The sequence below is a fragment of the Cardiocondyla obscurior genome, linkage group LG01 (assembly GCF_019399895.1).
Source record: "Cardiocondyla obscurior isolate alpha-2009 linkage group LG01, Cobs3.1, whole genome shotgun sequence".
Lineage (NCBI taxonomy): Eukaryota > Metazoa > Arthropoda > Insecta > Hymenoptera > Formicidae > Cardiocondyla > Cardiocondyla obscurior.
Window position 1 is genome coordinate 3,978,207 of NC_091864.1, and position 72,089 is coordinate 4,050,295.

Genomic DNA, 72,089 nt, shown 5'->3' on the forward strand with positions numbered 1-72,089 from the left:
TTGCTTTCATAGCTGCCCATACGGTTGTGGCTGCAGCTTTTTCACCAAAACTTGAATCTTCTGCGTTAATACGTTGCAGCGCTTTATTGGCGAGAATATTGTCAGCCACGTGGCGCTCTGCGAGATTGTTGCTACGTAAGTAAGCTATATCGTGATCACGACAAGCCGCATCTAACGGATTAATTCCACGATCTCCTCTGGCAAATCGTTCGTTTAATCGAGTTCCTGGGCCACAAAACTGGTACCCGGGTATGTGCAATTCAAACGGAAGTGCGTTAATCGCTCTGTTTAACAAGCCTCGCCCAATTTTCTCAGACATTCAATACAGTTTTTTATTAATGGCGCAGGACCGTCAACATGTGTTTCATAACTCAATAAATTATAATGTTTTAAACATCGACGGTATTGCTGAACATCTAAATCAGCCTTTAAGTGTTCAGGAAGCTTATTCCACAAATAGTCAATATGTTGCGATAATCGTTGCAATAAGAATATTTTTGGAATATGTTGTAGTTGTTTAGCGGTTAAATCACAAATATTACAATCGTCCGACAGCAACAAAAACATATTGAATACTGAGCGTTTAATTTTTATGCACACAACTATAAATATATCAGCATGGATGATATTGATCTCATTTAGAAGGTAGAATGCGGTTCATACAGCAAGCGCCACCAATCAAGGTGGTGAATTTCGATGACAAGTTATTATCCGAGTGTGTGTTACATAGACATGGAAACATGTTACCGAGTTCTATTCGCGCTATCATTTGTGGTCCATCAAATTGCGGCAAAACTAATGTATTAATAAGTCTGTTGGAAAGTCCGCATGGTATACGATTTGAAAACGTTTATGTATACTCGAAATCGTTGCAACAACCAAAATATCAGTATTTGAAAAAGATATTGGCACCAATAGAAGAAATTAATTATTTCACATTTTCAAATAATATTGATGTTGTTCCACCGAGCGAAGCACTTCCGAATTCTATATTTATTTTTGATGACAGCATGTGATAAGCAGGATGCGGTAAGAGAATACTTTGCAATGGGGCGACACGCGAACGTTGACAGTTTTTATCTTTGTCAAACGTATGCGAAAATACCGAAGCATCTTATACGTGACAATACGAATTTTTTAATTCTATTTAAACAGGATGTTACAAATATGAAAAATATATATAATGATCATGTTAACACTGATATGTCATTCGAAGATTTTGATAAATTGTGTCGAATATGTTGGCAACAAAAGTATGGATTTGTGGTGATTGATAAGGACGGTGCTATTTCAAACGGTCGCTATAGAAAGGGATTTAACGACTTCGTGGTATCATAATGTGATCAGTCGTTGTCGATACACCGATTGATAACTGTCAAGCTCGATATGAATAACAACAGTGAACTTAAAAATCGAGAGATAATTGCGAAGAAAATTGTTCAAACGAGCGATTCGATTCGCAAAAAGTATCATGCTATGAAGACGGGAAAAATGGAAGAAGATATCGCGTTGGAGCGACATTTTAAACCCATCGTTGAGCCTCTTAAACAGATTGTAGAAAACACCGTTGGAAACAACGAAGTTGAATCAGCCATATCAAAGAACGAATCGTATTTTCCGAAAAAAGATGTGTTAACGCCGAAACAAAAACGATTAATTACAGCATCTCCAATATCATTACCTGAAGAAAAAGAAGAAAGTAGATTGATACCAAAACGGAATCGATTAATAAATACATCATTGATATCTTTATTGGGAGAAGAAAAAGATGAAAGTAGATTGACACCAAAACGGAAACGATCAAATGCAACGTCACCGATAACAACATCGACTCCAATTAAATCAGCGTTAAAACGATCACACACCATACCGTCCACATTAAACGAGACGCCTAAGTTCGTGCAACAACGAAATTTTTTATCAAGGGAACGTTCACACTCACATTCCATTGAAGACGTTTTCGATACCGCAGACGAACCGCTGGTAACATCTATTCGACAAAAGTTGCAAACATCAGAAGGTTGGAAGACTCTTCAAACTCATTATGGACCGTTGGGGCAAAAGTATCTAGGCGCTGTTTTGAGCGGAAAAAAATCTATTAACATCGATAGCGTTTATTTCAACGATAATGGAACGATGATTGGCAACAAGCGTGTTGATTTAGATAAAAATGATAATATATTGATAGATGGTAAAAAGTATCCTGGAACAGTGGGACTTTACGAATTGATTTTTATGAGATTTCCCGATGAGAGCAGTTATACTGATACCGATAAAGAAAATTATAAAAGTATACTCATGGCAACGAATGCACATAAACGTGACTACAATTCTCAAAATCAAGTAAAGAGTAACAAGGGTCACAAATATAAGAATATAATCGCTCCTGTGCTGAGTAAAAAAATTGGACAAGGTATACCATACGCTGTAACATTAAACAATAATAAAATCGATTATGTTTATTGGGATGATCCAAACGAGCTCGTAGATTGTCTTCGATTGCTCGAAGCCTCACGTTACGCGGGTCATAACGCTCACGACAATGAGATTTTATCAATTATTGAGGAACTTCGCGAAGTGGGGCTTATTATAAATTGAAGTATGCATACACAATTTAATCATTTGATATCGAAATGCCAATTAACAAGTTTGGAACTTTGCTTAAAGATGGTAGAGGAAGTAATACTAATCAACATTATCGATATAATGCGTTAGTTAGAAATTACGTGCGCGATAACGCTCTTTGTGTAACATCCACCGATTACGACGCACGATCACGCAAAATTAAGCATGTAGCTGAACCTTTGGACGATGATGATGCTGTCAACAAACAATATGTTCAACAAAATTTACAGATTTTAAAGAATGAAATTGTGGAACTTAATAATAATGTTCAACAGAATGTGCAGAATTTAAAAGATCAACTAAATGAACTGAATAAGAAAATAGAAATGCTACAGAGTAGTCTACAGGTTGTGGTAAACACGCTTCGCAATAAATTTATTCACGGTGAACAGAATTAAACAGCTGCCGTTGCCGTTTGCTGTTCTCGTTGCCGTTGCCGTTGCCGTTTCTATTGCCGTTTCTATTGTTAATACCGTTTTTGTTATCGTTTTCGGTGTTGCTATAGTTCATATTTATGAAAAAATTTTTTGATAGTGCAGTAAATTTCATAGCTTTAAAAAATGTCAAAGAAAATAAGCTCAGAAAAACTACAATTGGTAAACGAATTGCATACACCGGCGAGAAGAAATTTTTCTCGAAGGCGTGTCATAGTGCGCGGGTATGATGACTTGTGGCAAGCTGATGTAGTCGAGATGTGCCCATACACACGTGTCAACCAAGGTTACCACTACATATTCACCGTTATCAATGTGCTGAGCAAGCATGCATGGGCTGTACCATTAAAGACAAAAAGCGGTATCGAAGTTGCAACAGCGATTGCAAAGATCTTTCGCAATAATAAAAGATGTCCGAATAATCTTCAAACTGATAAAGGAAAAGAATTTTACAACGCAAACGTACAAAAACTCTTGAAAAAACATAATATTAACCATTATTCTACATACACTGTAATGAAAGCGTCAGTTGTCGAACGGTTTAATCGAACGCTTAAAAACGCTATGTGGAAAATGTTTACACTCAATGGAAATTATAAATGGCTTGATTCACTGCAGCAGCTCGTTTTGGATTATAATATGCGAAAACATCGAACTATTGGTATGCGACTTGTCGATGTTACCCCTGCAAACGCAGGCAAACTCTTGGCAACGGCCTACAGCCGCCTAAAGATTGCTGCTCCAGCACGGTTTAAAACTGGTGATTCAGTACGTGTTAATTCAAAACAATATTTGAAAAAGGCTATACACCAAATTGGACTACGGAAATATTTACAATCGTCAAAGTGCAAAAAACTAATCCTGTGACGTACTTTTTGGAGGATTCTTGTGGAAAACCTATCGCTGGAGAATTCTATGAACAGGAATTGCTTCACGTAAATAATCCTGATGTATATCTTGTTGAAAAAGTGTTACGAAAACAAGGAAATAATGTTTATGTAAAGTGGCTAGAATTTAATAATTCATATAACTCATGGATATGCAAGAATAACGTTTTATAAGAATTTTTTATAATTAAAAAAAAATTTGTTTTATTTACAATATATAATGTATAATGTATAATGTATAATATATAAAAATTTTTTACAACGGTATTTTATAATGCCCCCATGGTAATGTTTCAATACAATCCTGTATAATATATCGTTTATCATCATATGGACTTAAAGCAGTTTTTTCCTCACGTATAGTATACACTTCGTGCAGCTTAGATCTTATACATGTTTGCTGACGCGTCATTTCTATTTTCTCCTTCAAGCATCGTGTGTAATCATCAAACGTTATCTTCTTGGCGACAACATTACTCTTAACACCTTTAATCTTTTTGTATCTTTTTACCATCTACTCGTAATGCATACATTTTTGCTCGAAGTCCAATGAATTCAGTCATGATCGCTCCATTGTTTTCATCTTTCATCAAACCTGGTACTTTTTTATTGACTTGTGGAATACCATACACATTGTCACAAGCGTAATCACTTGTATCAAATCTATTAATATCACGTTTCATAATCTCATAAACGTCTTCGCACTCTATATGATATATAAGACTGTCTGTGTCAGTATACATAATTTTACATTTATTTTGATAAAGAGGTTGCATGTACTCATGATGAAATTCATATAAACATGTTTTAGATATGTCCAGAATGCACATTCCAACATAGATCGGTTTATTAAATTTCACTTCAAGTTTACGCATTTCAATCGCTACCAGATTTTCGGCGAAAATGCTACGACTATGAAAATTCGGTTTCGAGATCAATGCCTCAGCACCAAATCTGCCCTCCCAATGTGTTACGAGCCTTACATCAACATGATTACGCACGTTCTCCATAGTTTTTCAAATACTGCATTATTCATTAATTTATACAAGTTTTTTCAAAATCATTTTTGCAAGCGTTCTAAATTTAGTATTAAGTTCTATATAAACACGTAGCCATGGGGATTGTTTAAATTGTAATATGCGATGTATTTTTGTAAGATGCAGTCCATGATTAATACATTGCTGTAAATTGCGATAATGAATGATGTAACGCTTCTTATCATATAAGGTTGCGAGAAGCTTGTCCTGCCGCTTACCGGGTGGCTTATCGCGCGTTGGACAGAATGGCAGGTCGGCATGCGCATCATGTAAACGTTGTGAATACTCTAAATCAACCTCGAAAATATAACCATTGGGTGAGTCTAGTGGCACACTCATCACATCGAAATTAGAAACATTGTCAACCCATTGAAAATCGGCATATGGTAGCGGTTGACACATCGCCCATCCATACAAATTATTAACATCAAAATACATTAAATATGTTGATGATTTTGATGAATCATATGACTGCATATACTTATTATTGGCACATGCATATCTGCTTGAGCATTGACTTAAACCGCCGCGTATACCACGTTCAATAAACATAACTATATCAATGTCAGTAAGAAGTTCAAATTTTACACCCGTGTGTTTTAACATCGCGTCTCACGTAAAACCTGGTAAAGTGTAATAATATGCGGGATCAAGTTTGTAACTCGCTATACAGCTGTCTCTAAAGTTTTCAAATATGTCAGCTAATAACAAGACATCAGTTTTTAAATACAGATCACTGTATTCTTCGAGCGTTTGAATTGAGAATCGTTGCCAGATATCTATAGCGTGTGCATAATCATTTTCGGATATTGTATCATCAGTCAATGAGCTGTAAAATGATTCACGTGGAGGCAAACATACATCTTCCAATTTTTCAATACTGTCAACATATTCATATGGAAAGACTCTTTTACGTGTTAATAAATCAAAATTTTCATTAGTTAGATTAGAAAATTCATATCGCGACACTCGCAATTTATCTTTACTTAGAAATGATGCTAACTTCTCAAGACTTGTATTTAGAAATTTAAATGAATCAATAAACCTTAATTTTATACAATTATTTCTATTATTGGTGGTGCTTTTAACATTTTTTGTAAATGATATATATTTCTCTTTCGTTATGAGAAGCAGTTCTATAGTTCCTTCATAGGCAGTTGTAATTTCTTTGATAATAAAATATGCATCGTAACCCGATAAATTATGAAAAACTATGGAAATACAATTCGAATCCATATAATTTATATTACAATTTGAATGTGCTGGTCCTCTATATCGACCGGTTAAGTGACAGTGATCGCGGACTCGTATGTCATCTGATACAAATGGTTTTTCACATATGTGACAATGTGTAGCTTTGTTAAAATTTTCCAACTCGTCTCGTGTAAAATCAGCCATGGGTACATTAGCTGATAAAATTGTTTTTACATTATGCGCTAAATTTTTAAGTTCCTCGGCGAACCATGCGACACAGTTATTACCGCGATGAAACCGATACATTGATAGCGACTTGTTGTATGAACAGCATACATAATACTCTATGCTAAAAACCTTATGATGTTGGCGTGTGCATGTAGATGTGGTAGAGTTAGCATTCGTTTTTTCTAGGGTACATTCCAAATCGGCATATACCACAAATGGAACTCGTTCCTTTCTAGTATAGTTGTCAAAACTTAACCATTTTTTTTCATCACATGGTAATATAATTGCGCACTCATTAATTTTTCCACAATCTACGCTGTGTACCATTAATCTTTCACTCGAACTAAAGTAATGTAAGCATCTGGAATAAAGAATATAAATGCATTAAAAATTTTTTATTGTATAAAAGAAAAAAACATTTTTACTTACATTTTATACTTACCGATCACAAAAATATTTCTTACTCTTTGTTTTACTAAGCTGTGAACTTATAAGACGTGATAAATTTTTTATCAATGAAAAATGTCCAACATCATTATCTCGCTGTGTGTACAACAAATGAATGTGTCTCTCTCGTACTTTATCTGTGAGTTGTATTGGTAGAATTTTTTTCTTCTCAATCGTATATATGTTGATGGAAATATTATTAAGATTTTCAAATTTTTTAACATGTTTCATAGTTATTGGAAACTCAATACCTTCAAGATTTAACACTGTTGCATAATGTGGATATGATATTATTCGATCCACATGTTTCTCGGCTGGGTATAGAGCGGCTACCACTGACCATGCGAAACATGCATTGTCAGCAGATTGTATATTTATCACAGCTCTTTTCATTTTAATTTCCTGTGGTAATATCACATGGCACCCAGCATGTAATAGATTGTGTTTATTTACATTTATCATCAAATTATGTATACGCGACAGTGCCCACCCGCTGTCACGTTCTTGAAATTCGTCCAAGGATGTGAGAATAGGCTCGATAATGCGTGACTCGTACCACTCTTGTAGATCACTTGAACGAAAGAATTCACAGTTTTTTGTGCACACACTTTTATTTGCAGTTTTATTGTTAGCTACAAATTCACCATTAAATACAACATTAATTTTTATATTGTTATGTTTATGCATAACATTTTGCACATGTTTTAATACAATGTCTCGCGCATCTTCCAGAAATTTGTGAGGCTCGATATAGTTTGAATTAATTACCACACCAGTTAATATGCGGCTTTCAAAAGCTGTGTCAATTTCACGCCATCAAAGTCCTTTATTTTTTGTATTATGTCCAGCACCCACATGAATGAAACGTTGTTTTGTTAAATCTCTTAAACTTTCGATACGTGCAATACATGCAACTAGTGATTGCTTCGCACCGATTGATAATCTTGCACGTTTATTTCGCCCCTGGTCCTCCAATAATTCGATATATTCTTCACATTGCTGATTCCATGCATTAAATTCTTCTAAAGTCAATCGATCTGCTTGCGCTGTCAACTGTTGCTCTCGTCGATTCATTTTGTTCTCGAGATTTCAATACGTTAAATGATAAAATGTGATGTATGCTCCACAGTTTTATATGTGGTATATGACAAACTGCTACGTTTACATTTTTAAGTAAGTTCAATGAATTCATAGCAATTATGTCAGCATTTCAAGTAAGCACTTTCATAACAATGGAGAACAGATGAAACACTGGAAGCCGCCTGGTAATTTTATATTTTTTTTAATGTTAGCAGTTTTGCACGTGCATATTGTGATAAGTGACATACATGTGGCGTCTACAAATTTGCGCTTCTGATGCAATCTTCATAACATTATTACCTATATAAAATCACTTTTTTTTTTCATTTAAGACTAAACGCTTGTAATCCACACCATTGCCTGAGATAATTGGCACGTGTGGCGTCTACAAATCTTGCAAATCTTGCATTTCCAATGCAATGCAATGCAGTAGCACGTGTGGTGTCCGCAAATCTTGCAATCTTTATATGATATTATTTTTATTACATTTTAATAGCGGCGCCTACAAATTTGCGCTTCTGACGCAATCTTCACAACATTATCGCCTATATAAAATCACTGTTTTTTTTCATTTAAGACTAAACGCTTGTAATTCACACCATTGCCTGAGATAACTGGCACGTGCGGCGTCTGCAAATCTTGCATTTCCAATGCAATGCAGTAGCACGTGTGGTGCCCGCAAATCTTGCATTTCTGATGCAATCTTTATATGATATCATTTTTATTTTAAGACTAATGCTTGTGATTTCCACTATTACCTACAAATGTGATCCATATAAATACCATCGGGTGACAGTTCACTAAATTTATATATATTTTATGTTAAGAGAATATGGCTGATTTAAATGCTGTAAATGACAATGGAGAATTAATGGATTTATCTGATGAGGATGATATTGGATTGCCCAACGATAGTGATTATGTGAGTGATCAAAGTGAAGATCTCGAAGATTGTATTTCTCGAAAAATAGATTCACCACAACTTTTCGCGCTTAATGGACGTACTAAACATTGTATGTTGTCTTTTTATTATTGCACACCTAGTGAAGCTATTGCAGTATGTGCACCATGTATGATTAATTTAGCTGATGTGGGTGGGCCAATGATTGCCATTCGCAAACATGAAATTGATACTCAAAACGCATTATGCGGTAGATCATGTGGTAATTGCGGACTTCCAATGTATATGATAATTCCATGCAACATGTGTCCTGTGTGTGTTGTCTAGGAACAAAACTTACACAATTTGAAGATTTAATCCCCCCACTTAATTGATGCATTTCTTATTAGTGGTGGGGATATACAGGGTGTTCCAAACAATGTGTCACTCCCAAAAACTATGGGTAGAAAATTGAAATCTAAGACGAAAAGTCAAATGCAATTTTTAAAAATTCTCAATAGTTTTCGAGAAAAAAATTAAAATATGTAAAATGTATAGACGTAAGAGTGACAAGGAAGCTGCGCGTGAGTAAACGCGACAGGCGAATGACTAGAAATGGCACCGTCGTTTGTCGCGCTCATTCACGCGCAGCTTCCTTGTCACTCTTACGTCTATACATTTTACATATTTTAATTTTTTTCTCGAAAACTATTGAAAATTTTTAAAAATTGCATTTGACTTTTCGTCTTAGATTTCAACTTTCTACCCATAGTTTTTGGGAGTGACACATTGTTTGGGACACCCTGTATATATAAAAAATCTCGGAACAATTATATCACATTAAATGTAACACGCGCATCAAACTGATCTGTTATTACCGTTCTTAATGTGATGGATTTTTACGTGCCAACTAATACAGCAACTACATCATATACAAATATGGAATTTAATGTGCCAGCTAATACTACATCATATGCGTGTAATATGAATTATTACACGCCAGCTAATGCATCTAGCACATCATGTGTAAATAATGAGTGAGTATTAATTTTTTTCTAACTAAAAAATTTTTTTTAATAAAAACTTTATATGGTCATTTTTTGTTTTTACACTAGCTTATCTAAAGATCGTGCAATCCGTATTCTATGTAAGCGATATGCATTGACGGCTACGAGCTTTAAATATTTATAAATTGGTGTTAATGTTGGAACACCAAGTTATGTGGAAATTATTATTGACGATAATCGAGGATTGGAAATGCCGCTATCTCTCGAGGCTTGGAAATCACTCTACGAGTATCGTGCAAACATTTTAAGTTTGCTCCACAACGATTTTAAAAATCCTCAAGACTTTGTGTACCTCGGTGCGTTGACAGCCAGACTACGCAACTTTAATGGCATGGATGTCTTGCGGTTTGAATCAGCTGGCAAATACTTAATGATGATGGAATCGACATTTCTTAAAATGATTGATCTTAATAAGTGTATTACATTGGCATTTAATAAGTTAACATCTTTTCTTAAAATAATTGATTCAAAATTTGTACGATTTGCTAGCATCGCTTCCACTGCTAAAACTCGTGACGAGGTTGTAAGCGCGATACATGCTAGCGATTGCTATGATGGGAATCAAATTGTTGATTGTGAGCTTCTAGCTCTAGTATTCGGAGCGCGAAAGTAATATTATATTATATTAAAACATTTTTTATTGCCATCAAAATATACAAATAATGTTATATTTTATAATAAATATATAATTTAAATGTTTATATTAAAAAAATTTCTTTATTGTTGCATTATTCCCCCCCAATATCCATGAACTACTGATTGATCTCATACATATTTCTTTAAAAACTTGGAATTAAATGTAAAAAGATTTGTGTAAGTATATGTCACATTTTCGAGATACATCTTTTAAATGAAATAATTTCTTAATCTCTCATTGCGTGATAGAATGCATCTTAAGTTTCAAACGTGCTAAACGCTGTAAAAAGATTCTCACGAGTATATGTCACACCTTCGGGATTGCTGTTGATAAAAAAATGCTTTCGTTTTTACTTTCTGACTGTCTGCAGTGAGCTCGTAGCTGTCGCCTGCCAGTCGTATGCTGATTTTTTCAAGTGTAACACGTCTAATTAAGAGCCTTCTTAATGGATAAAAAAAAGTGTTCGTCGCTACTACATATTCTTGCGTGTCGCGAGTTGGGGGATCGCACCCCGTTTAGTGCAAGCGGTGTGTGGTGTGGCACACACCGAAAAAACTGTACAGCTCAATTGAGCTTATATTTTGACAATCATATTCGCGGTGAGTGCGAACGAGGAGAAACATTGACATTTGATAGAACTCCTCGTTCAGTTCTTGAAAATCCCGTGGGTGACGAGTGTGGATACGTAATTGATAAGCGAATAAACTTGTGCACCCACGGGAAACGATTCGCTTTCGTGGACAGCGAATTGCCGGCTGTCAAAAAATTTCATTCAAATTAAAACGTAAGTTTTATTTATTTATTTATTTATAATATATATATTGACGGTGGCTGCTAGCGCGGGGTGTTGTGATGGGGGAATAAACACGGGTTCTAAACGGGGAGGCGAGGAGAGCGGGGGAAGAGACCTGGGTGGGGGAGGGGGGCATCTATCATTCATTTATACCCCCCGCCACCCAGGTCTCTTCCCACCTACGGCTACCTCTCCCCGCGCTCCTCTCATCGTGGATTTTTTCCCCCGTCCCCTCGCCTCCCTCAACCCTCCTGGGTTAGAACCCGTGTTTATTCCCTACTCCTTTCATAAATTTTGGACACGAACAAAAATAATGCGAAGCTTTACAAATTGGACATCGCGGAGCGGTCTCGGTATTTGATGATCCGGAATTCGTCTTACTGACTTTTCCCGCGGACGCGACTCTATTACAAACATCAGACGCTAAGCTCGTGGAAGCCGTAGCGGCGCTTATTTTGTGAGGTAGTTTCTTTTACTGAGCTCGCATTGGTGACGACGCCGCAAACTCATCTAGCGCTCATCGACGTTGTCGCAAAAATTCCAGAATATCGCTGGATGTCGGGAATTCGTTTGAATCGCTAAATTTCACACTCCACGCTTTGCGCGATGACGAATCGAGTCGTTGAGAAATTACGTGGACAATCATGTCATCCCACAAATCTTTAGGTTTTCGTTTCAAATTTTTTAATGACGTGAGCGTAGAGCTTAATTTATCGATCAAGATCTGCAACTCAGCCGCTGATTCACGCGTTATCGTTGGTAGATTCAACAAGGTGTTTAAATGTCCGCGAACTAGCCGCCGTTTGTCTTCGAAACGTGCATTTAACGCTTGCCAAGCGACTTCAAAATTTTCAGCCGTGACCGATAATTCGCGAACGCATTCAAGTGCACTTCCGTGAAGTGACGACAGAAGATAGTGCATTCGTGTAAAATCTTAAAGATCTCGATTTTGAATAATGAGCGCGTCGAATTGATCGCGAAAATGCTCCCATTGTTCTAATTTTCCGTCGAACGGAGGGAGTGATATCGGCGGCAATGACGAGAGCGGAAAGCTTGTTCGATGCGACGCGGATGCGCTTTCTATGCCAGATTGGCTCAAACTCACAGATGGAGGCTCTAGAGATTCGAGCGACTCATTTAGAAAGTCCAAAGCGGCCTGATACGCATCCTCGACGTTGTCAAACGTTTGATCCTTGAAGTATGGCAGGGATTTCGTCATTTCTTCGTCCACCAGTCTCAGGAGGTCAGAGTTTCCATTGAAGAATCGAGTCCAGTTTTCTCGTAACGTAGCGGAACGAGATCGGAGAACGGCTGGCGTTAGCTTTGCATGACCGAGCTTCTTCATATTGTCGATCGTTCGTACGATAGAATGTTGTAATTGCCCTTGAGCAATTAGCAGTTGCTTAATTGCGTCAGCCATAACGGACGTCAACTATTGAGGTTTAATAAATGTACACACGCGCGTCGAGATCCGGCTCGAAGGACCAAAATTTATGTGTGTGACAAATCTAGTCACGCGATTACTCACTGAAAAAACTCAGCGATGAATTTCGACGCGGCAGGTAACGAAATAGAATGAAGTTTATTTTAATTGCTCAAACTTAAGTATATATTTAAACACACAAAAAAAAACAATTTTGGTTAACATAAGGAGCTTGGAATGAGTTGCGGATAATTGATCGTCTCGGAGATATTCGATGTAGACTGACCGACGAAGATCTTGATAGGATAAGAAATTTCTTATCCGACCGGCGGATATCTTGCCGCGATGCGACGGATAATCTTCTTCACGAGCCTAGCTCCGTTAGCGCGATCGCGACTCCGCAACTCCGAATTCCAAATAACTTTAAAGTCTTTAACGATTATAAGAACTTGGCCGTAATGGCAACGAAATATGTTCGCTCTGAACAGGTGAGCCTGACGCCGATCTTTCAGACAGGTGACTCGGACAAGACTAAATACATTTCTCTGAAAAGCGAGCAGCAAACGACGAAAACAACGTCTTATTATTACATACAGTATAGCGGACCCGGTTATAACTGGATATCTAGACCGTAAACATCGACTGATCTAGCTAGATCGAACGACGATCCACTCCGAAACATAAACGAAAATAAATGAAATAACACGAGTTCTCTTGGTCTTATTCCTTGATCGAACACAGTATAAAAATCATTTTTTGATTTATATTTATTTCCAATTATTACAATATCGTTATTATTACTACAAATATTTTTTATTAAAACAATGTAACCATTATATAAAGAACAACAATTATCTGGGTGTTTTATTTTAAAAATAAAATTAGAAAACACTATTTTTTCCCATTGATTTTCCCATTGATAAAAATTTTGATTTAACGGACCTTTATTATGTTTATTGAATAATTTAGGCTTTAAATTAAAATTATTTTCTTGACTAAAATCTATAAAATTTTCTTCATATACGCGATGAATTATTTATTGTAACGGTTAATTTTTTTTCTAATATATCCTTTTATTTTTTGCATATAATTTTCAAATGAATAAGCACTAAATTCTTGCAATGTTCCAAAATTTTTGATATTATCACATAAATGTGATACGTTGTGAATTGTTCACGCAAGCACGGTGAGGTTGAAAATAATAATTTAGCGAATTATTAAGATTGAATCGTATTTATTTATTATTATGCGATTAACTACTGCGAGTTTAATGTTTGCTGTATAGCTAATGAAATCTCGGCGGATTAAAGCAAAAAAAATGCAAAATGCGATGCTGCGATGCGTTTGCTACGAGAGCCAGCTAAAGACTGCCTTTTCCGATCGCGCGATCGGTTTGCGCCTTTACTATTTAGACAAAGGAGAACCTTCGAGAAGTCGGTTCTTCCCGAAGGGATATTCCCGTTGCCAACCGCGATTGGGCACGTACGGGTTATCATGTGCTTGTCATGTGCGTTGCAGCAGACGCATTATGACAATAGACTCGGGCGGTCAAGGCTAAAGTTTTAGAAAGTAGATTCAGTAAGCAAGGGTCCTTTACAATTTTAAAATTACTGCTTCAATCCTGAACATGAATAATAATTGAACAATTATCTTTTCCGTACAAAATTATAAAAGTTTTCACAAAATAGTTTAAAGCGAGTTAGCATAATTTAAATATTTACCACGATAAGTTACAGAAGATAAAAGAGTAACTGCCACATTAAGAGTTAAAAAATTAAGATAGTTATCGCGATTAAGTATAGAATGTAAAACAATAGGACCTGTGTATAATAAAAATTGCCTAAATTCTGTAACCTTCCATCTTGTACATTCCTCTAATGATCTAGGTACACGATTAAATTCTACAGGAATATTTTTAGTTTAATTTATTACTAAAGTAGAAATTTGTGTATGAGATAACTTTACTGAAGGTATATCGAAACACCACATACTTACTAAAGTTTTTGCAACGTCTAAATCAATTAAATGCATTGGCTCGACAGAAAAATCACTAATCATGTAACGGTGCATCCAAGAAATGCACCGTTCCGGCCAGAACAGCGGCCGGACGCCGGCAGAACACCGCCGGCGGGGACTCGGGGTGCGGTGCGCCCCAAACATTTATATTATATCCACGTAACAGGCGATAGCAAGCGTCTCGCTATCGTCTCGCGGCTAAGTCCACGTACGGGCTTAGCCGAGGTACGCCGAGCGCCGCCGAACGCGCCGACGACGACGAGGACCGCCGTTTCTCGACCGCGCCGCAACTAGATTTTCGGCACCACGGCAGGATCATCCGTATCCCCGCTGAGCCCCTGAACCCCGGCGCCATCACTTTTTTAGTATAAAGAAGCGATGCCGGAGCTCAGCGGAGCCGTCCTCGATCCGCTCGCTTGCGAGCAACATCTCCTGCAACCTAGAGCCGATCCGGGGGTAGAGAGCTCTCTGTCTCCATCAGGTGATCCTGGGGCTCATTCCCGACCTAGCGTTCACGACTTTCGACGCGTCGGCACGGCCAGCTCGAGGGGTAGAGCAAACTCTGCCTCCTTTGAGTCATCTCGGACCTCGGCCACCGGCCTCGTTAGCCAAGAACATTAAAAACAACATTTCCTATCGCACCGTCGCCGACCACGGGGTAGAGAGATACCAAGCCGGTGCCTCAAATACTGTCACCGCGAACCATCACCGATAACGCGAACCTACTTGTATTTTCGGCGAATATCGCATCGCGACCGTTAACATCTGTCCCGCGCCGCGATTCCAAATTTACCGCGATCGCACGTGCCGCCGAACGGCACGTGCCGGTAGGATCTGTCTCGCGCCGTGAACACGCCGGCACCACGTGCCTAGATCGCGACTATTGTAAACCTAAAGACGCTCACGCCGCATACTCACATTATATATATTGTACATAGCCTTTTCTTTTTCTTTTGTTAGTAATAAATCTTATTTTGAATTCTATATACAGTCTCGCTGCATTTCCGGACCCCATCAAATCGAATCTCGGAATACCGACGAGCGCACCGGGCGCATCTCGCACCGAGCCGACGATTTGGTTCACGCGAATAGCGGGGTCATTACAATCATATCTAAATGTTGAATTGATTCAAGATCCGAAATTTTGGAATTTATGTGGTGTTCTTTTTGAAATTTAGACCTAAAATCAAAATCGGTTCTATCACGGAATTTATTTAAATTTGGAAAACAAACTCTATTGTTAATGTATTCTCCTTCCATAACACATTTTGTACACGAATAATAACCGGTATGACCTTTCGTAAACTTAATAAATGCTTTAGCAGGTGTTTGTACGTCAAGTTTTTTTGTACTAAGAGCTTGAGTTTCAACTCGTTCGCGAATTGCGCTGGACCAGGATGGTTTAAAATATACTAATTTGTCGAGTTAAAAGATGCTCTTTTAATATACCTCTCAAAACGAGAGATTCGTACACCGATGGATGTGAGTCGAATTAACAAAGAAAAGACCGCGATGACACTTTTAGTACAATGATACTTATCGTTCTGCCCGCGTCGCTTTTTCGGGCTCCTTTTATACTGTTTTTAAAAAACGGTCGGTCGTTCACCCGTTTAACCGTTCGCGATGTTTTTATCTCGCTTTGCTCGTCACAACATTATATTTACAATAACGCGTCTAGAAATTGCCTTTACCGGTGACACGCGAGAACAAAGAAAAAGAACGTTTGTTATAATTCGACTAAATTTCTAATAATTCTAACAGCAGGAGTATCGCAAATAAAACCTTTGATTTTAAAAGGATAATTAAAACTTTGATTGTCTTTATTTAATGTAATACCGTTCGCTGACAAATCGATAACTTCGGCAATGAAATCTTTTAAAAATAAATTGGCATTATCCGGCTTTTTTTCTTCATGATAAATACCTACAATACCTACTTTATTACGATTTTTAACTAAACTACATAATATAGGCCACAATTGCTGATTTGAATTTTTAAAAAGTGGTAAACCGTTGTGGGTGCGGATTTGCCCGCATCCCGGCAGATGACGGGACCGGCATCACCCGCGACCGGCCGTTGCCGCAAACAACTGATAGTGCCGCGCACTATTTTCTCCCTTGCCTAGCAACAGCCCGGCTTGGCAACGGGATCTTCTAGAAGTTCTTTCGTCAGCTTCTGCTGACGCAGCGTTGCATCATCTCCTGGATGATGCACCGGAAAGTCCCGTCTTTAAGACAAAGGGCTGATAAGCCACAAAGGAACTTCCTTTCGTGCTTCCTAGCTGGCGACGCGTCGGAGCGTCAGTCCAGCACTCGAAGTCGTTCCGCGCGCACGCGACCAATTTAACCAATTTATATCGAGACTTTTTTTTCGTTCTTACTTTGTAATTTCTTTGTTTTATTTGTATTAAGTTTGAATTACAATTTATTATTACTTTCTACTTCTTGGGTTATTTCACTGTGTATCCTGCGCATTTCTTATCCCGCGAACCAGTGAAAGCCTAAATTGGTGACCCCGACGTGATTTGAGTGTTCCGTCGCCCAAGTGACAACTTGTTTTGGTTTAACTCTAAGCGACTTGTGCGTGAGTTTTGTGATCATGGCCAACATGCTCACCCCGTCGAAGGAGATGTCTTCCGCCGAATCGGACCAGCCCGCCACAGGCGAAGCTGCCTCGGCCGATTTTGTCGACCTGACTCGAAGCGACGGGCCAACGGCTTCCCCTCGTGCGGCTCAATCAACGCCTCACGCGGCGCCTCTGCCGCTGCGCGCGCCTGGTGCTCATCCGGAGGAAACTTCGGAGCTGGCAGCCAGCTGCCGATTTCCGGCCTTTTGGAAGGACAACCCGGAGTTGTGGTTCTTCCAGGTAGAAGCCACCTTTCAAATCCACCGTATCACCGCCGATAGCAGCAAGTTTAACATGGTGGTGGCCAAGCTCGATGTTGACAGCCTACAGGAGGTGGCGGACATCATCAAGAAGCCTCCTGCCTCCGGCAATTACAATCGCCTTAAGGCATCTATATTAGAGCGGCTGAGCGATTCCGCGGATCGCCAGCTGCGGAAGCTTCTCACTCAGCTAGAGCTGGGTGACAGAAAGCCGTCCCAGCTACTTCGCCACATGCGAACTCTGGCTGGCGACAGGGCTACCGAGGCTGTTCTGCGCGTCAAGTGGCTCGATTTACTTCCGGCTAGTTCGCAGAGACTTTTACGCATCTTTCATGCTTCGACGCTTGACGAACTCGCGACCGCGGCCGACGAAATGATGGATAGTGGCTCTCAAGTCATGGCCATCTCCCAGCCACCTAAGAAAATCAAGACAGAAGTGGCCGCGACACCCGCGTCTGCAGTTCCTGAGAGAACTTCGTCGCCCTCGTCCGAACGCATTCGTTTGAGACCCGAAGCCTCGCCCTCCTCTGCCGCCGATTTGGCCGACGCAATTCACGCCTGTCGCGTCTTGCTCTCGAAATTGATTTCTTTGAATCGGAATATGTACGATCTATTGAAGGCCGGACCTTCTTCCGAGCGTCGCTCTCGCTCGCGTGAACGTCCGCGATCGCGATCCTTGTCAACGCCTCCCAGCGCGCGCTCGGACAAAGTGTGTTATTATCATCGGCGCTGGGGAAAGGCCGCTAAAAACTGCCAGCAGCCCTGCGACTTCCAGGCAGCCTCGTCTCCGGCACCCTCGGGAAACTAAGCGTTCCAACGTCGCAGGCGGTCCGCGTTGGCAAACCAAATTCTGAAAACCGCCTACATGTGTTTGATCGTCGCTCGCGTTTATTCTTTCTAGTGGATTCCGGTTCCGCCATCTCTCTCCTGCCGCGCTCGTCTTGTGAAGATTCGCGCCTGTGCGGATTGAAACTTTTTGCGGCAAACGCCTCGCGAATTGATACCTTCGGACAAAGACACTTAAGCCTCAATCTCGGGATTCGCCGCGACTTCGCGTGGGATTTCACGATAGCTGATATTTCCACGGCTATCCTGGGGGCAGATTTTCTCTCCCATTACGGACTCATCGTGGATCTGAAGAAGGAACGTCTGCAAGATCCGCTGACTTCACTGTCAGTCGAGGGATCTCAACATCCAGTCTCATTCTTCAACATTTCGCCGATTTCTCGGGAACAGCTGCCGACCGGCTCCATCACGCGAGACTACGAGAAGCTCATCTCCGGTTTTGCTGACCTCACGGCGCCTTCTTCCGTCGTCTTCGTGGACAACAAGGAAGCGGTGCAGCATCACAGCTGCACCCAGGGGCCCCCGATTTCTGAACGATCTCGCCGTCTGATCGGTGAGAAATTGGCCGCAGCTCGCAAGGAATTCAGCACTCTCCTTGCCAGGGGCATCATCCGTCCCTCAGCTAGCCCTTGGGCGAGCCCGCTGCACCTTGTGCCGAAAAAGTCAGGAGACTGGAGAGCAACGGGGGATTATCGCAAAATTAACTCCGTCACAATACCAGACAGCTACCCTCTGCCTATCATAGAAGACCTGTTGCAGGAGTGTCACAACAGCGCTGTTTTCTCCAAGGTAAATTTGCAACGGGCTTATTATCATGTGCCTGTGGCTCCGGAGAATATCCCAAAAACTGCGGTGACAACGCCTTTCGGATTATTTGAATTCCTGGGTATGCCGCTCGGTTTGCGGAATTCTTCGCAGACCTTTCAACGCCTGATGAACCGGCTGTTGGATCACCTGCCTTTCGTTAAATGCTACCTGGACGACGTTTTGGTTTTCTCTAAGACTCATGAGCAACACCTTTCCCACCTGAAGAAATTGTTCACTGTTCTCCGTTTTGCTAAACTCTCAATTAATTTCGAGAAGTGTCTCTTTGGAAGAGACAAAATAGACTTTCTCGGTTTTACCATCTCCAACAACGGGTACGAGCCTCCAGAAGCCAAGATTCAGGCAATCAAAGACTTTCCACGGCCAGAATCACTTGAGCAACTACGGAGATTCCTGGGAATTCTGAATTTCTACAGGAAATGCATTCCGCATGCAGCAGAACAACAGGCGCCTCTCACTGAGCTTCTCAAAGGAGCTCCCAAGAAATGTAAGAAGCCCATCATCTGGTCTTTGGCTTTGGACGAGGTTTTTCAAAAATGCAAGGAGAGCATTTCTCGTGCGTGCAAGCCTTCGTTTCTCAACCCCGATGCACCTCTTCGCCTTACAACGAATGCTTTAATAACTGCGATCGGATCTTTTCTGGAGCAGTTTTCCAGCGGCGCCTGGACACCGCTGGGAATCTTCTCCAGAAAACTCAGCCCAACAGAACGCAACTACAGCACTTACGATCGTGAGCTCCTCTCGATCTTCGCTTCGATCAAATTTTTCCAACGCTTCCTGGAAGGACGGAAATTCTCGATCAGGACTGATCACAAGCCTCTGTTGTACGCAGCAGCGCAACGTTCGGACAAGACTTCGCCTCGGCAAATCAGACAGCTGGACTTCATTCTTCAATTCAATGCGGAAATTTCGCACATCAAAGGAGAACTCAACCCTGTTGCTGACGCCCTGTCACGGACTTGTACCATCTCCATGCCTACTCAACTCGATGCTGGCACCATTCAACGAGCTCAATTCTGCGACGACGAGTTGCCCACCATTGAAGAGACTACTTCACTGAAGCTTCAAGATCTCACCATCGACGGTCACAAGATAGCTTGTGACGTGTTCAACGGCATCGTTCGCTTTTACTTACCTGAGCCTCTACGAAGAACGGCATTTGAGGTGCTGCACAACCCGGCACATCCGAGCATACGAGCTACCACAAAATTGCTCGTTTCCAAGTTTTGCTGGCCCAACATCAAAAGAGATGCCTCTCTCTGGGCGCGCTTCTGCAAGGCTTGTCAACGCTCGAAGATCGGAAAACACAACCGTACCGCTCTTGAAGAGTTCGATTGCCCGGATAATCGATTCGAGCACGTGCATGTCGATCTCATCAAGCTTCCTCTGTGCCAAGATTTTCAATATTGTCTTACCATTATAGACAGATTCACAAGATGGCCTATGGCTATTCCACTCAGGAATATGACAGCTGATACTGTCGCGGATGCCTTCTTCAACCATTGGATCTGCCAGTTTGGAACTCCGCTTACCATTACCTCGGATCAAGGGACGCAGTTCGAGTCATCTCTCTTCAGCTCTCTCGCTCGGATCACTGGCTCCAAACGGATCAGGACAACGCCCTATCATCCGCAATCCAACGGGATGATTGAACGCTTTCATCGGACCTTGAAGGCGGCCCTGATGTGCAACAATCAGCGGCCTTGGCCAGAAGTCCTCCCGACCGTACTTCTTGGCTTGCGGACTGCTATCAAGAGGGACTTACAGGCTTCTCCATCGGAGATGCTCTTTGCAACAACCCTACGCTTGCCAGGAGAATTTTTCACCTCTCGTTCTCTTACTGCTAATCCCCGTGTCTTTCTTAACAAATTTCAAAATCTCATGCACGACATCCGCCCGGTTCCAGCTTCGAACCATTCTTCGAGACGCCCGTTCCAATTCCGAGATTTGGAGACCTGCTCTCATGTTTTCAAGAGAGTGGACACCATCCGGCGACCTCTCGAGCCTCCTTACACCGGACCTCATCCAATCGTCACTCGTCTCAACCCCAAGGTTTTTGTCATCCTTGTGGACGGCATTGAAAAGACGGTTTCAACGGATTGCCTGAAGCCCGCCTTCTCTGACGTCGGCGACGCTAAAAACGAGTCATCCTTCTCGGCTCCGGATTCTGCTGGCTCCGGACCATCTCAGCCCTTTGATAGTGCATTATCGGCCCTTTCACCACCTTTAACGACTGTTACTTTCGCTTCTCCCTCGGAGCAGCTCTCTAGGGGCGGAGTGGATGTGGGTGCGGATTTGCCCGCACCCCGGCAGATGATGACGGGACCGGCATCACCCGCGACCGGCCGTCGCCGCAAACAACTGATAGTGCCGCGCACTATTTTCTCCCTTGCCTAGCAACAGCCCGGCTTGGCAACGGGATCTTCTAGAAGCTCTTTCGTCAGCTTCCGCTGACGCAGCGTTGCATCATCTCCTGGATGATGCACCGGGAAGTCCCGTCTTTAAGACAAAGGGCTGATAAGCCACAAAGAAACTTCCTTTCGTGCTTCCTTGCTGGCGACGCGTCGGAGCGTCAGTCCAGCACCCGAAGTCGTTCCGCGCGCACGCGACCAATTTAACCAATTTATATCGAGTCTTTTCTTTCGTTCTTACTTTGTAATTTCTTTGTTTTATTTGTATTAAGTTTGAATTACAATTTATTATTACTTTCTACTTCTTGGGCTATTTCGCTGTGTATCCTGCGCATTTCCTATCCCGCGAACCAATGAAAGCCTAAACCGTTAATATTTATATAAATTTCTAATTGTTGTAAATTTTTTAAAGATACAAAGGAACATAGTTTTTGTATGCAAATATTTAATCCAAAATGATAATAATGTCCCGGTTTAACTAATTTCATAATATTTCTTTTCGGAGTTTTTAATAATACGCAAGCATCCGAAGGTAGATCATGTTTTAATTTTAAAATAGCTAATAAATCGTTAAGTGCAACATGTGTGATTTTATGTTTTACAGCCTAAGTAGCAAGTTTCGATCGTAAACATTTATTGGTAGTACTATTCAAATTTTCATTATTATTATTTAATTCGTTATTCAAAATATTACTACTAACACAATTAACTAAAGTAAAGTCTGAAATAAAATCATTATTGAACGTACAACTATTATCTAAACTCTCTAAATTTTCTAATATATTATTATCTACTTCGATATTATCAAAAGTATTATCATTGCAATTTAATTGTTTATTAATATTCACATTAGTCATCAAATCATTATTACTTAAATATTCAACAAAAGCATTATTAGATTCAATACAATTTATTGTTACATCAGTATTTTCTTTTGCTCGTCTATAATATTTTGTTGCAATTTTAAGCATAATAACTTACTTCCCTGAACGCAATGTAGTTGTTTTGAAGAAGTATTAAAGAAAACTCAAAGAAGCTTGAAGAAAGTTATTTCAGCAAATGAGTGTTCCGGAGTCATATAAAATAAAGTAATTTAATTGTTAAATTTTAAAGTATCTAGTCTAAGAGCCAGTTGTTCTGACTTTCTGGCAAATTTACTTGTCAGGTAAACATGTGCCATTCTTTATCTACTCAAGAAGAAAAATAAAGATAGACATATAATATGAGTAGCAAATAAACACGGGTTCTACTCCGGGAGCACCGAGGGGCGCGGGGTCGGAGAGGAACCCGTGTTATCAGTGCACCTGTTATCAGTGCACCTGATTTTATTGCACCTGTTATTGATGCACTTGTTATCAGTGCATCTGTTATCGATGCACTTGTTATCAGTGCACCTGTTATCAGGGCACTTGTTATCATGAGTGAAAGGGAGGGGAGGAAGCACCCACGTTTGTGAGAGAAGGGGTAACATATGTGTCATCAGGAAAGGAGGGAAAGGGGTAACAATGCGTCAGATGCAATGCGCCATGCGTTCTCCACGTACGTGTCGAGTTACGCGAACGTTATCATCTTGAAGGTAAGAGATGTGGCGATGAACTGCATGGAATGCTGTGAAAAGAAGATAACACATCGCACGTCACTGCGAGTGTTATTTATCTCACAATTTTTTTGTTTTTTTTGTTTTTCGTGGGTGGAGAAAATGCAACTTACGCACACCCAGAGCCCGATTTCTCTGGGTAGTGTGGGACTCGCCGTGAAGCGGCTATACCGCACTAAAAACTCCACCGCAAATGAATATTGACGACACGAGAAACGAAATCGCGAATGCTATTCTTACGCGGTCTCAACGCGTACTGACAAAAAATCGCGGTCTCGAAACGTACTGACAAAAACGCGGTCTCGACACGTACTGACGAACACGTGTGAGGAGTTAAGAAGTATCAGATCGCGGACCAGGCGTTGACACCTCATATCTCCTGACACGCGTTCTCACACACACACGCATGCACACATTTATTCAATTTTTAATATTACCTTTCATATACAGCCTCCTCTTTTTCCTCTCCTCCTCTCCTCCACCTTCTCCTCCTCCTCCTCCCTCCTCCCTCTTCCTTCTCTTTACTGCATATTATTAAAAAAAAAAAATGTTTGTATGAGAAGATGCGAAAGCGATGCATCTTATCATACACACGCACCCACATTTAATGAAGCCTTCGCCTCTTAGCCGCCGGATAGCTCTCTCTATCCGACGGCTTCGGGAGGGTCACATTTGTCGTGCCTATAGACCCGGCGCACAGGTGAAGCGTAGTCATAATTATACGCTTCTCCCCGTACACCGGGTTATGCTGCATAAAGTCCCACGACGCGGAGCCTACGATTTTACTATGCGCGAGGCACCACGCCCGCGCAGTGCTCAGCGGGGTGGTAAACCCCAATTCGCGCTGACGCAAGCATTTTAGTAAAATAGCACGACAAACCGGGGCTCTACACTTTTCGCACACTTCAAATTCTACGTCCATCGGCTCCATTGCAATAGTTTGAGATGTCAGAAGCTACTGACGGCTGTGGGCTCAAAGACAAAGGGCTAGAAAAAATATGTGGGGGTGATTCAGAGTCATAGCACATTCGAGAACGTAATGTAAGAAATTTTTTATCTCATGCGCAAGTAATGTAACCGTTCGAAGAAGATCTATCACGCAGGTAATGTAACCGGTTGAAGAAGAAGATCTGTTACATACAATTTTAGTCGATGACAAAGATGTGGTATGTCTAAGTAATGTGTTTTAGTATAAGTATATTTGTAACAAAAGCAGTACTAGTAATATGCTGAAAAAAAACAATATAAAAGAAATACAATATAAAAGAAATTTTAATAATATAATAAAAGATATCTATCGCACAGGTACTGCAACCATGCGATGAGATCTGTTACGTACCTTCATACAACGAGCATCCCGAGAACACAACGTAAGATTTTGTTTATTAATCACGTACCGATAGCAACTATAGAAGCCCGTGGCTTCTCGGAAGTTAAGAACGAGATGAAATAAATTAAAATAAAATAAAAGTATGTAACATATATAATTTTAATGAAATTAATGACAAAATACAGTATTTGACGCCTCAAAAACAATACGATCGATAACAAACGTAATGAGTTCGCAATCAATGAACACATTTTTATCATAAATGTCATGTAACAAATTAATCGCATCACTTTTAGTGGTAATAGCATCACGTCGTAAACTAGATACGAAATATTTAAATGTTTCACTAACAGCGTCTACAGTTTGTGATAGAGAGAAATAAACATATTCAACGCAACGATTAATGTCAAATAGAAATAATACAGTTTGCTGTTTCATATATAAATGTACATCTCCTAACGATAATTTGATTATAGTGTCACTAGTAGTAATATTTACAATTGTTTAAGTTAAATCGCGAATGAACAGTGGTGGTGCCGCAGACGGTTGTTGAACAAAGAGTTTAACGGCCTCACGTTTTTCTATCAACGCTGTCCACGTAGCATGTGGTAGCAGCATAGTATTTTCCTTGGTATCGCCAAGAAGTAATTCCACATGTGATACAAGTCCAGCGTTGATACCAATGTCCAAATACTTGTATGCAGTAGGCATTAAAGCAAATCTTCTCTCCAGAATACGGTGTGTACACTGCGGTGTGGCCAAACTAAATAGAAAATACAATAAATGAATAAAAGAAAAAAAAACAGATTTTTTTATCACAATACAATATACAATACTTACTTCATGTTACCGGCCAACGTGCTTGGTACTGGAGTGTAGAAATTCATGGTTGCAGCAGTGTCTTCGAGACAGTAGAGTCCGTGCATGAAAGTTCGCAAACTGGTAACGACACGTCGAGAATATGCAACTTTTATACTAAAATCCCCACCAGTTATATGCGTCACTAATTTAAAAAAAAAATGTCATTAACTGAGGTCATCTCCTCCTCAGTATCGTTGAGGCTGTCCACACATATATTACATGCAACCTGATCATGGGTGCATGTGCGACGTAGCAATTGGAGCGCGATAACAGCATCACAGTTGTCAGGTAAATTTCGCGCAAAAGTCCAATGGTTTGGATTGCATAAAAAAATTTCACCACACAACCCAGTACCAAGTAAAATGTTTATGGTGAAGCAAGGATCAAGCATTTGATATCGATCCATAAATGAATCCACCCACGTATAACAGTTCACTGGATGATAGTAACTTATAAATGGAGGCAAGTCCAATCTGCGGTCGACACAACGTTGAATAGCAAGTTTTAGACCAAGTATTAGATCGTCAACGGAGCAAAGTCTATGTTGTAACGCAGCTCTTTGACCAATCGCTTAGTCATGAAATTTACCCGATTGTATAAATGTTCGTAATTTCGATGACATGAAGAAATCCGAAACATTATCACGTATGCCGCGAAGAAAACAAAGTTTGCGTTTCACTATATGCTGCGGCCACTCGCGATAACTGTGATGCATATTAATCGAAGATCGTCTCACAAACGGTTCACAGGTACCGCGGACACCTAGTTCACGATTTCGTAGAAAACGGATGATGGATCCTTGAGGTTTAAGCGGTGTAAAGTTTGTATTTATCACTTTCAAAAGTTCGTCGGCTTCATCATCCTCATCGCTACGTCTATAAAACGAATTGTCCTCATATGGTAAAGAATCCATAGTTTTTTGTATATCACAAACACATTTTTTATTGTGTAGCAGTGCAAACAGGACATATGTTGCACGGAAATATTAAATACATTGGTTTATTGCAATTGGAGCACGATCTGCAATATAACGCGTTGTGAGAATTGATCTCATGTCCATTAATAAGAGTCATAGGTCCTCCCAAATCAGAGAATGCGATCATACACTCCGTGCAAACGGCAATAGCTGCACTAGGTGTACAATAATACACATATATCATGCAATGCTTCGTGCTCGAAGTAAGTGCTCGAATATGCGCTGAATCCCAATTCTTGTGAAATATGAATTGTGAGATCATCACTTTGGTCACTCGCATAATTACTATCGTTAGGCAATAGGGAGGCGTGGGACTCTGACGATGCTTCAAATACCATTTCAATAGATGAAGACGAACATTCATCAGACCACTCCATTATAGTCGCAATAAAAGTATAATGGTTTAAAAATCATCTAATACAATTAATAAAGAGACCTAATGTATTTATACTACTCCCACCACTAAGCATAGTATAAATTTTGTAAGTAGCGGGGGCTTTACAAATCGCAATACCTTATATGGAAACCTCTTTTCTCGGGGTGAGATTGCAACGTCATAGATGTGAACGTAAGAGCCCTCTACAATATCACAGCACGATTATCAAACACGTGGTAAAATGTAATCATTTGACGCGTGCTAAAATGTAAAACATTGATATTCATTACCACAGATGTGCATTGAGGGCGCCGGCAATAAACTCCCGCCAAATGCTAAAGAGGTAAAATTTTAGATTTGTCATAACAGGCTACGATGTATCCGTTTGTCAAGAGTGAGATTACAGCGATATATATGAAACTGAGAGATTTAGTACGTGCTAAAATGTAAAACATTGATATTCATTACCACAGATGTGCATTGAGAGCGCGGACAATAAACTCCCGCTAAATGCTAAAGAGGTAAAATTTTAGATTTGTCATAACAGGCTACAATGTATCTGTTTCTCGAGAATGAGATTACAGCGATATAAATGTGAAATTTAGAGATTCAGTACGTGCCAAAATGTAAAAACATTGATATTTATTGTCACAGATGTACGCTGAGAGCTCAGACATTTGAACTCACAACGCGTACTAAAGAGGTAAAATCTTAGATTTGTCATAACAGATTATGACAAATTCTTGTTCTCGAGACAAGATCGCGGTGTCGAAGTAGTTACATATGATACATATCAATAACACACGTCAGTTCTCAAGATGAGATCAGAGTCGCGTGTTAATACGAGTATACAATAAAGATATCTCTATCAACACGGCATTGTTGAGAAAACAACGCGCTCTTATAAGAAACATATAAAAATCCACAATTGTCATGGCACACGTGGTGAATCGTTTTTGAGATGCATATGCGTCACGTTAGAGATATGAAAATGAAAACATTGACAAAATACTGCGGTATAAAAGTCGCAGAACATACGGGCGAGATTTTAGTATTCCTGTTGGAATCATAAAAAGCAGTATGGATCCTAGAGAGCGAGAGTTGTTAGAGCAAGCTGTACATAAAACATATTGAGCCCCGGCAGTTCTTAGAAGATGCTGGAAAAATCGTGCTCGAACATGTGCGTTATGTTATGCGCAAGCATCATAATGTAAAAGTAAATGCAGTTTTTAATGGTGAATTTGTATCAGGTAATAAAACCACGAACAAAAGCGTGCACACGAGAAACAGTGAACTTTTTAGCTCATCTGATTTATAAGAGTGGTATGAGTCGCGTGTCATGGAACCTATTCTTGTCTCGCTGGATGAGTTTCAAGAACGAGATAGCGGATGGGCGTTATCGCGTATACATAATATGATTATAAATATTAATAAATATAATCTATTGCATGCGGGATGTTACATTCAATTACCACAAAAAATTAAAATAAAAAAAGCGATAATAAATATTCAATCAACGGATAATACATGTTTTGCATGGTAAATTGTTGCTGCTTTACATCCAGTTGAAATACACATGGAACAAGAATCGTCATATCCACATTATTCTACAGTATTAAATCTAGAAGATATATAGTTTCCAGTAACATTGAAACAAATTAAAAAGTTTGAACAACTCAACATTTCAATCAACGTATATGAAATTGAAGAACAGAAAATTCTACCAATACGACTCACCGATATGAAAAAAGAGAGACACGTTCATATGCTGTACACGGACCACCAGAGATAGCGTTCGGCGGTACGCTAGTCTCTCCGATCTGAGGCGACGGCGGTATACGTGCGCTAGCGCGTCACGCTTCACACAATGAAGCATGCACGTGTGCCGCGGAGCGCCGAGGAGATCGAGAGGACGGGGGAAAATGTAGTGGGGCGCGATTTGATGCTCCATCCTTTAGAGAACCGCGTGATAGAGAGAGAACGCTATAGGTTAGGCACGGGATCAAAGCGGTATACAATATCGCTCTCGCTCGCACGCGTTTGTTTAGATGCGAGCGTTAAGGACAGACATATATGCTGCTCGAACGCTAGCGTTTCGTCTGTTCTTTCCGCATACACCACGTGCTGTCTGTTCTTTCCGTATACACCGCGAACAATAATATATTCACGTGCACCGCGCGCCGACATAGCGTTTAAATGTAATGAAGTAAAAGTCATTTAGTAATGACATATTTTGAAAAAAAATATGTTTTCTATTTACTTAAACTAAAATTAAAATTAAAATAATTTTAAAATGTTTAACATAAAATTTATTTTGTTACATTTTATTTTTGTATTTAATGTATTAAGATTTAAGATGATTTATCATCAATTTACAGTAAAATTAATAATTTATATATTAAAATGGCCATGTAATAATACTGACGGTACTGTCTTGAGAAAAACTAAAAAGCAGTACTCACACAAACTCGCTCAACTGTTTCTTGGATTTGTGTGTGTGCTGCTTCGCGATTTTCAATTGTTAAACATGCTACGATTGTTTGTCACTTTTCGTGGTTTTGCGAAGCAAAGCGGATGCGAAGTGATTATTGTAACAGTGAATTATAATAGTAACGAAATGGCTCCAATCTTGTGCTCAGAAATTCGAGGACGAATTGTCGGACAGTAGCAGGCGGGAAGATCGGTAGCAGAAATTGCTGCTGATATTCCTTGCTCTGAACCTACTGTACGACGATGGATACGACGATTTACTGAAGACGGGGATCATGCTTTGCATGATCATCGTACAGAAAATCGTCGTCCTCGGATTACTACAGCAGATGAGGACGAGACCATCGTCGCTCGCGTTGTGGATCGTCCTTTTGGCACCGTCCAAGAGGCGATCAACGCAGCGGAAGTTCCAGTGTCCGCGAGTACCGCCCGGCGACGTTTAAACGAAGCCGGGCTATACTGCTATCGTTCCGCCCACAAAATTCCGTTGACTCTTGGTCATCAGGAGCAACGGATCGCGTTCGCGTTAGAGAATTTAGCGACGAGCCGTGCGGAGTGGGAATCCACGATATGGACCGATGAAAAGGTCTTCGTATCGTGTGATGACCACAGGCCACACGTATGGCGTCCAAAAGAGCAACGGTTGAACCCGAATCACGTTGTGCCTCTCCACAGAAGTGGAAGGAAATCGTGTGCGATGTGGGGATGGGTATCCGGTACTGCAATCGGAGAATTGGTACACATTCCTGAGAGAATGAACTCGACAGTGTATATTCGCATACTGGAAGAAGTTCTTCTTCCTTCAGTACGCGCAATATACCCTGAAGAGGATATGCCAATTATCCGATTAGTGCAGGATAATTCCGCTGTCCATACGTCACGTGAAACACAAGCGTGGTTCCGGGATCATCCCGAGATTCTTTTGATCGACTGGCCAGCTCGTTCGCCCGACTTGAATTTAATAGAGAACGTTTGGGCGCAAATGGTTCAGCGATGGGAACCACGAAGGGATAGGACGATAGCAGCATTGGTCGACCATGCGAAGGAAGTTTGGGAAGGACTTCGGTTCCAACCAGACTTTCTCGCAAACTTGATTGATTCGATTCCTAATCGTCTCAATCAAGTGATCGACCGGTCCGGATACTGGACAGATTATTGAGGTCTTCCTCCGCAGCTTCGCCCACGAACGGCCCTTTTCAGGGCCGGCAAATATTTACGATTGATCGGCCTACTCAGGGGATATCAAATTGTCTTTCTCAAGACATACAAAATTCAAACTGTCTTTTTCAAGACAACATTAAAAGTATTACTTGTCTTTTTCAAGACAGCGACCGAAATTATAAATTGTCTTTTTCAAGACAAGATTGAATTTAAAATAGTAATTTTATTAATAAAACATTTTTTTTTCAGGGATAGTATTCTAAAAATTTGTTATATCGGCGCTTCGCGGCTTCGCGGCACACGTGCGCGCACGCCGCCGTCGGCGCAGACCGGAGAGACTAGTGTACCGCCGAACGCTATCTCTGGTGGCCCGTGTACGTGCAACATGATAATGCTGATGTGGGACATTTTGCGCTGATAAAAAATCTTTCTCGCCTCTTAAGCATACAACTGAATAAAACGAAGAACAGAAAATATTTTTGTGATTGGTAAATATATATTTATATGAGTAATAACAATAATAATAATAATAATAATAATTTGTATTAAATTAAATTTTTTAAAAACATATATATTTTTTAGCTGTCTACAATACTTTAGTTCGAATGACAGGATGGAGAAACCTAGCGTCGAGTGCATGAATATCAACGAATGTGCTATCAAGTTGCCCACCGATAATGATTAATGGCTAACTTTTGGCAACTACAGAAGGAAGGAACGAGTTCCATTTATAGTCTACACCGATCTCGAATGCACGTTGGAAAAGGTAAAAGATGATTCAACAACACCTACACATGCCTATCAGCATCACAAGGCATTTAGCATAGGGTACTATGTGTGCTGCTCATACGATAAAACGTTATCGCGGTATCGGTTTCGTCGTGATAATAACTGTATTGCATGGTTCGCCGAGGAACTAAGAGTCCTAGCGCATGATGTAAAGTCACTATTATCAAACGCTGTACTTATGACAGATTTCACGCGAGATGAGTGGGAAAAATTTAATAAAGCAACACACTGTCATATATGCGAAAAGCCGTTAGCATCCGGTGATACGCGAGTACGTGATCATTGTCATTTAACCGGTCGATACAGAGGCCCTGCACATTCAAGTTGTAACTTAAATTTTATGGATTCAAATTACATTTCTATCGTGTTTCATAATTTATTAGGTTATGATGCACATTTTATAATTAAAGAAATTGCAACAGCGTACGATGGAGCGATAGAGTTGCTTCCCATAACAAAAAAAAAATATATATTATTTACAAAAAATGTTAAAAGTACTACAGATGATAGAAATAATTGTATAAAATTACGTTTTATCGATTCATTTAAATTTTTAAATACGAGTCTCAATAAATTAGCATTTTTTCTTACTACTGATAAACTGCGAATTTCGCGACGTGAATTTCATAACTTATCGGTAGAAACTTTTAATCTGTTAACACGTAAAGGCGTTTTTCCATATGAATACGTTGACTGTATCGGAAGGTTGGACGACTCACGCTTACCATCACGTGAAAAATTTTATAGTTTATTGACGGGTGAAACAGTATCTGAAAGCGATTACGCACACGCCGTTAATATCTGGTATCGGTTCTCTATTTAATCGCTCGGAGAGTACAGTAATCTGTATTTAAAAACTGATGTCTTGTTGTTGGCTGATATATTTGAAAATTTTAGAGAGTTGTATAACGAGTTATGGGCTTGACCCAGCGTATGATTATACATTACCTGGTTTTACGTGGGATGCAATGTTGAAACATACTGGCATTACATTTGAATTTCTTAGAGATATTGATATGGTTATGTTCGTTGAACGCGGTATTTGAGGCGGCTTAAGTCAATGTTCAAATCGATATGCACACGCCAACAACAAGTACATGCAGTCGTATGATTAATCAAAACCATCATCGTATTTGATATACTATGATGTTAATAATTTGTACGGTTAGGCGATGTGCCAGCCATTGCCCTACGCAGATTTTCAATGGATTGTGATCAAATGATAACGCTAGTAATTTTGATATACTGAGCGTACCGCTTGATTCACTCGTTGGTTATATTCTTGAGGTCGACTTAGAATATCCTCAAGGTTTACATGATGCACACACTGACCTACCGTTTTGTCCAACACGCGATAAGCCACCCGGTAAACGGCAGGAGAAGCTCCTTGCAACGTTGAGCGATAATAAACGTTACATCATTCATTATCACAACGTGCAGCAATGTATGTGCATGGTCTTCGCGTTACAAAAATACATCGCGTGTTAAAATTTAAACAATCGTCATGGCTTCGCGCATATATTGAGCTTAACACAACATTTAGAACTGCAGCAACAAATGATTTTGAAAAGAATTTATATAAATTAATGAACAATGCGGTATTTGGCAAAACCATGGAAAATGTACGCAATCACGTCGATGTAAAACTTATAACACAATGGGAAGGTAGATTCGGTGCTGAAGCGTTGATTGGGAAGCCAAATTTTTACAGTCGTAGCGTTTTTGCTGAAAATCTTATGGCGATTGAAATGCGTAAACTCGAGATAAAATTCAATAAGCCGACTTATGTTGGTATGTGCATTCTTGACATATCCAAGACATGCTTATATGAATTTTATCACGAGTACATGCAACCATTGTATCACGATAAATGTAAAATAATGTACACTGACACAGATAGTCTCATATATTATATCGAGTGTGATGACGTATATAAGACTATGAAACGTGACATTAACAGATTTGATACGAGCGACTACGCACCCGACAATGTATATAATATTCCACTCGTCAATAAAAAAGTGCCCGGTTTGATGAAAGATGAAAACAATGGTGCGATTATGACCGAATTCATAGGACTTAGATCAAAAATGTATACTTTACGAGTCGATGGTAAAAGTGATACGAAAAATATTAAAGGCGTAAAAAATAATATTGTAGCAAAGACGATAGTATTCAATGATTATGTGCGATGTTTGCGGGAGGAAATTGAAATGACTCGGCAGCAGACATGTATAAGATCGAAGTTGCATGAGGTGTATACCATACGCGAAAAGAAAATTGCTCTAAGTCTATACGATGATAAGCGATATATCGTACCCGGTTCTATGAAAACTTTACCGTGGGGACATTATAAAATACAATTGTAACAAAAAAAAATGTTAATATATTTTCTTAGTTTTATATACACTTATGTATTACATATAATAAAGTATATGAATGTAAAATAAAAAAATGTATCTATTATACAACATTATTTTTATGTATCCATGAATTGTGAGAATTGTTAAATCCTAACCATTTTACAAAAACATTATTTCCTTTTTTTCGCAACACTTTTTCAACGAGATATACATCGGGATTTTTCACACGAAGTAACTCCTGTTCGTAAAATCCTCCAGCTATAGGTTTTCCAAGAGAATCCACCAGGTGATATGTTGCTGGGTTAGTTTGCAACACTTGAGCGATTTTAAATACTTCTGTGGTCCAGTTAGGCGTGTAACCTTTCTCAAATATCGTTTTGAATTTACTCACACGTACAGAATCGCCCACTTTAAATCGTGTTGGAGCTGCGATTTTTACACGACTGTACACCGTTGTTAAGAGTTTGTTCGCGATTGCCGAAGTAACATCAAAAAAAAAAACTTGGCGTTGCGAAACCAAATCTTTAAAATCTCAAATTATAATTTTGCTTTTTACGATGTGCTATGCATCAGATTTTTGTGTAAAAAGTATTTCATTTTGAAGTACACATTTTATGTTCTACTTTGGGGGAGTCTTTTTTGGGGGAATTTTTTTGGGGGAGTCTTAGTTTTGTTTTTAAACTTTTTCGAGGATGCTTCTCGCAAGCCTATACTTGGTGCTTTTTTCTACCTTTTTTTTAAAAAGGTCATTTTGGAGAGATTTCATTCATTTTGTAGTAGTTATTAACTTACAATTGAAATGCTACAAGCGCGTTTTTTAGTTAATTCAGCCAATCAGAAGCGATTCAGTCAATCAGAAGCAAGAAAAATACAAGAAAACGAAAGAAAATTATTAATAATCATTAATTTACAATTGAAATGCTACAAGCGCGTTTTTTGATTAATTCAGCCAATCAAAAGCGATTCAGCCAATCAGAAGCAAGAAAAATACAAGAAAGCGAAAGAAAATTATTAATAGTCATTAACTTACAATTGAAATGCTACAAGCGCGTTTTTTAGTTAATTCAGCCAATCAGAAGCGATTCAGTCAATCAGAAGCCAGAAAAATTCAAGGAAGCAAAAGAGATTATTAATAGTCATTAATTAGTTAATTCAGCCAATCAGAAGCGATCAGCCAATCAGAAGCAAGAATGAAAGCGAAAGAGAATAATCATTAATAGTTAACAGTCATTGCGAGAAAATAAGCAAGGATTGCAAAAAAAAGCGAAAACGTATTTTACCCCGGTTATCACTAAATAAATGCACGACAAACAGTCCTTGCACGGCGAACAGTCCTAAGCCCAATCTGCGCTGTCAATGTAAATTATATATAGATAACAGAAAATAAGCGAGGATTGTAAGAAAAAGCGAAAACGTATCTTATCCCGGTTTATTACTGTATGCACGACGAACAGTCCTTGCACGACGAACAATCCTTGCACGACGAACAATCTTAAACCCAAATCTATCTCACAACTCACAAAAAACACGAACAATACTTCACTCTCATTGTAGTGACAGCCAGTAGTCACAAACTATGTAAATATACGTTACGAAACTCACCGTAATTACTAAACTACAAACGCATTTTAACGCAATTATTGAAAACTCGTACTAAAATCGCGATCGGCTTTTATCCTTCCCTCCAAATCCACATAACGCAATATGGCGCTCATAAGAAACATGGACATAAACGACGACATATTCGACAAGTAAGTAAATTACAACTTAATAATTAATACACATACATACACACATATACACACACACACACATATATATATTTTTTAATTTTTCAGTATCATGGAAATCGAAAATGAGCGTCAGCCGTCTCCTTGCGACAAGGAGACGGCTGCCCAACAGCAGCCCCCTCCTCGTCCCAAGAAGACGGCTGCACAACAGCAGCCGCGTCTTCATCTGAAGGAGACGGCTCATCCTCGTAGATCGGAGCCAAAATTAATTGTCATAAGGCGTGACGAAACCGGACATCACGCGGTGCTCGAAGAGCCCGCACCGGCCGAGCCAACGAAAGAAGAATTACTGAAAAGAATAAAAGAACTAGAAGAGATGGTGAAGAAACGTAAGTAACAACAAAAATTAACATCATATTAATAATTAATATTTTATTTTATTTTTTAATAATATTTTAATATTTTATTTTATTTCATTTTTATTTACAGCACCACGTTGGCATAAAGGAGGAAGAAATAGGGGCCGGGGCCGTGGTCGCGGTCGCGGACGTGGTCGTGGACGTGGCCACGGCGCCAGCGCCACGGTCCATAACCAAAACTTGTATTTTTACTAACTAATCATAAATGTAAATAAATAAAACTAATAATTATCACTGTATTGCTGTGTTCTGAATGCGACGTCCAAGGCTTTGTGTAAGAGACCGGCTTTATGATACAGCAGTACTGCGCGATCTGGTTGATTATTGTCTTCGTAAAATTTAGCAACGTCTGTCTGTGAGTGCCGTGACGCCAGTATAGCTAGTGGCCACAATTCTTCCCGCATAAAATGTTCCTGCGAATAACAAAATCGTAAAAACTCTTGTCAAGTAAATCGAAATGGGATAATTAAACAAGATATAAAGAATCAGTTTTTTAAAAAAATTAAACGTTTTACCTTACATAAACGTATCGCATTGGTATAAGCTTTGGCGACCGTATAAAAATTAATTGCTTGCATCACGTTATTTTTCGATTCGTAATGTGCAGCTAGATGATATGCTGCTGCGACGTGATTTGTTCTAGTTACTAATTCACATACTTCAATTCACATACGTCTCTTCCGAAGTAGCAGAGCAGTCTCGTCATTGACAGAGTATCCTTCGCTTGCTCGTAAAGATGTAGAGCAGTCTCCATATCACCGGTTGACTCAGTATATTGAGCGTGCCAATTTTTAATTTCCCTATGACAACATCAATCGTATTATATAAAATATTTTACAGTAAAAGAAACACTTTGTATTATAACGATTTTTTGATCGACATATTTGATTAGTATTATTAAATGATGTAACTTACGATTCTTCTGAACTGTTCAGATATGTGAGTAACTCTCGAGGTCTCATTAAAAGCATTCTGGGAACTTCAAACCGGTGACAATCGGCTTTCGTATACATATCAATAGCCTCCGCTACTTTACCTTGCTGCTCCAATGCACGAGCGTAATTGTAATAGCTTTTTTTTCACGGATTTTGTTTTCATTATTACCTTATTGAATCGCCTCCTTGAATTTATTTCGCGCCTCGTACAGCCGTCCAAGTAAATCGAGACGTTTTGCTTCCCGGAATAGACGTTCAGCATCGGTCTGCAATTTAATAAAAAACGTTATACGGTCTTAATCTTTCCTCTAATTTTAATATCAAGTATCGTGAATAATCTCCGATTGTTTTCGTGACTACACATTACATGTAAACCAAGTTCGACGGCTAAAATTCCTACTTGTGCTTCCAAATTTAATGTATCATCTTTCATTGCTTCACGTAAAACACGTGCGGCATTAGTCTGTTTCATATGACCGAGGCAAAGAAGAGCCATGTTCAACTGCTTCGTTTTCACACACATTTTAGCCAAACTTTTCCAGACAGCCTCATTCTTTATAGATTTAATAGCTTTAAAAGCTTCTTCCATATTCGCCACGCTAATATGAAAACTAAAGTCCATTACTGCTTTTCTGGTAACAGTCACATTCACCGAGTTCTTCGAAGTCTCTCATTAATAACTGCACTATCTTGCTACTTTTATCCACGCTTTTTTCCGAATTTAAAATAACAATATGTGGTGAATGTACACCTAGCAATCGGCAATTCTCGTCAGCGATTGGTTTCACGTCCTGTATGACAATGCCATGATCTGATGTCACGAATAATGATACTAATACTACAGAAGCTTGTGCAATCTGCTAAAAAAAAAATTACTTATTAAATGTAGTCACTATAGAATATATGTACAGATAAATTCAAAATGTAACTATAAACAAATTAGTAGATATTACCTGATCATTTTCTTTAATAAAGATTTTAGAATCATGACTTTCTAATCGTTGAGCTCGACATACTAATAATCTGGGTTCTTCCACATCTCAGCAATGCGCCGTAATTAATCTTCCTTTGCACTGTGCAGCTCTGAAAATGCCAAAGTATTATTATCTTTGCGTATTAATATACGTTAACGTTACATTACTGAAAATCATAAATTACATTCGATATGCAATCGATTAGTAGAAAATATGATTTATTCCAGAACTGTAAAAAAAAGTAGTCGCTACAATTACGATTACAATTATTTGTAATAAAAAAAAAGGCATAATTATCGATTATGATTATAAGGCGAAGTAAGCGTAATCATTCAGTTATTGATTACTAAAGTAATCACTACTTGTACAGCTTTGATTTACTTTCATTTATGATTCGATCTGCAATCGCGTCAAACTTTTTCAACTTATTTACTCACAACTTAGAGTCATCATCGGCAATGTCATCCGACTCTCCGAAATCCATTTCATGAATTTGATCACTCTCAATATCCCAAACATATAAAACTGAACTAGGCATAAGATTTGCCATGGCAACGGTGATCGAGACACAATGGCAATCCAAATTACATCTAGCCTCAATGACTTCGGCAAAATCATTAATCATCTCGTACGTTGCCATAGCGCGAGTATGTAGTTTAGCTTCGTGTTTACCGAGATTCCAAATCTTTAAAATAATATTAGTCACACTTACCTTAATTAACGGATCACTGCGGATCACTAACCTCACACGTCAAACTCACACGTCAATCAACAGAGTCGATAATCGATAAATCAATCCGCACCATCTAGCGACGCGAAAACGAAAGGGACATTTTTCGAGACGTAAAAATGACGACGGAGTATCTTAATAATTTTATACTTGTAACCAAAATTAACATCGCGATATCTTTATTTATAGACCACGCAGCGAAATAATAAAAAGACTTTTATTATATAAGTCGACCATAATCTATACAATATGCCTATTAAGAAAGCGATTGGTTGAGCCGTTATTGAGATCCGGTAATCTACGGATTTCTCAAAACGTCGTCTCGCGTAATAGAGGCACGATAGTGCCTCGCTGCGCTTATACTTGGCGTGAGGCACTACCGTGTCTCTTGATGTTCTTTTATGAGCTTCTGCATATTTGCGTTGTAGAATTTTTTTCCTTTGTCAGTCTGTAAATTTTTTGGACATCTGTTGTAATCTGTAAATATCTTCGCAATCGCCTTAGCAACTTCGCTACCACTCTTCGTCTTTAACGGAATGGCCCATTCATGTTTGCTCAACACATCGATAACGGTGAGAATATAGTGGTAGCCTTTGTTGACACGTGTGTAAGGACGCATCTCGACGATATCAGCTTGCCACAGATCATCATATCTGCACACTATGACATGTCTTCGAGGAGAATTTTTTCTCGCTGGAGCATGCAATTCATTTACCAACTGCTTTTTTTTGAGACTTGATGATGCAGACATTATTTATTATTTGATATTTGTTGTATAAATTTAGTTTTTTCAGTGGAGCGTATTTTTAGCATATCCTGTACATTACGTTGTAATATTTCTATTTTTGTATTCAATTCCTTCAGTTGATCTTGTAAAATGCGTACGTTTTGTTGAACATATCGTTTATTGACTGCATCATCATCGTCTGAAGGTTCTGCAACATGCTTAATTTTGTATGACCTTGCATCATAATCAGTAGCTGTTGCGCACAGAGCGTTATCACGCACGTAATTTCTAAGTAACGCACTGCATCGATCATGCGAGTCCACACCGCTTCTTGTAAGCGATATTCCAAACTTGTTGATCGGCATTTCAGTACACACTAAATAAATCGTTGACATGTGTATTAATTTATGATAAGTCCTGCTTCGCGAAGTTCCTCTATAATAGATAGAATCTTGTTATCGTGAGCGTTATGACCAGCGCAACGCGATGCTTTAAGCAATCGAAGCCAATCGACAAGCTCGTTTGGATCATCCCAATGAACGTAATCGATCCTGTTGTCGTTGACTGTCACAGTGCGTAGTATGCCTTGCCCAATTTTTTTATCTAGTAAAGGAGCGATTATACTCTTGTATTTGTAACCCTTGTTACTCTTCACCTAATTCTGCGCGTTGTAGTCACGTTTATGAGAGTTCGTTGCCAAGAGTATATTTTTATAGTTTTCTTTATCAATATTGTTGTAAGTGCTCTCATCGGGAACTTTTATGAAAATTAATTCAAATAGACCTGGCGTCCCAGAATACATTTTACCATCTATGAATATATTATCATTCTTATCCACATCGATACGCTTGTTACCAATCATCGTGCCATCGTCACTTATCGGTCCATACTGCGTTTGAAGAGCTGATACTTCTTCCAATGTATGCGTTGAACGTTGAACTGGTGTTATCAGCGATTCATTTGTATGATTAAAATCATCATCAATGATATGAGAATGTGAAACATCATGTGCTACATTTCGTTGATGTTTACTCGTTGATGCCTTATTCAACGACGACGACAATGAGGTATGCGATCGTTTTGTCATTAATTTAAATGGAGTTGATGTAGCCTTTAACCGTTTCTGTTTTGGTGTTGATCCATATTCATCTTCAGATAATGATATCGGTTGAGTATGTAAACGTTTTACCGTAGATTTCATCGGAGCCGATGCTATTATCGGCGATAAGGCGTTTAACTGACGTTTCCGTTTCGGCGGTGATCTGTGTTCATCATCATTATCATCATCACTCGATGTTGTTATCAACGATGAGGCGTTTAATCGACGTTTGCGTTCTGATGATAATCCGTTTTCATAATCAGATAGTGATATCGGAGACGCTGTAATTAGCCGTTTCTGTTTTGGTGTTGATTCATTTTTCGGTATAACTGATTCGACTTCGGTGTTTCCGCCAGTATTTTCAACAATTTGTTTTAGAGGTGTGATAATAGGTTTAAAGTGTCGCTCCAACGTGATATTCTCGTCCATTCTCCCCGTTTTGAGAGCTTGATACTTTTTGCGAATTGCATCACTCGTTTAAGCGATTTGCTTCACTATCTTCTCCCGATCTTTACGTTCAATTCTGTCCTTCATATTGAGATTGTTACAGTTTACTTGATGGACGTTTCAACGATGTCTGACTGTGTTAGGATAGTGCAAACTCATTAAATCCCTTTTTATATCGGCCATTTGAAATCGCACTATCCTTATCAATCACTACAAATCCATACTGTTGTTGCCAACAGATATTACACAAATTACTGAATTCTGTAAAAGACATGTCAGTATTTACATGATCATGGTATACATGCTTCATATTTGTTCCATCCTGTTTGAATAAAATTATTAAATTTGTATTGTCGCGTATAAGATGCTTCGGTATCTTTGCATATGTCTGACATAAATAAAAACTGTCGACGTTTGCGTGTCGGTCTACCGCAAAATATTTTCTTACAACGTTTTGTTTATCACATGCCACATCATTAAAGATAAAGATTGAATTTGGAAGAGCATCGCTCGGTGGAATCACATCACTATTATTAGAAAATGTATAATAACCTATTTCTTTTATCGGTGCTAATAACTTTTCAAGATATTGATATTTTGGCTGTTGGTAGTGATTTCGAACATAAATATTTTCAAATACACATAAATATTTTCAAATCGTAAACCGTGCGGACTTTCCAACAGGCTTATCAACACGTTCGTCTTACCACAGTTCGATGGACCGCAAATGATACCTCGAATGGAACTTGGTAGCATACTTCCATGCTTGCAAACTTTTTTCTCAGATGTTAATTTGTTATCTATATTAGCCACTTTGATTGGTGGCGCTTGTTGCGCAAACCGCATCATGCTACTCAATCGCGTGTTGCTTGAACCGTGGTCTACCATCAATATGAAAAGAATGATGCATACGTTATCTAATTTATAGCGATGCTTACATTCAATATGGTCAGTATTCAAAATGTTCTTACTCCTGTCGGACAACAGCAATATTTGCAGCTTAACCGCGGAACACCTACAATATATTCCAAAGATTCTTTTGTTACAACAGTTTTACCAACATATAGACTATCTGTGGGATAAACTTCCAGAACATTTAAGAGCTGATGTGGAGATTCAACAATATCGCAGGTGTTTGAAGCATTATAATTTACCGAATCAAGAAATGCATATTGACGGTCCAGCGCTGTTGATAAAAAATTGTGCCGAATGTCAAAGAAATGTGGACGACGTTTGTTAAACAGCGCGATTAACTCACTTCCTTTTGAATTGCATATACCAGGCTATCGATTTTGTGGACCGAGAACTCGATTAGACAAACGTCTTGCGAGGGGAGATCAAGGTATTAATCCGTTAGATGAAGCCTGTGGCGAACACAATATAGCTTATGCTCGTAGTAACAAACTCGCTGAGCGACACGTGGCTGATAATATTCTCGCAAATAGAGCGCTACAACGCCTTCACGCGAAAGATTCAAGTTTTGGAGAAAAAGCAGCTGCCACAACTGTTTAGGCTGCGATGAAAACTAAAACAAAACTTGGTATGGGCTTACGTAATAAAAAGCGGAAGAATGTTAAAAAACAGTAAAAAAGCGAGTACTTCCGGTTGCAAAACGTGGTGGTGTTATACCGCTTCTACCATTACTAGGAGTGATCGGTTCGCTTGCTGGCGGTCCGCGGGAATCGCCAAGGCTGTAAATGATAAGAAAACAATGCAACGTCAGCTTGAAGAGATGAAACGTCATAATCACGCTATGGAAGGTCGTGGAGTTTATCTAGCTGCATACAAACGTGGCGGCGGTGTTATGAAAAAAAGTAAAACTAGGAATAGAGGAAAAAAAAAAAACGTCGATGCGACGTTAAAAATTTCTAAAGACACTACTACAGATATACAATTGCTACAGTTGGCAAAACGCATGCGCATTCCATATTTCAGAGGTGTTTTTATGCGTAACACATTACCAGCTGGACGAGTATATCGCAACGAAAGCGGCATCGTGAATTTGGATAATGCCGATGGGTCTGGTACTCATTGGGTGGCATATGCTAAGAAAGAAAATCACGCTATATATTTCGATAGCTTCGGTAATCTTCGACCGCCGCAGGAACTTGTACATTATCTAGGTAATGATACAACGCGAATCGAATATAATCACTCGCCATATCAGCGTTACGATCAAACCATCTGTGGACAATTGTGTCTTCTTTTTCTACGAGCAGTTAACAAACATTTTAAAGACATGTATTAGGCTATCTACAGTCAGTATCAAACATGTCGCTGACGTTCACGCTTTCGGAAAAAAGTAGCATCCTGGCAGTGAGCTACTTTCCTCCAGTGGATTTAAGCGATGGTGACTATGAGCTTGGACTAACAGATTTTAAAACGTATTACACGATACCTAATGTAAACTCAACGAATAATAAGTTTTATTTTACTGATAATGACACGGAGATAATTATTCCTGACGGGTCGTATGAGCTGCATGACATTGCTACATATTTGCGACGGGCACTCAAACAACATCGTTCCGTTGATGCTGTGAAAAAAACTATAGCACGCAATACTGATGATGATAATGATAACCCATTATTAATTCGAGCTAATAACAATACGTTGAAGAGTAAAATCAAGTGTGCATATCGACTAAATTTCACTAAATCTCACACTATTGATTCATTGCTAGGATTCTCATCTAATCGTATACTCGAACCTCATCGTTGGCATAAGTCCGATGCTCCGATAAATATCATCAATACTAACATTATTCGCATAGAATGTGTGGCCCTAAGCCCCGAATTAAAATCCATGTAGACCCCGCGCCGCAACCACCATCGTTTCGTCCGAGATATTGCGCGGTCCCGACCAGAAAATAAAGTCACGCGGGCCGACCAGCCGCCCGCGGCGCGTAGCGCGGATCACCGTAACGCGTAACATGGGCCGCCCAACCGCCCACACCGCGCACCGCCACCGACCGCTCGGGAGTGGGAGGTCCCCACTCGGGCCCACGGGTATATAAGCTGCCTCGAACGCAGACGAGGCACCTTTTCCTCGCTGGAGAGCACTCCAGCATCCGACCCTCCAGGTCTTGGGCGCCCCCAAGCCTTCCTCGACCGGGCTCACCCGGCCTTCGATACCGCTACCTCCAGGACTCGGGCGCTCCCGAGCCTGTCCTCGACCGGGCTCACCCGGTCTTCAATACCGCTGCCTCCAGGACTCGGGCGCTCCCGAGCCTGTCCTCGACCGGGCTCACCCGGCCCTCGATATCGCTACCTCCCGGACTCGGGCGCTCCTGAGCCTTCCTTCGTCCGGACACTCTCGGACCTCCCTCGCCACAGTCCGAACGGTCCACCCTGGACTTTGCGCCGCGGACTCGCGATCGCGGAGATTGTACGACCGCCACGGCCCGAACGGCCTACCCTGTAACCGGCGCCGCCGACTCGCGACCGCGAAACCTGTCCGACCGTCACGGCCTGAACGGCCTATCTTGTACATCGTACCGCCGACTCGCGACCGCGAAACCTGTCCGACCGTCACGGCCTGAACGGCCTATCTTGTACATCGTACCGCCGACTCGCGACCGCGTATTCCTGTCCGAACGACACGACTCGGAGAACTTCTTATACACCACGTCGCCGACCCGCGATCACGCCGTTCCGCTCGGATGATACGACCCGGAGGGCTTGCACCACACGCTGCGCCGCCGCCTCACGACCGCGTAATCCCCCGAACACGGGGCCCATCTTGGACCACGCGCAGCCGGCTCGCGGCCGTGTACCGTCACCCACGGAACGTAGCGCCGATCGATCTGTCATTTCGGCACTTACCATAATAGAGGCTGGTCGTGTACCGTTCCACCGAGCGACTAGAGTATTTTTGTTTGTTTTCTGCGTAACTTTAGCATTATCTTTACTTTGTATTACAGGTTTATTTTGTGTTACCATTTATTCTTTAAGTCTATAATAAAGTATAGTTTACGTCTTTTTCACGTTTAATCACGTCTCACTTCTTATTCGTACCCCGGTTCCCGGCGAGCTTTCCACCGATAAAATTACCGCGTTACAAATGTAATGTGACTGGAGGTGCGTATAGCAAAGCCACACGTGTACACGCAATTTATGAATTTTTACCCAACGTTCCACCAGGATATAAGATATTGGAAACACCAATACATATCATTTACCTTCCGATTGTCGTACGAAGCATTACGGACTTGACGATTTGCATTGTGGATCAGTACGAACACTTGCTGAATTTTCGTGGTGAAGAAATTACTGTGAGACTACATGTGCGAAAACGAGTGTAGTCAGTAATGCTCGTTTTGCATGAAACTCCGCGAGTGAAGCAGCTTAGTAATATAGTTTACAACAGAGGAACTCATTTACCAAAAAAGAAACTTACAGCATCGAACATTGAATTTTTAAAATCATTAGGTTTCCTTGTACGCAACGTTTAAAATGGCTGAAATATTAACCATTGAAGGTGCGCCAATCTTCGACAGTAGTATTGTAAAAATTGAAACTCATACATACAATCCATACGCTAACACTACGTTTGGATATAGTGATGAGATAAGAATACCTATACAACATCAAAATTATACACATTGCCATGTGAGAGCTATATTTACGTTGAAGGACAATTGCAGATAAAAAAACCTAATGATACATTTACGGCTACACTTGGAAATAATTGTGTGGCGTTTATGTTCGATGAACTTCGTTACGAACTCAATGGTGTTGAAATTGATCGCAACAGAAATGTTGAAATTACAAGCTCTCTAAAGAATTATGTATCACTCACGTCTGATAGTGCTATGCTGATGCAAAATGCTGGATGGGATGGTCCAACACCTAAATCTGGATTCTTTAATTTTTGCGTGCTCCTTCGCGCATTATTGGGCTTCTGTGAAGATTATAAACGTGTGGTTATCAACGCTCGCCACGAATTAATTTTGATACGTATCCGCAATGACAATAATTTAATAAAAGGAAATTCTGAGCTTGAGCCTGTAATTGAGTTACATAAAGTACAATGGCGGATGCCTCATGTTACATTAAATGATGTCAATAAACTATCGTTACTGCGAGCTTTGGAACGTGGACAATATTTAAGTATGAGTTTTCGCTTGTGGGATTTGTATGAATATCCTCTTTTGCAGAGTACAACAAAACATTCATAGGCAGTTAAAACTGCAACGCAACTTGAAAAGCCTCGATATGTTATCTTTGCTTTGCAGACTTGTCGTAAGAATATTATGTCAAAAGGATCATCTATCTTCGATGACTGTACACTAACGAACGTGAAACTGTATCTCAACTCTGAATTTTATCCATATGATGACTTAAACTTAGATTTTAACAAAAACAGATATGCAATTCTTTATATTATGTATACACGTTTTCGCAAAGCTTATTATGGATGCAATTGTTATGAGGCATTTCGCAGTGTAACAACGTTTCTATCTTATGGACCATTTGTCATTATTGATTGCTCTCGACAAAATGAGTCAATAAAAAGTGCCACTGTGGATGTGCGACTAGAATTTGAATGTAAAGAAAACGTGCCTGCGAATACTACTGCATACTGTCTCATTTTACATGATCGTGTTGTCGAATATTGCCCTCTGTCCAACGTTGTGCGCAAGATCATGTAAAATATGTCAGTCAGCAGTTATTGTGGTATAAAGTGTGAGAATTTCATCAGTATCGTTCATACGCATTTCCCGCTCACGTTCATACGGGTTTCCAGCTCACGTTTATACGCATTTCAAGCTCACGTTCATCATAATTGTACCAACGTTTGTTGATCTGCAAGGATTCCATGTTGAACAGAAATTTGTTATGAAAGAAGTAGTTGTGCTAAGAAGAGGTACTATTCTTGCTCACTACATTTTTGAGAGTCCTGTACCGTGGAAGCTTCTCACGAAATCTGATAAATCATGCATTTCGTGGCTAATGAAAAATCATCATGGGTTGTCTTGGAAGGATGGAATTGACCCATATCATCTTGCGAAGACTCTGATTACAACAGCCATAACTGATACGTGGAGCGATGACAATGATAGCTGTAATGCGTTATCACGTCAGATATACGTCAAAGGACATGAAAAACCTGGATGGTTAGTGGATCTCCTCGACTCTGATTTTGACGGAAACTACACCATTGAAACCATAGACGCTGATTACGATGACATCGAATCTTTAACCGTTTTAGATAGTATTAACACAGTACGGTGCGGCCATCATGTTACACATTGTGCGATGCAAAATGTATTTAAACTGTACAATTGGTGCTTACAGCGTCAGAGAGAGTTGCATAAATTACATAGCTACTAACATATATTATTGGTTTTTACTATATATACTAACATATATTATTAGTTTTTTACTATATACTAGCCATTGTGGAGAGATTAAACCGATATATATTAGCCATTATAATATGATTCCCTTTTTAAAATATATATATAACATTTAACATTTATATCACATTTGATAGTTCTTTAATTCCCATTCCGATTTCCAGACATTGCAACCGCTCCCACGATTCTTTATAACATACTTGCAATCAATCTTTCTGCTTTGTTACACGGAGGTGTGTAACAGTTCTTCTTTGAACGGTCACATTATCTGCGTGTGCGAAACGTTTTACTTCTATTATCTTTTACGTTGTATGATTCAAACTATGATTCAAACACCCCCACCACGTTTTTTTTATAGAACGCTTTTGTGTTCTCCAGCTCACGACCAGTAGTACATCGTTGGCTATGGATCCATACAGTTCGGTAATTCGCGCTCGTCGTTTTTTAGTGTCATACAGTTCGCATTAACTGTGTATACAATTTTTGACGTGAAAAAAACCATTTTTTCAGCATTTTAAGTGTAAAAACTTGTCTCACTCATCACCACCTCTCGAGAGCCCTGCATCACCTCCGCTAGAGGAGAGAGGTGTAATACTTTGCGAATCACTACGCTCATCATCATCATCATCATCATTTGAGAGTCCTGCCTCACCTCCACTAGAGGAGAGAGGTGTAGGATTTTGCGCACCACCACGCTCATTGACATCACTTGAGAGTCCTGTCTCACCTCCACTAGAGGAGCAAGGAATATGGCTGCGGACGCCTCCTGGTTCACCTCCTCCTCTTCTTAAGGAGAGATGTGAACCTCAGACGCCTCCGGGGTCCCCTCCTCCTCTTGAGGAGATGAACGTTGAACCCCTTTTGTCATTTAGTTCCCCCTCATCTCTCTGGAGTCAAAGAGAAAAAAATGAACTATGTGCGACGAATGGTGACTGGTGGTTGCGCGATCCAGTAGAAGACTCGGAATGCACAACCGTGGAAAATTCTAATGATAATAACGCCGGTTCTCTCGCAAAAAAGTTAAAATCATATGTCAATTCCGATGACAGCATCGAATTAGAAGAAGACTATTTATTTAAAACGGGGCAGACTTCATTAAATGTGAATGCGTGTGCGTGTATGATAAGATGCGTCGCTTTCGCATCTACTCATACACATTTTATTACTAATATGCAGTGAAGAAAAGGAGGAGAGAGGAGGAGGAGCAAGAGGAGGAGAAGGTGGAGGTGGAGGCTATATATAATAAGTAATATTAAAAATTGAATAAATGTGTGTGTGCTTGTGTGCGTGAGAACGCGTGTCAGGAGATATGAGGTGTCAACGCCTGGTCCGCGATCTGATACTTCTTATCTCCTTACACGTGTTCGTCAGTACGTTTCGAGACCGCGTTTTTGCCAGTACGTTTCGAGATTGCGATTTTTTGTCAGTACGCGTTGAGACCGCGTAAGAGTAGCATTCGCGATTTCGTTTCTCGTGTCGTTAATATTCATTTGCGGTAAAGTTTTTAGTGCAGTATAGCCGCTTCACGGCGAGTACCTCACTACCCAGAGAAATCGAGCTCTGGGTGTGCGTAAGTTGCATTTTCTCCACCCACGGAAAACAAAAAAAAAAAAAAAATCGTGAGATGAATAACACTCGCAGTGACGTGCGATGTATTATCTTCTTCTCACAGCATTCCATGCAGTTCATCGCCACATCTCTTACCTTCAAGATGATAACGTTCGCGTAACTCGACATGTACGTGGAGAACGCATGACGCATTGCATCTGACGCATTGTTACCCCTTTCCTTCTTCTCCTGGTGACACATATGTTACCCCTTCTCTCACAAACGTGGGTGCTTCCTCTCCTCTCCTCCACTCATGATAACAAGTGCCCTAATAACAGGTGCACTGATAACAAGTGCATCGATAACAGGTGCAATAATAGCAAGTGCACTGAAATCAGGTGCACTGATAACAGGTGCACTGACAACACGGGTTCCCCTCCGACCCCGCGCCCCCTCGGCGCTCCCGGAGTAGAACCCGTGTTTATTTGCTACTAATATGGTTACCTGATAAGCAAATTTACTAAAAAGTTATAACAATTGGCCCTAAAAGAGATATTAAGCTAAAATCATCCAGTGCATTTCTTTTCGCAGCAACTACCACAGTTACTGTATTCATTCAGAATTGATCATTCAATGCGCAAGAAAACAGATATAAACATATAAAATAGTACAATAAGTATGCTAACCGCTATGTTAACACATTGATTGCCAGTGCCTCACCATTGAACACATTGTTCTGTCTGATCACGTCAGTGTATATCACTGTTGACTTATTTAAATAATAAAATAAAATAAAATAAACATTTGTGTCTGTCGGTGACACACTAGTGTAGTGAAACAGAATAATATCCACCATACTAGTGTATCACCAATAAACACAAATATTTATTTTATTTTAATATTTAATTAAGTAAATTCAGCAGTGATACACACTTGGCGTGATTGGACAGATGTAATGTGTTCACCGGTAAAGCATTATTGGCAGCCAACGTGTAAAACAAATGCACCCACATATTTAATAATACTTTTTTTAAATATTAATAAATATATTCACATCAAGGAGAAGATCAGAAATCTTTAATATCAAGAGACGCGGTAGTGTCTCGCGTCAAGTGGACGAACTGCACTTGAGTACCGCGTATCTTTTACGCAAAAAATCGTACCGGTACCATTTAATATATTTTTTTCTATTTTATGTTTATCCTTTTTTTATGTTAATTCGATAGATCATGGTCCACTTTATTAATAAATATATTTTTACTTTTTTTTTCTTTTACGCGTTTACGAGATATTTCATTTTTAATTTTGTTTGGGCTGATTTTTTAATGTTATCGTCATCGTCGTTTGTGGAGATGTTTGCGAATATTCATGTAATTCCGTATATATTCTTTGTGCGATTTGGTAAGCGTGTTACATTTCGCGGACACGTGAATAGTTAATGATCGACGGCGACTCTATACGAACATATGATCGTTCCCGCTCGGTTCGCGCTTTTTCGGATCGCTCGTTGCTAACCGCGATACGTGAGATCGTTCTTAGTGATCGTACGATATTCGAAAGAACCGCATCTGCGTTCATATCGTTACTCCGTAAGAATTTTGTTCACTCCCTGCTTCGCAGGAGTTATTTTCGTTCGATTTTTTTTATTAGTCGGAAGTGTGTAACCTCACGTGATCGACCGCGCTCCGCGTTCTCTCCGAGCGACCCGTTATCCGATTCGACGTTCGCGCACAAGATCTTTGGTCCGAACGGACGTGCAGTGTCGCACGTTCCCCAAGATTGTCCGTCGCGACGCGGGGTTGCATTTTGTCGGAGATCAAGATTTCCGTTTGATCATCCGATCACGTGATCAGTATTACCACTGTTCGTGGCATAACTTTGCTTTCGTATTTGTTTAACATTAAATAAAGCCGTTACTTGCAAACTTTAATCAAGTGTTGTGTAATTCTTTTTTTTCGTGTCCGACTATTGCGATTCCGGTACTTCTTGTCACAGCGACGGTCAGTGCTGGCCGGAACTGACGTTTCTATACACCGCGTGCTCCGCGCGTGATTATTCACGCGCAAACAGGAGGGGATATGTACTTTTCTTTTTTTTGTCAATAGATGGTGTTAGTTTATATAATTAATATCTTTGAAAAATCAATATTTTATAATTAATAATTATTATTAAAATTTTTTTTTTTTTTTTGATAGGTGGTGAGAGAGAGAGAGAAAGAGAGAGAAAGAGAAAGAGAAAAAGAGAGGGTGGGGGAGAGAGAGGGGGAGAGAGAGAGAGAGAGAGAGAGAGGGGGAGAGAGAGGGGGAGGGGGAGAGAGAGAGAGAGAGAGGGGGAAGGAGGGAAGGACAAACAAAAAAAGTGATATAAATAAAAAAATATTTTTAAAAAAAAAGAAAAAAAACTTCAAGTTAACGAACTGAATTACAAAGAAAAGAAAAGAAAAAAAAATGATATCAGAAAAAAACGTCAAGTAAGAGAGAACGCAGCAAAAATTTTTTTTGGCATAAGCTTCTTTGTCAATGTTCGTGTATTTTTGCGGTGTAGGGTTTAATTTTTGAGATGCGCATTGAATGATTCTTTGCGATTTATTGGGGTACACGTGAGAAAGCACCGCGCCTACTCCGTAATTGCTTGCATCCACCGCTAAAATTAAGGGTAATTCGGGATCGTAATGTGCAAGTATTTTATTTTCACTAAATGCTTGTTTAGCTTTGCAGAATGCGGATTTGCAAGAATTATTCCATTTAAATTGAACATTATTTTTTAGTAGATTGTGAAGTGGATATAAAATTTCAGAGATTTTTAATAAAACGAGCATAATAATTAACAAAACCAAGGAAAGCGCGTACTTCTGTTTTATTAGTCGGCCTTGGCATTTTTTCAATTGCCGCGTATTTTGCCGGATCTTTATTTATTCCATTTTTATTTATAATATATCCGCAGAAATGGATGCTTTCTTTAAAGAATTCGCTTTTTTCTAAATTTATTTGTATGTTATATTCTTGTAATCTACGGAAAATAATTTCTAATTTCTTAATATGCTCCTCTTTTGTTGCGCTTGCGATTCGAATATCGTCCAGAAAAATTTTTATCCCGCTAATATCGTGAAAGATTTCTTCGATTGTTCGTTGCCAAATCGCGAGAGCAGAAGCTACCCCGAACATAAGACGTGTAGGTTTGTACAGTCCGCAATGTGTGGAGAGAGTGAGTAGCTCCTGTTGTTTTTCGTCTATACGTAATTGAAAGTACGCTTTCTTTAAATCTATTTTAGAAAATATAGTCATTCCTGACATGCAAGAAGATAGTTCTTCTAATTTGGGCAGAGGATATTCATCAATAAGCAAATGCTTATTAAGTGTCACACTGTAATCTCCACAGATTCGTACTGAGCCATCCTTTTTTAGTGCGGGGACAATTGGAGTGGCCCATTCGGATGATTTAACGGGTATTAGAATTTCTTTCGCGGTCAATTTATCTAGTTCGATTTTAATTTTATCTTGCATCTTGAATAGAACTGTTCAATGCTTAATGAAAACTGGTTCCGCATTATCTAATAATGTAAATTTACCCACGTAAAATTTAATTGCTCCATTGCGATCCGTAACAATATCGTATTTTTGTAATAAATTTTTTATTATTGAATTTTTATTAACTGTATGTATGGATGACGTAATCATTTCATCATCGGTATTTAAACCATCCATTTCTTTTGTATTTACTAGTTCGCGGAACCATTCTCTGCCCAAAAGAGGTTTACAATGAATTTTAACAATGTATAAATTTAAATTTAAGTTACGATTATCCGATTTAACACGCACTTGAATGTAACCGATTGTATTGATCGGATCTTTATTGAAAGATTGTAATCTTACATTCGACGGAAAAACTCGATGTGACGGGAAGAGTTTCTTCGCGTCTTCCGCACTAATAAGACTCACGGCGGCTCCCGTGTCCACTTCGAAAGTCAGCTGATGTTGCTCGACCAGGAGCGGCATGATGAATTTGATCCTGGCGTTGGCGGTGTCGATGGTGCAGATTTCCTCGACGATGTTGGCCGCTTCCTCCCTTTTCCTGAAGCACACTCGCGCCAGATGCCCTTTCTTCTGGCAGAAGCTGCATTCCACATTTTTGTGAAGCGTACACTCATTTGCGTGTCCAGATTCAGCTATCAGTCGAATTTTTATAATGGGCCTGGAAATAAACGACAAAAAGTTATTTCGTAAAACTCTATGCGCGTTCATCAACAAATATGTTCAAGTATTTCCCGTGGAAAATTACATAAATCGACGCAATGAAAATATGTGGTGTGTCGTAGGAAGCAGATATTCTAGGCGCGACAACGTAACGATAAGATTTTTACGTATGGAATTAAAAGACTTGATAAGACCCTCAAGAATTCGAACACAACGAGTTGATGAGGCTGCGAGAAGAAGAGCGGCAAGACAACAGAAAAAAGCAGCCGCGCCGGTAGCCGCGGTGGCCGAAGAAGATTGTGCAATTTCCTCGACGTCGTCTGATAATACAACAATGATAAAATCTGTAACTGTAAAGCGAAGAAGAATTGTACTTTCTTCGGACGAAGAATCTTTAGTAGACGTTACGACAATAGATGAAGACAAAAATTTAGATAAAAAACAAAAAGCAAAAATTATCGATAACGTGCAGATCGTACCTCCTCGAATACCTCGAAGACCTCGAACGCGTTCGTTGGCACTCTTTACAACAGAAATGGATAATGCACTGGTGGACAACATTCTTGAGATTGCGATTTTGAGAAACAATTTGGTGTACGAAAAAATCAAAACGCGTTATGCCACGCTGTTTAAAAACATCAACGCCGGACAGATGCGAAGTCGTATAAGACAAATAATAATGCAGACAATAATTAACAATGTTAGTTATAAGAAAATAATGCAACTGAAAAACCTGGCGGAACACCAAGGTATGCCGTAAGCAAAATTAAAACTAAAAACTTAAAGTTTGAAAAAAAACATAAAAAAAATATTTAAAAAAATAAAAAAGTATAAAAAAATTAAAAAAAAACAAAAAAAAAACAAAAAAAAAATTTTTTTTTTTAAAAGATAGACCCTCGTTGACGGCCGCTACCTTGACGTGGTGACGGGGTTTAAAGATATTTTCTTGCGTTTAAGCGTGAAAAATGTCTGAACCAAAAGCGGCCAATTTATAGAAATAGCAAATTTCTAAGATTAGCAATGAAAAAGATTAGGTTAGGTTAGATTAGATTAATTCCACAATCTGTTAACAAAATAGCTTGATTAACATAATATTTTTTTTGTACTTATATTTTCCGAGATACAGCAATTATACATAAGTTGTGTAATTAAAAAAGTAAAAGTATTTTTACAAAACATATAATTTAATAAAAAAACCTTTAAAATCACAAAAAATAATAAATATATTAATAAAGTTTTATATACAACTAAAAAAGGCATTATATTAGTTGTATAAAAAAAATTGGTTTATTACTTAATTATGGTCATTGTTATAAACAAATAGAAAGTTTCGCAATATTTTAAAAATCTGTTCGGTGCATCTTTTTGCATTTTAAAAACTACATCAAATTCATATATTATACTTTTCTATACTTTTAGTAGTTTCCAAGATACAGCAATTTTTAAAAATTTTGGTGATTTAAAGAATTGGCATACCTCTACTGTACAAAAAAATTAATAAAAAACGTGTAAAATCAAAAAATATGTAAAATGTGTTAATAGGGTAATATAGAGAATTAAAAAAAGCATCAAATTTGTCCTATAAAAAAAAATGGTTTATTATTTAATTGTGGTAATTGTTATAAACAAATGGAATATTATGCAATATTTTAAAAATCTGTTTCGTGTATCTTTCTGCATTGGAAAAATTACACAAATTTTGTATATTACATTTTTTTTTTATTTTTTATAGTTTTTGAGATACAGCAAATTTTATAATTGTCAAGGTGTTCAAGCGCGGGGCGCAAATATTATTTGTTGCAGGAGAGTATATTGCAAAAAAACAATTACAAAGTCTAAGGTAAGTCAAAATATATTAATAAAATTCGCAGGAAAGCATTCTTTGCGTTTTTCCGAAAAATTCAAGTACCATAAAGGACCATGTTTTTCATGGTACTTGAGTAAAATTGTTTTTTTTTTTAATTAAAATTAAATGTTTTATAAATAAAGAATGCTTTTAAACGTGTTTCAGTGTACAAACAATTTTTTTTTTCTTTTTTTTTATAACTTATAAAATTTTTATTCTTTCAGAAAATGTCAGATAGCGAGCACACCAGTCATAGTACAGAAAGTAGGAGGTCTTACTATTGGGATCGGCCCCAAGATGAGCTTGAAAATTCTAATCTGTCTAATAGTATTACATTGTCATTTGCGGGAAATGTAACATTAGATGATATTGCAGAAAACACAACGAGAACAATGACTCCAGATAAGTAATAATTTTTTTTTTTATTCTTATTTTTTTTTTTTTTCTTATTTTCTATAATCTTTTTTATTTCAGAATCTGTTGTATCCTATTCCGAGCTCTGTGAACGCACAGAATTTTTTTCCTGGGAAGTGCAACTAATAAATCGATACTTAACGATGGCTGGAGGAGAAGGAATGGAAGCTGTAGAAGCACTAAAACGTTATTGGACATTTCATCCCATTCCCCAATATATACTTGCAAGAAGTACAAATAATGAAAAATTAACTGGTGAAGTACATAATAATCAGACGGATCCGCAGCCCGGATCTTCAGGAATTAATACATTCTTTTCCACAGAAAAAATTTTCCGTGGAAGAGAATGTACAACATCGTGCAAAAGAAAACGCAAAGATTCAACAACGGAGGAAGAAGAATTTTTAAGTCCGGATTCTTCTTCCAAATAATAATAGTAAGTATAACATTAATTTTAATTTAAATTGTCATTATTAATAATTCTTTTATTTTCAGATACAACGTAACATGAAAAACAAATCATTCATTTATTTTATTTTGATATTGTAACGCTTTATTATATTTGTTGTAACCCAAACCCCGTTACAACACGATACATGACGCAGGGCATTTCGGAATAAGTCTCTCGTAATTAAATAACCTCGGAGGATGCAAGATCAGCAACCTCCTTAAGAAATTAAATAATAAAAGAAACACGTGCGAGAACTTATTGCCGAAATCGCTGAGGTTGCATTCGCCGAACTACCGAAGTTCGGCATTGCAACCCGAGGAGGCCAAGGCCCTGCGTCACTATTAAATAACCGCGGCCCGTCACGGACGGGCAGTCGCATTATAGTCCGTACCGTAAACTGAGAGCGGTGATAACGAAAGTTCGGTCGCGTGCCTAGTAATAAGAAACCTCGCGGAGACGAGAACGCGTGACAACGCGAGGACGTGTGCCGAACCGACAAAGGGAGAACATAGGAAGATAAAATAGAAACAGTGTAACTAAATAAAAATCTAATCTTTTATTACAATATATTAATTATTCGCCCTCATCTCTCGCGGATCCCGAAGGACGGACCCCGTGCACCGGCCCCGGTGCAACAAAAGTGGTGGCAACGGTGGGATCCGCCCTCCGGGAGGCGCAGTCGCCTACTCTGCGACGGCGAGGACGATTTCTGGAACAAAGATAAAATCAAAGATTAGTACAAAAATTATTAACGAGACGAGACGGACACAACAGTGAAAAAAGTATTGAGTCAGCAGTAGACTCAGTACCTGAAACCGTGATAAGAGAAAGGAAGGAAGAAGCGGCCAGACAGTGCGACGAGGAAAGCAGCATAGCGGCCAGGCAGTGCGACGAGGAAAGCAGCATAGCGGCCAAGCAGTGCGACGAGGAAAACTACATAGCGGCCAAGCAGTACGACGAGGAAGCAACATAGCGGCCAAGCAGTACAACGAGGAAAGCAACATCGCAGCCAAGCAGTGCGACAAGGAGAGCAGTATAGCAGCCAGCAGCAAAGCAGATCAAGCATGCGAATCACAGCGTTAATGTAAGTCCGAAAAATTTTGTAACCGACCGACCCATGTCGGATAGCGAATTAGAATTACAACGCCGCGTTGCAAACAATTCGTGGCTACACAGCCAAGCGGCTAGACGAGCGTTACAGCCGACACCGGTGCGACCATTGCGAGTCGCCATAAACGCATTAAACGACATTAGAAACAGGGTACGCCGCGTGTTAGAATACGAAGACGATCCCGCAACAGAAAGCGAGGAATCCGTGAATGTTATCACGCCGCGCGAATTTGATTTTGGCGAAATAGACGACGCGCTATTAAATCGCGGAGACGGAAATATTGCGCGCCGTACACATAATCAAATACTCGCAGACACCCCGAGCGACATTAGCGGTATTTCGGACAGGGGAGAATTCTCGTTAACATCATACGATAGTAGCGTGTTTGATCCCGCGGAAATTTTCGCAAACAATTTAAACACTACCCGCGAAAAAATGACACATAATTACTCATTGCTGGACGGAGCGGTTGGGGAGTACCGGAGATACTCATCGACAGAGAGGTAAACGCGTTGCGAGAGTTACATACCGCGACGCCACACCCGACACAACGACAAGAACGATTATTAGAACAAGTACTCGAAAACTTGCGGGAAATGAATTCCCGAATTGTTCGCCTCGAACGTCGACCAAACGAAAACCGAGAAACGCGGGGAAATCAAGAACTCATCGAAGGAAACGAACGCCCGCACGGAGAAGTACAAAATAGACCGACAGATCCGATATCTACATTTAAACTTAAGGACGCACGAGCAATGATTCCGACGGTAGACGGAACAAATCATGCTCAAACGAAAGAATTTTTAAAGGCATGCGCGTACGCCGCGAGACATGTCGCACGCGAAGATACCGAAACGCTGTTAGAAGCAGTACTCTGCACGAAATTGAAAGGCGCCGCGCTATTAGATTTCGACGCAAGAGACATCACGACGTTTGACCAATTCCTAAAAGAATTCGAAAAAACATATTTGAGGAAAAAGGGAACTTCGCGTTTACAAACAGAAATGAGCTCGTTGAAACAAAAATACGGAGAAAGCGCGACTACATACGGACTACGCGTACAAAAAACCGCGATGGAATTATACGAAGCGATGACGGATGAAGAAGAAATGAACAGCGAACAGAAACGGACGGTTTTAAAATTAATACAGCGACAAGCGTTACATTATTTCCACATGGGACTAACAGACGACATTAAAACAATGGTCCGCTCGCAACATTTCGAGACGTTAAAAGACGCGATAGAAGGCGCAGTGGAAGAAGAAAAAATAAGGATAACGAAATATAAAGGCACGTATGAGAAAACGCGAACAAACGAAACGCACGAAAAACCGCGATCGTCAAGCATTACATGCAACAAATGCGGGAAAGCAGGGCATATAGCACGCGAATGCCGAAGCAGCAAACACATAAACGGATTCAACTTGCCGCGAGCCGAAACACGTGCGAGAATTAATAACACAGAGAAATTCTGCACACACTGCAGAAAGCCAGGACACACTCGAGACGAATGCTGGTCAATGAACGGACGGCCAGACACGCGATGGCAAAGAAAAGACAACAGACAAACAATACGCACAAGACAATCACCCGCGATAAACATAGCTCGCACAAGTAGGAATAGAAAAGAAACCAGCCGAAGCAAGGAAAGCGGAAGCGAGAGCGAAGAAGAAAGACAGAGACCAAGAGTGATAAGAGCGGCAAGAGAGTATCAAGTTGCGAATATAGCGACGAAAGAAGTGAGCAACGGATTAAAACTCATCACGCTAGACGTCGAACAAGCAAAAAAGGGAAGATTAAATTTATTGGTGGATTCAGGAGCAACAATCACACTAATAAAAGTAGGAAATTTAAAGGAAGACACACCGATAATAGAAGAAAAAATGGCATTAACGGGTGTCACAGGACATAAAATCAATACGATAGGAAAAATAAGAGCAACAATTAAAATAGGCAGGAAAAATGTAAAACAGAAAATGTACGTAGTAAGAGACGATTTCCCGATCGAGTACGAAGGAATACTAGGGATAGATTTTCTGACAAAACAACGAGCATCTTGCCTGCACGGAAAAGAGCAGATAGTAATAGACGGAGTAAAATTTAAATTACATCCGTACGAAAAATATATACTACCCCCACGCAGCGAAACAATACTCCGAGCAATTACAAGTCAGAATCAAGTAGGAGTAATTAATGCGGAAGAAACAAAACCAGGAGTATTCATAGGAAACTGCCTGGTAGCACCAAAAGATAACGAGTGCCCAGTAAGTGTGCTCAACATGACAGAGGAACCGATGGAAATACATACACCGCAAGTGGAGATAGAAGAACTGAGAACCATCAACTCCGCAAAAGTGCTGACGCTGAATAAAAGAACCGACAACGAAACGATACAGGAGCGCAGCGAAAAACTAATGAAGCAGCTAAGAACGAATCATCTAAACAAAGAAGAGAAGAGGGAACTCGAAAAAATATGCCTACATTACTGTGACATATTTTATTTAGAAGGGGACGCACTAACATACACAGCAGCTGTCAAACACGAGGTAAATACACCAAACGAAAATCCGCCAATAAATAGTCGCCCGTATAGACTACCAGAAAAACACAAAGAAGAAGTAAATAGACAAATAGACAAAATGTTGAAAGAAGACATAATTCGCCAGAGTAGCAGCCAATGGAACGCGCCTATACTGGTAGTACCAAAGAAAGTAGACGCGTCAGGAAAAGCGAAATTGAGAATAGTGGTAGATTTCCGAAAAATCAACGAAATTACAATAGGTGATTCATTTCCAATACCAAATATCACCGAAATACTAGATCAGCTAGGAAACGCGAAATATTTTACCACATTAGACCTTGCATCTGGGTATCACCAAATACAAATGAAAGAAGAACATAAATGCAAAACAGCATTCTCAACACCACATGGGCATTACGAATTTAATAGAATGCCGTTCGGGCTAAAAAACGCCCCCGCAACGTTCCAAAGACTAATGAACTCAGTACTAGCAGGATTACAAGGTATCAAGTGTCTAGTTTATCTGGACGACGTAGTGATATACGGACCGACACTTGAAGAACATAACAAAAGGCTGACGAGCGTATTTAGCAGACTAAGAGAAAATAATCTGAAACTCCAACCAGACAAGTGCGAATTCCTACGGAAGGAAGTATTATTCCTAGGACACATAATTACAGAAAACGGAATACAACCAGATCCAGCAAAAATAAACGCAGTAAAAAACTACCCGACGCCGAAAAAAGTGAAAGACATACAAGCGTTTATAGGTCTGGCAGGATATTACCGGAAATTCATAGAAAATTTTTCGAAAATCGCGAAACCACTAACAAAACTGACAAAAAAGGGAGAAAAATTCGAATGGGGAATAGAACAGCAGAACGCATTCGAAATATTAAAAGACAAGCTAACGACAGCTCCAGTGTTAAGTTACCCGGACTTCACGAGACAGTTCCTGGTAACAACGGATGCCTCAGATTATGCAATCGGAGCAATACTATCACAGGGAACGGTCGGAGAAGACAAGCCGATCGCTTATGCCAGCAGAATTCTAAATAAAGCGGAACGAAATTATAGCACAACGGAAAAAGAACTGCTAGCAATAGTATGGGCGGTAAAACATTTCCGACCATACGTATACGGAACAAAATTCATGATAATAACGGATCACAAACCATTAACATGGTTATTCAACGTAAATGATCCAGGCTCAAGACTGATACGCTGGAGATTAAAATTAGAAGAATACACATATCAGATAGTGCACAAAGACGGAAAGAAAAATACAAACGCGGATGCACTAAGTAGAAACCCGATCGAAGAAACCGAAATAAATAAAATAGAAAACGAAACAAAAAAATATTCTGAAGAAGAAAAAATAGAAATATTAAAAGAATATCATGACTGTCCATTGGGAGGACACCAGGGTGTGAAACGCACAATAAATAGAATAAAACTCAACCATAATTGGCCAGGCATGAACAAAGAAGTGGAAGAATACATCAGCAAATGCGAAAAATGCCAAAAGAACAAACTAAGCAGAAAAACGAAAATGCCGATGGTAATAACCGACACGCCGGAAAAGCCATTCGAAAAATGCGCACTCGACATCGTAGGACCATTAACAGTAACAAACGCAGGAAATAAATACATCCTAACATTTCAAGATGCCTTAACGAAATTTAGCAAGGCAATACCAGTAGCAAATCAAGAAGCAGCAACCGTGGCGAAAGCATTCGCAACAAAAATAATTTTTGAACAAGGAATCCCAGAAAAAATACTAACAGATCAAGGAACAAACTTTGTAAGCGAAATGTTCAAAAACATATGTAAATTATTGAAAATCGAGAAAATACAAACAACGGCGTATCATCCGGAAAGCAATGGGGCGCTAGAGAGATCACATCGAACTCTAGCAGAATACCTAAGACATTATATAAACGGAGACCAAACCGATTGGGACGAGTGGGTACCGTATGCGATGTTTGCATATAATACGACACCGCACACAGCAACAGGGTACACACCGTTTGAATTAGTGTACGGACACCAAGCCACACTGCCGACGGCACTGGCAACGGCACCAAGGAAAACGTACACATACGACGACTACGCGCAGGAACTAAGGGAACGATTACGCGCATCAAATACAATAGCGAAGGAACATTTAAAAGGAGAGAAAGAAAAATCGAAAACAAACTTCGATAAGAAAACAAGGGAAAGAAAATTCAAAATAGGAGATCAAGTCCTATTGCACGATGAAACAGTGAGAAGAGGAAGATCAAAGAAATTAGAAGCACAATGGATAGGGCCGTACACGGTCATAGAAAAATGCGGAGAAGTAAATTACAAAATAAAAGGAGGCAGAAGAAGCATAAGAGTGCATGCAAACAGGCTAAAGGCTTTTGTAGAGCACTAACAAAAAAAAAAAAAAAAAAAAAAAAAATTTTTACTTACCAGAGTGCATCGGATAAACAGCACGAGTCTCGCCGTCGGGACGTTCCTCCACTACAATCAACAAGTTCGGCAGAGGGGTGGGACGGTAGACCCGCGGCCGCACAGGAGACACATCCCGCACCAGACAATCATGGCAACGCAGTGCCATAAATTCTCGCCGGCAAGTGGTACAAGCCACCCACCGGCGAGAAGATTCCGCAGCGTCGAAAAGAATATCAACAGACGAACTATAGAAAATAACACAAGAATAAGTAAAAACACAATAGTTCCCGAAGAAATAAAGAAAAAATCAAAAAACGTACGACATTATAAAAAATTCTACGAGAAAGAAACTTAGGGCAAGAAAAAACAGCAAGGAAGTTACTGACGGACTGACGGAACGGACAACGAGACCAAGAGACAAATCCGACGCGATATAAAAATGCATATAAAAATTTCGAGAAGTGCAACGCGAAACCGCGCGAACACAGCAGAGAAAAAATATAAAGACTTACCTCGTATCATAATACACTGTCGCTCCCACGAAGAAACACACACACACATAACAGATAACACACACGAAAAGAAATAAAAAATTAAAACCGGGAAAAAGTCAATCTGAAAGAAAATCATCTTTCAGAACAATAATCACCGTGACGCTGGGCGCAAGCGACAAACCGCCGGAGATAAGCTCACCGTACACGGTAACGCAGTTCGTACATGAACCCGGACTATACTACGAGAACGTGGGACAATTGCAGCTATCAGACGCGTCGTGGAAATTAGTAATAATAACAAAAACGCAGGAATTAAAAGCGCAATACGAAAAACTACAAGAACGGGTAAAAGACGGAGAAAAAGCGTGCGAAACATATAGCGGAGAAGTACTTAAGGATAAATGTAAATACTTAGCAGAAACGGTACGATCCCAAAACGAAAAATTAATAACAGCGATAGAATTATTAACGACATACGAAGCACAAAAAACAAAGCGAGGATTAGTAGACGTAATAGGTACAATAAGTAAAAAACTATTCGGAACAATGGACGCGGACGACGAAAAAGTAATAAGCGAACAGCTAGAAATACTAACGAGAAGACAACAAACATTACAACATGTAGCAAAGAATCAATTAAAAGTAATAAACAGTTCGATTGGTCACATACAGGAATTAGAGGAAACAATAAAATACCATGAAAAAGTTATAACAAACGCGACGAAGCTATTAAGCAAAAAAGTAGACGGGGTAACGGGACAAGTAGAAATGACGGAACATTTCTACATACTAAGAATGCTAATAACAGATTTACTAACAAACGTGCAAGAAACGATGGAATTCATAGCACAAACGAAATTGGGGATAAAAAACACGCGAATGTTACCGGTTAGTAAAATAATAGAAGAATTGAAAGAAGCAACCGCGCACCTCGAAGAAGGGACGTATTTCCCCTTCAGAATAAATACAAAAAATTGGAACGCGATAGAACAATACGCGGAAATAAGCGCATATAGTGACGAGCAGATGATAGTCACGATAATAAGATTCCCGATAGTAGACGACGCAAGATATGAATTAAAAAGAGTAACACCGTTTCCTGTATTGGACAAATCGAACGAAAACATATTTAAAATAATAGAAATAGAAAATGAATACGTAGCAGTAGATAGAGAAAATAACAACTACCTAACATTAAAAAGAGAAGATATCAGGCAATGTGTAAATAACGATAATATATATATATGCGAACAAAGCATCCCGGTATACCATACCAGGGCAAGCGCACCGTGCGAGGTAAGAGCGATTACCGAGCCAGCAAAAAAGCCGGACACGTGCGTAACGCGAGAAGTTGCATCAAGAGCAACAGTATGGATAGCAGTAAGCGAACCACAAGAGTGGATATACTCCACGACAAAGGAGCAAACTATAGAAATTCAATGTAGACATAGACCGAGTAAAAAATTAGAAATAAATAGAACAGGAATAGTAAAATTAAGAACAGCCTGTAAACTCACAACAACAGAAATGACAATAAAAACAAAAAACACGATAGGAGAAAGTAAAATAGAACGACACGTACCGACGTATAATTTAACAAACATAGAAACAGAGCAGGGCGAAAAAACCGACCCAATAATGAAGAAAATAGAAGAAATAAGCCGCGACAAGGTAATAAAAAACCCGAACGAATTAAATAAATTAGGGGTAGAATTAAGTAAAATGGACAAACAACTAGACGGAAATGTAATATTAACAAATAGAATAATCATGTATACAACGGGCACAAGCGCCACAATAATAGCTATAATAGCGACCATAGTACTAGCAATAGTAATAGTAAAATTGTACAAAAAGAAAAAGAATAAAGTAACCGAACAAATAATCCTACCCAACGAAATAAAAAGAAGAAAAAAGAAAGAAACGCCGAGTGTAAAAACACCACGACCGACGGTGATACAATTGTAAGTAGAATAAGAAAACATATTGTAAGGAAGAAAAGATTGAGGTGTATAAACACACTCAACCTTTTCTTCCCCTAGGGGAGGGATGTTGTAACCCAAACCCCGTTACAACACGATACATGACGCAGGGCATTTCGGAATAAGTCTCTCGTAATTAAATAACCTCGGAGGATGCAAGATCAGCAACCTCCTTAAGAAATTAAATAATAAAAGAAACACGTGCGAGAACTTATTGCCGAAATCGCTGAGGTTGCATTCGCCGAACTACCGAAGTTCGGCATTGCAACCCGAGGAGGCCAAGGCCCTGCGTCACTATTAAATAACCGCGGCCCGTCACGGACGGGCAGTCGCATTATAGTCCGTACCGTAAACTGAGAGCGGTGATAACGAAAGTTCGGTCGCGTGCCTAGTAATAAGAAACCTCGCGGAGACGAGAACGCGTGACAACGCGAGGACGTGTGCCGAACCGACAAAGGGAGAACATAGGAAGATAAAATAGAAACAGTGTAACTAAATAAAAATCTAATCTTTTATTACAATATATTAATTATTCGCCCTCATCTCTCGCGGATCCCGAAGGACGGACCCCGTGCACCGGCCCCGGTGCAACATATTCAATAAACTTTTCATTGTGTACATTGTTTGTTTTATTTTAAACCAAAAATTTTTTAATTAGTTATAAGTTAACAAACGGACAAATTGACAAATACCTAACTTTTTTTTTTCTTTTATAATTTTAATTCACTATTAGTCGGTAAAACAGAATTCTACCTTACCATCAGTCGGTTAGGTTAGATTAGGTTAGGTTAGGTTGGGGGTCGGCCGGTGTGCCTCGTGGCGGTCGGACGTGTCTCGAGAGTGCTCCGCTAAAAGATTGAAAATTATGGACTATATGGACTCCAGGAGCTGTAGACATGGTAAATTGCGATTCTCTTAACGCCACAGAGATTATTTGTTGAAGACGGCAAAATTTTTAACAATTTTGACAAACTCAAGTATGATATATATATTTATTAAAATTCATGTAAGTGGTTGTCTCTGGTTGAATATTATGGATGAATCGAGTGTATGAAGTGATTATTTAATGAATTGTGTTCTTTTTTCAAGTTTTTTCAGAGATTTCGGCTATATTTTTACTAATTCATGATCACGAAGACAGGTTATGTATGACACATGCTGGGTTTGCGCGGGAATGTTCATGCACCGAGTTACGCTTTACTGAAGGTTTTCCGATTATTGAATTCATTATTTTGTTGTTTTTTACGGTTTTTTGGATCTAATTCTTATAATTTTACATGTTGAAAGAAATTTTTTGGTTAAATTTTGATAGAACTGACGCGATTTAGTAATACGGAAGTTTCGAGGCTATGTACAGACGTAATTTGCATATTTAGAAGGTATAAGTCGTTCGCGGATTTTGAATAATTTATTTATTAATTTTGAGCCATTGTGAATGAACCTTAGGCTCGGATTTGTTGAAACGGCACTAATTTGTGGTCAGTAGATTCTGATTCGTTATTTGACCACTTGGGCGCTGTCCGCGTGGTCAGTAGATAGATGCAACGTGGATAGGTGTGACATAACCTATACGATGGTCAGCGGCGGGACGTGACGATCGCCGTCGGTTCGTGATATTTTTCGGTGTTTCGAGCGCTATCTGGATGTAACCGCGTTAAATTATTATAAATATTCTTATTTTTTATTGAAATTTGTAAATTGTTGTTGATCGGCCGTGATTTGTTATTTGATCATATTGGTGCTGAAAAAACGTGGTCATTAAGTGGTCAGTTGATAGGTACATGGTCAGCGAGGTGGCCGCCTAACCTGTCGGCTGGACTCTAAAGAATTTTGTGAATTAAAATATTGTTGGAGCTGAATACTGTGTATTATTTATTTATTTACTGTTCCCCCTATAATTGCTTATTTATTAAATATTAATTGTGAGTATATACTGAATTATAATTAAAAGTGTTTCTTGTAAGTATGAGTGAAGAATAAATGACTGTCCGTTGTATAAAAGTTAATTAAGATGTACAGGCGAATGTTATTAAGTCTAGAAGTTATAATAGAAAGAATGAGAAATATTGATAAATAATTTTGTATTAGTTTGCCAGCCGACTCTAGCAGCTAAATGTTATGTAAGATATTAATTGATGAATCTTAAGAGAAGTTTTTTCAAATGATATTATGTAGAATTGTTAAATCTAATATTAATTTGATGATAAAATGTGAAAAGACTGAGTAATGATGCAATATTAAATGACATTCGTTTGTGTTTTTAGTGTTTTCTGTGTTAAAATGTTCAATAACTATATTATACAAATGATTATTTTGTTACATTGTATTTATGATTAAGTTCAACTTTGGGAGGGATAGCTCTGTTGAGAGCATTGAAGATACATATGAATTGTATAAACGACACTGATCTATGAATTGTGTATTATAAACTAATTAAGTTATGTTTAGAGTATATTGATTGGATTAGACTTGTAAGGATTAGTCTATGTACTGTGTTCTATGAGAATGGTTGCTCAGCGAAGCACGAGGAGTGTCATTCGTTATTTGAAATAATCTGGTGCAGGGTTTAAGTGAATTGTGTTGGAGCAAATTAAAATATGTATTTGGAATGATATTCAATATATTCGGTTGTATGTGTGCTAAGATATAGAATATAATATATGTAATGATGGAATGGAGGTTATGTAAGATTCTTAAGAAACTGTATGTATATTTAAATTTTAGAGTAATCTAGGAATGGTGTTGACTGAAGTTTTGGTTAGAGCGTATGAAATTGTATATATATATAAATTTTTGTAATAATCGGATGGCTATAGGATAAATTATAAAATAATTAATTTTGACAAAAAAGGTGATTTGGCAGAGTGCTTGAGAAATGAGAATTCTACTGTGAATATTTAGAGTTAATTTGAGAACGGATTATTGTATAGTACATTAAAACACACATGAATATTGATTCTTGTAAATTTCGACCGAATATTTACAAAGTTAAAAAACATTCTGAATCCTGGTATAATACACTTTTCTATGGAGTATGTGAAAACCTAAAATTCTTTCTAAAGAATCTAGAACGAATTTATTAACAAATTAAGAAAAAAGGTAATAAAATATACATATGTACAAAGATTTATAAGGCTGGGATGATTATTGTTTGATTTATAAATATATTAAAAATGAGAAAATTGCTTTTACGTAGAGAGGTTTAGAATTGAAATTTTTTCTGGATTGTTTGGCCCAAACCTGTTAGTTGTTTATTGTTATGCATGTTGAGATGTATATTTGTACCAATTATTATGTGATTTGGATGGATAATTTTGATTTTATAATAAATAAAGAAGTTTACCAAAGTTCTACTTTTGTGAGATAAATGGAAAGTTGAAAATTGTATTGCGTAATCTTGGAGTCGTCTTTTATGTGAATTATGATAAAGCGTCTTAAGTTACATATCCAGATTGATTTTCAGACGGATCGAATGATTATTTATTGATTTATTAGCATTTTTGTATATTGACAAATGGTGAATTATGGAGTACATGTAAAACTAAGTTTTTATCTGAGCCTTATGGACTGAAGCTGTGAACGGATTATTATAAAGCATGTAGAAATACAGATGTATATAAATTTTTATGAAGATCGATGGATTATTTATAAAGATATGACAAAATATAGATGTTTGAGAAAGTACGTTTTTCACAAAGTGCTATACAAGTTGAAGTTTTTACTCAAGTAATTGGGAACAATTTTGATTAAAGATTCTGATAGGGCGTGTGGAACTGTACATTTATGCAAATTTTTGTGGCAATCGGTCAATTATGCGATGAGTTATAAAAGAATTTAAATTTAATAAAAATGTGTTCGGGAAGCGAAATAAGCCCGAAAATTAAATAAAATTATAATCTAAAATGTAACGTAATTGACCACGAGCGAACTTAGTTGTTTAAAAATAGCGAGAAACAATAACACGACGAGTACACAACAGGCTGATGAGTCAGCTGTGTTGTGGTAAAAAACCGTTCCCGCACGCAACAAACAAAGGAGTTAACCGTTTTTTCGGTAACGTCTCACCGCTGAGACAAAGAAAAATTTCGAACGCGTGACGTAGCAGCGACGTCACTAATGACGAGGGAAAAGCGAACGACCGTGCGGGAGAATAACTATAAAAACGACGCGGCGGGTCCGAGGGACAATTCGCTCTAAAATTTTCACAAGTTTCTGTAAGCCTTCGGGCACGCGATTTCATATTGATGACGGATCCGGCCTCCGGACGGCTGGTCGGTCAGCGGCGGGCTGACCTAGGTGTCTCCGACGCGCATATCTCTCGTTTGTGAGAGGCTCAGTTCGAATTATAAATACACCTATAATTCAGTCGAGGGCTTGAGTCACATTTTTTCGCACCCATCATCTCCTGCGAAGCGACGGACGTCGCACGGACAGACCACACGAGCCCCGACAAATACAAAATGTGATTTTGTGGAGTGCTCGGAAAATGAGAATTTGACTGGGGACTTCTAGAGTTGTTTTGTGAACGGATTATTGTATAGATTACTGAGATACATATGAATATTAATTTTTGCAAGATTTGACCGAGTATTAACAAAGTTATAAGACATTTTGAGTTTCGATATAAGGCACTTTTCTATAGAGCATGTGAAAAACTAAAATTTTATCTAAAGAATCTGGGATAAATTTATTGATAATTTAGGGTAGGGAGTAGTAAAATACACATCTGTACGAGAATTTAAGTTGCTCGGATAATTATTTTTTGAACTACAAGCATATTAAAAATGAAAAAATAGCTTTTACATAGAGAAGTCTAAAAACTGAAATTTTTTCTGGATTGTCTGGAGTAAATTTGTTAATTATTTATTATTATGCATGTTGTGATATATATTTGTACCGATTACTGTGCAATTTGGTCGGATAATTTTGAAGAAGTGATCTTGGGGAGTACTTGGAAAACGAGAATTTGACCGTGGATATTTAGCATCATTTTTTGAATCGACTATTGGATAGATTACTGAGTTACATAGGAATATAAATCCTTGTAAGACCTAATCGAGTATTAATAAATTAAAAGAAATTCTGAGTTTTTGATATAAAATTATTTTTTTTGATTGGCTCACATAATCAAGATTGAATTGGTAGAGTTTTCTGGCAGAAAATATAAATTGTATATTCAAGCTAGTAATAATGAAATTTGATAGAATCTATAATGAAGGTATTTAAATCTATTAAATCAAAGAATGAAATGGGGTCTATGAATATTGGCGCCTTTTTGGCAGCCGCATGTTACATCTTTAAATAAATATGTTTTTATTAAATGAATTGTTACGTGAGGATTTTTGGGTCTCTCTAGGCCGAGTATTCTCGCAGAGTAATAACTTAGTCTGACACGTAAGTACACTGAATTTGACATTTCGTAATTGTTAACCTCCAAAACCAAGATTCCTCAAACAAAGATTTCCCAAAAAAGAACCCCCTTAAAAAACTCCGAAAACCAAAACTCCTCTCAAAAAGACTTCTCCAAAAAATAATTCTCAAAAAACTCCTACAAAAGACTACAAAAAAGACTCCTCCAAAATAGAACATAAAATGTGTACATTAATATCAAATACTCTCTATAAAAATAATGAGATCAAATAATTGCGCCAAGAACCTAAAGAAACTAGAAAATTATATTTAAGCAAAATCAAGACTCCTCCAAAAAAAGACTTTCATCAATCAATATCAAATATTCTTTATAAAAATAATGAGATCAAATAATAGCGCCATGAACCTGAAGGAGCTAGAAATTTTTTTAGAAATTACAAACCCATGTGAAACCGTAAAACGTAGACCTAGGTTCGCCCCGATGATAAAACGTAATTAACATTATAAACCCATGTGGAACCGTAAAACGTAAACCTAGGTTCGCCCCGATATGATATAACATGGTAAAATGTAAAGAAAAAAAAAACTTGGCGCTGCGAAACCAAATCTTTAAAATCGAAAAAAACATTCTTTAAAATTTCAAATTGTAACGATGCACCCCGACGGTGCATCATTTCCGGCCGACGACCCGCCGATGCCGCCGAACCGACCAACCGACAGGCGAGGAGAATAAAAACGCGGCGTGCCGTAAGTGCATTCGAAAGTAACGAACGAACCGCTCCGCAACTAAGTTCCGCGCGCGAAGGAGCCGACGGCACCGCGGCTCCTCGTTCCGAAACACGCCGCGACAAAAAACATAGCGTCGCGAACGATAAGCGTCCTACCGCGAACCCCCGGCGCCTACCTTTTTTTCATATAAAAAGACGACGCCGAAGCGGTAAAGACACCGTTCCTATCCGTTCGCTCCCGAGCGAACATCGACTCCGATCCGAGCATAAAGTGTCACGGGGTAGAGCACACTCTGCCTCGACCAGGAACTCCTGGTGCTCACACCAGCCCGCACCGTAGTTACGCAGTCTCCGGCTCGAGGGGTAGAGTTCACTCTGCCTCCACCGAGTATTCTCGGTCCCAGGGGAAGGCGTGCTACCGTACGGCACCTTCACGATACTCTCGCGCCGTCGAGAACAACGGGGTGGAGATCTCTCCGCCTCGACCGAGTTATCTCGGTAAATCGACACCTTACAGGCGCTACCCTCCTCTCGACCCCTCAATACCTCGCGTATTCGTCCGTCGAAAACCTTCCGCGTTAATCACATAATTGTTCCGCGACGCCGTTACGAATTTCGGTTGACGATCCGCGTAAACACCGCGCTTCATCTCACTCGCGCCGCTTACGCCGACGTCGCTCTCGCTCGACGGGGTGAGCGACCGACCGTGTATTATCGCGCGAATAATAACTGTAAACGTGTAGCCGTCAACCGCGTCAGCGATCTTTGTAAATTATATCCGACCGTCGTCACGAGACAATTCTCACTTGTATATATTTCTTTCTGTCTAATAAATTCAGATTATTATTTCTTTCAAATCTCGAGTGCATCTAACGACCCTCTCACGCGAATCCTGGCATTCCGACGAGTGCTCCGGGACCGGCTCGCTAGAACGATATTCGTATCCGCGACAAAACGGGTCGTTTCAAAATTATAATTTTTTGCTTTTTACGATGTGCTATGCATCAGATTTTTGTAACCACACCGAATGTATATTAAGATTTATAATACATCCGACAGTCCGCAGTCTGTAAAAGTGGGACGGCAAAAAATTTGCTGCATTGCGCATTTTCAATATATTTTTATTTTATATTAAACATATTTTTTATGTCATCACCCTTCTTGTTTTTTTTCCCTCACCTTCTTTCCATCTTTTTTTTAAGGACGGGAAAAATTTGTTGCATTGCTGAGTTTTAATATTTTTTATTAAAATTCTTTACTTTTATTATTTTTTTTTTACATTTTCTATTCAATATATTTTTTTTTATTTTAAAGATTTGGTTTCATAGAGCCAAATTTTTTTTTTTTGTTTTTTTCGATTTTAAAGATTTGGTTTCGCAGCGCCAAGTTTTTTTTTTCTTTACATTTTACCATGTTATATCATATCGGGGCGAACCTAGGTTTACGTTTTACGGTTCCACATGGGTTTATAATGTTAATTACGTTTTATCATCGGGGCGAACCTAGGTCTACGTTTTACGGTTTCACATGGGTTTGTAATTTCTAAAAAATTTTCTAGCTCCTTCAGGTTCTTGGCGCTATTATTTGATCTCATTATTTTTATAAAGAATATTTGATATTGATTGATGAAAGTCTTTTTTTGGAGGAGTCTTGGTTTTGCTTAAATATAATTTTCTTTCTTTACATTACCATGTTATATCATATCGGGGCGAACCTAGATCTACGTTTGTACTGTTCCACATGGGTTTGTAATGTTAACGTTTTATTATCGGGGCGAACCTAGGTCTACGTGTGTACGGTTCTACATGGGTTTATAACGTTTAAAATTTTCTAACTCCTTTAGGTTCTTGGCGCTATTATTTGATCTCATTATTTTTATAAAGAATATTTGATATTGATTGATGAAAGTCTT

At 39.1% G+C, this 72,089-nt stretch overlaps 4 protein-coding genes and 1 pseudogene across 4 annotated transcripts; 1 reads left to right on the top strand and 4 right to left on the bottom strand.

The window, feature by feature from the left end:
- Positions 1 to 515: 515 nt before the first annotated feature.
- LOC139101149 (uncharacterized) lies at positions 516 to 2,680 on the top strand. Its single transcript, XM_070654054.1, has 2 exons — positions 516 to 1,631; positions 1,776 to 2,680. Exons 1-2 carry the CDS (start codon positions 1,387 to 1,389, stop codon positions 2,596 to 2,598), a joined length of 1,068 nt encoding a protein of 355 aa, XP_070510155.1. The 5' UTR covers positions 516 to 1,386; the 3' UTR covers positions 2,599 to 2,680.
- A 4,047-nt stretch (positions 2,681 to 6,727) lies between these two features.
- LOC139101973 (uncharacterized) lies at positions 6,728 to 8,335 on the bottom strand. The gene has a single exon (XM_070655526.1). The coding sequence runs from the start codon at positions 7,537 to 7,539 to the stop codon at positions 6,844 to 6,846; it is 696 nt and encodes a 231-aa protein (XP_070511627.1). The 5' UTR covers positions 7,540 to 8,335; the 3' UTR covers positions 6,728 to 6,843.
- A 3,491-nt stretch (positions 8,336 to 11,826) lies between these two features.
- On the bottom strand, positions 11,827 to 12,231 carry LOC139108522 (uncharacterized). The gene has a single exon (XM_070666913.1). The coding sequence runs from the start codon at positions 12,229 to 12,231 to the stop codon at positions 11,827 to 11,829; it is 405 nt and encodes a 134-aa protein (XP_070523014.1).
- Positions 12,232 to 14,397: 2,166 nt separating this feature from the next.
- On the bottom strand, positions 14,398 to 17,222 carry LOC139108529 (uncharacterized). The gene is made up of 3 exons (XM_070666926.1): positions 17,183 to 17,222; positions 15,853 to 16,160; positions 14,398 to 14,643 (listed from the first exon to the last, which is right to left on the bottom strand). Exons 1-3 carry the CDS (start codon positions 17,220 to 17,222, stop codon positions 14,422 to 14,424), a joined length of 570 nt encoding a protein of 189 aa, XP_070523027.1. The 3' UTR covers positions 14,398 to 14,421.
- Positions 17,223 to 36,047: 18,825 nt separating this feature from the next.
- Positions 36,048 to 38,356, bottom strand: LOC139108564 (intraflagellar transport protein 140 homolog; annotated as a pseudogene).
- Between the last annotated feature and the right edge of the window lie 33,733 nt (positions 38,357 to 72,089).

Coding starts and splice junctions, on each gene's coding strand:
- LOC139101149 (XM_070654054.1), top strand. CDS start 1,387: ATGAATAACAACAGTGAACTTAAAAATCGAGAGATAATTGCGAAGAAA. Junction 1,632..1,775: donor TATTTTCCGAAAAAAGATGT/GTTAACGCCGAA, acceptor AAAAGATGAAAG/TAGATTGACACCAAAACGGA.
- LOC139101973 (XM_070655526.1), bottom strand. CDS start 7,539: ATGCATAAACATAACAATATAAAAATTAATGTTGTATTTAATGGTGAA.
- LOC139108529 (XM_070666926.1), bottom strand. CDS start 17,222: ATGCGCAGGATACACAGTGAAATAACCCAAGAAGTAGAAA. Junction 16,161..17,182: donor AATAACCCAAGAAGTAGAAA/GTAATAATAAAT, acceptor TCGACAAATTAG/TATATTTTAAACCATCCTGG. Junction 14,644..15,852: donor TTCAACATTTAGATATGATT/GTAATGACCCCG, acceptor TAAACTAAAAAT/ATTCCTGTAGAATTTAATCG.
- LOC139108522 (XM_070666913.1), bottom strand. CDS start 12,231: ATGCACTATCTTCTGTCGTCACTTCACGGAAGTGCACTTGAATGCGTT.